The 51,780-nt window shown below is 50.6% G+C and overlaps 2 protein-coding genes across 2 annotated transcripts; both read left to right on the top strand.

The window, feature by feature from the left end:
- Nucleotides 1–871: 871 nt before the first annotated feature.
- ZNF862 (zinc finger protein 862) lies at nt 872–40,051 on the top strand. Its single transcript, XM_039253916.1, has 9 exons — nt 872–890; nt 3,234–3,478; nt 13,007–13,118; nt 15,246–15,350; nt 17,082–17,779; nt 19,257–19,434; nt 32,318–32,422; nt 33,255–35,369; nt 36,903–40,051. The coding sequence occupies exons 1-9, from the start codon at nt 872–874 to the stop codon at nt 37,070–37,072; spliced, it is 3,747 nt and encodes a 1,248-aa protein (XP_039109847.1). The 3' UTR covers nt 37,073–40,051.
- A 147-nt stretch (nt 40,052–40,198) lies between these two features.
- ATP6V0E2 (ATPase H+ transporting V0 subunit e2) lies at nt 40,199–46,656 on the top strand. The gene is made up of 4 exons (XM_039253938.1): nt 40,199–40,388; nt 41,712–41,759; nt 44,488–44,602; nt 44,983–46,656. The coding sequence occupies exons 1-3, from the start codon at nt 40,285–40,287 to the stop codon at nt 44,579–44,581; spliced, it is 246 nt and encodes an 81-aa protein (XP_039109869.1). The 5' UTR covers nt 40,199–40,284; the 3' UTR covers nt 44,582–44,602; nt 44,983–46,656.
- The last annotated feature ends 5,124 nt before the right edge of the window (nt 46,657–51,780 follow it).

A 51,780-nucleotide genomic window follows, 5' to 3' on the forward strand; every position in this document is an offset into this window, starting at 1 on the left:
AATATAAACTATATGTGCTTTATTTTTTATTTAAAACTTTGAATTGTGACTTAGGGGCACCTGGGAGGCTCAGTCGGTTAAGCGTCCGACTTTGGCTCAGGTCATGATCTTGTGGTTCACAAGTTCGAGCCCTGCGTCGGGCTCTGTGCTGACAGCTCAGAGCCCGGAGCCTGCTTCGGATTCTGTGTCTCCTTCTCTCTCTGCCCCTCCCTGACTCGCGCTCTATGTCTCTCTGTCTCTCTGTCTCTCTCTCTCTCAAAAAATGAATAAACATTAAAAAAATTAAAGAAAAGCAAAACTTCGGATTATGACTTAAAACACACATATGTAAAAGTACACAAAACATTTTTATAGTTTATTTTACCAACACCTTTATAATAATTACTTCCTTACTTTCTGTCATTTTACCTCTATGTATACATAATGGGAGGGCCCCACGGGAGCTTTCTGGAGTGTTGGAAATTTTCTGTATCTGATCTGAGTGGTGGCTACCTGGTACGCAGGTAAAAACACATCGAGTTATACACTTAAGATTTCTGCACTTTACTGTTTATTATTATTTGTCATATCGTTATTACATATATGACACCTATATATAACACAAACTAAACAATATATTGTTACAATTATTTCGTATAATGTTATGTCTGTGACCAGGGCACAGGGGTCCCAAACTGACCAGGTTTGGCCTCTGGCCACTGACAAAGTCCAAAGACAGGGAGACAAGCGGTGGTGAAACAAGAAAGGAATGTTTTTCAGTGTGGCCAACTCCGGGAAGACCACGGACTAGCATCTCAAAGACTGTCTCCAAAGCGCCGAGAATACTTCTGGGTTTATGTAAGGAAAATGTGGGGCAAAAGTTGGTGGGTACATGCAGGTGGGCAGCAAAGGTCAGGTGGATCACTGTCTTGAGGTCAGTCATGCGGGATCTTGCTGGCTCAGGGCAGTTGTTACTGCGTAAGGGGCTAGTTTTGGCCCCCATCACAGGATGCTTTGCCTGAGTTAAGACATAAGCTGGTAAGAACATAAGCAATTAGAAAGTACAGACTAAAAAAAAAAAAACCAAAAAGAAAGACAGATTGAACTCAAAATGGAGGTGGTTGATGCCCTCTTTCATGTCTTATTTTTAGTATTTATTTATTTTTGAGAGAGACAGTGTGTGTGTGAGAGAGAGGGGGAGGGGCAGAGAGAGAGGGAGACACAGAATTTGAAGCAGGATCCAGGCTCTGAGTTGTCAGCACAGAGCCCGACGTGGGCCTCGAACTCAAGGACTGTGAGATCATGACTTGAGGCGAAGTCAGATGTTTAACCTGAGCCACCCAGGCACCATGAATGTCTTTTAAAGAAGGTGAGAGAATAGGGGCGCCTGAGTGGCTTAGTCTGTTAAGTGTCTGCCTCTTGATTTCGGCTCAGGTCAGGTTCTCATGGTCATGAGACCAAGCCCCAAATTGGGCTCCAAGCTGGGCATGGAGCCTGTTTAAGATTCTCTCTCTCCTTCTCCCTCTGCAGCTCACACTCGCCCTCGAACATTCTCTCTCTTAAAAGAGAGAGAGAGAGAGAGAGAGAAGACAGGAAAGCAAGTATATCTTTATAGAGTTTAGTCTTCTTTCTTTTCTCCTTAAATTCACCCTCTACTCTGCAGATGGCCTGATCCTACTAAAGTGCAAATTTGCCCACACCATTCACCCGCTTAAATCTCATTTCAGACTCCTTTTTTTTTTTTTTAAATTTATTTCTGAGAGAGAGAGACAGCGTGAGCAGGGGAGGGTCAGAGAGAGAGGAAGACATAGACTCTGAAGCAGGCTCCAGGCTCTGAGCTAGCTGTCAGCACAATGCAGGGCTCAAACCCATGAACCGTGAGATCTTGACCTGAGCCAAAGTTGGATGCCCAACCGACTGAGCCACCCAGGCGCCCCTTCAGACTCCTTAATATAGCATACAATGCCTTCCATATCCAGCCCCCAAGCATGTCTCCAATGTCACTTCCCACAACTTCCTGTCTTACACTGTCCCTGCGCGAACCATTTGCTCACCTGCCTGACTTTATTTATGCTACTTCTTACAGCCAACTGCCCTCTTTGTTTTTTAATTTTTTTTAAATATTTTATTTATATTTGAAACACAGATAGAGACAGCATGAGCAGGGGAGGGTCAGAGAGAGAGGGAGACACAGAATCTGAAGACAGGCTCCAGGCTCTGAGCTAGCTGTCAGCACAGAGCCTGATGCGGGGCTCGAACCCATGAACCGTGAGATCATGACCTGAGCTGAAGTTGGATGCTTAGCCTACTGAGCCACCCAGGCGCCCCAGCCAACTGCCCTCTTAACAACACCTTTCCTCTCCTCCCGTTTTAGTTAGCGCAGGCTACCATAACAAAATACCATAGGCCAGGGGGGTTACATGCCAGACACTGGTTTTCTCACTGTTCTGGAGAATGGAAGGTCAAGACCAAGATGCCATCATGGCCAAGTCGTGGTGGGAACTCTCTTCCTGGCTCACAGACAGCTAGCTGTCTTCTCACGGTTTCCGCATCTGGCAGGGAGACAGCAAGCTCTCTGGTGTCTCTTCTTGCAAGGACACTAATGTAATCACCACAGCCCCATCCCTCGTGATCCCATCTAAACCTAATTACCTCTCAAAGGCTCCACATCGAAATACCCGTCACAGAGGGGTCACATGCAAACTTGGGGGTTACACAATTCCTTCCAGAGCACCTTACAGCTCACTGCCACTCTTTAATTGAGGCCCGGTGCCACTTCCTCAGGAAATCCTTGACTGACCACCCCACATTCTCCCACCACTGCACTCTACACGGTGACAAAGTGTGCTTTCAGGGGGTCCTGCGCTCACCTCTTTGCTTGCACTTGTGTCTTCATTTTGTTAGGTATCTGTTTCTGCTGTTTCCCCCGATAGACTGTAAGCTCCTTGAAGGCGCCTGTTTGTTTCACTCAGAGGTGTATTCCCAAACCTTGCACAGTGCCTGGCACATGGGAGGCAACCAATGGTGCTTTTTGAATAAATGTAAATATATGGGAGATTACCTGACAACCATCGTCCTCAAGCGAGACGGGAAAGGCAGAGAGCGAGCTGCTCGGCGTCCAATCAGGGTCCAGCATTTCGGGAGCCAATAGAGGCTCGAGAGCCGCTTAACTGCGCCGGACTACGTTTCCCGTGATGCCCCGCCGTCTGGGGCCAGGCGGCGGCCGTAAAGCGGTTCGCCCCGTACGGCGCTAGTCCCCGCCGCTCGCCTCTCCCGGCACTGGGAGCGCTACCGCCCTCCCGACGTGGGAGAGCCGGTTCCTGGCCGCGCGCCCTCCCCGCCGGGGCGTCCTGCCCTTCGAGGGGCCCCGGTCCCCAAGGTGGTCGCGGCGGCGGCATCCTCAGGCCAGGCCGCGGGGGGAGGGGGCGGCCTGGAGGCAGTGACGGGGTCAGCACGGGCCACCGCAAGCAGGGTCATGGAGCCCAGGGAGTCGGGGAAGGTAGGCCTGGAAGGGCCCTGGGGCCGCCCACTCCCCTCCCGTAGATCCCGGACCTGGGCTCCGGCGAGGCGGGCGGTACGGGCGGAGTCCCCGCAGATGAGCCAGCCTTGCAGGGAACGACTCGCCCGCTCGCCCGTCGCCTCGTTCTCCGCACTTGGGCGGCCTTGATCGGGCGGGTGTGGCAGGGAGGAGCGAGCACACCCTCTTGGAGGCCCGCGCAGCCTCCCGGCTCCCTCTCCCGCTGGCCAAGCCGCCCTCTGCCCAGTGGCCGCCCGGTTGATGCTAGGGTGGGTGACCCACTCGGGGTAGTGATCCAGAAGTGCTTCCGGTTTTCCCACACCTCCGCTGGGAGTTTTGAAGAGGCCCAGCGTGTTTTAAGGCTGGCTCAGACCGTAGGGGAAGCAGGGGTAGGGATTACCGAGAAGCAGGTGAGAGTTTGGCCCTGGCTAGCTCCCACCTTCCCAAGAAAGGGCTGAGAAGAAAAAGAGAAGGCATCTGGCATATTTCTTGCCCACTTAAAAGTGACTACTTCTCAGGGTATGGGAGCATTGCCCAGAAACCTATTCCATAAACTTGCTTCCGGCTTGGGGCAGGAGGCTGTGAGTTGGAAGAAAAGATGGGAGAACGTGCTTGCCGGGAGAGTTCAGTGGGTTTGACAGGATTGCTAGAGTTCCGAGGCCCAGAGGCAGTGTCCAAAGACCAAGTCCAAAGGCATCAGACTTGGAGACGGTGGCAGTCTCTTGGGACTAAGATCTTTCTGGATGTTCTTTGCAGCCTGCTGCCCATTTTTGAGAATTGTTTCTTCTTTGGCACAGAGGAATTCCCTCCACATATGTTTTCAAGTGTGGATCGAGTCTCTCCTTTTTAAATAAGAAATTCACTTAATAAACATATGTGGTGTGTGGTCTACTGTGAGCTAAACAGTGGAATATAGGATAAACATGAAGAGACCACTTTCCACAAAGAGCTCTCTATGGGAGTTGACTTCAGTAACTGGGACAAGCCTTGAAAGGGCTGTCCCATCGACAAAAGAGAAAAGATAATGAGGTTATTTCCACACTGTAGCTTTTTTCTGGAAAAACTAGGAAGGACTGAGTTACAAAAGAAGTTACCCCTTGCTTAAGCTTCTCTTCCACACTCCCTCTCCTCCTCAAGCCACAGTGATGCATGTAACAGATGAAACAACCAAAGGAGACAGTGTGAGACAAATAAAGCTCAACAGAACTGAACTAAAGAAAGATTGAAGGTGAACCGTGTGCCAGCCTCGTGTTAAGCACTATAGGGGATATCAAAGTAATAAAGGAAATGGCCCTTACCCTCAGGTAATATCCCCTGATTAGTGTCAACTGAACGTGAGTTTGGGGAGCAAAATGTAATGTGGAAGAAGGATTATTGGAAACTGGAATTAGTAATTTGAGATTGATCTCAAAGTATTCTGTTTAGTTGTACGCTTTCTTAGCTTTTAACAGGAGAAGAGAGAAATGCAAACAATTTGGGAGGTGAGGGAGAAATGTGATGTCCTGTCCAGGTCCAACCACTAAACGAAAACCCTGGAGACTGGAACTTGGACTCTTGAGTTTTATTTTCATTCCAGGGTGTCTCAAAAAGATGCTCACCCTTTCAAATGCATCAGTTTTTTAACCTGAGAAATTAGGAGGTTATTCAAAGTGAAATAAAGTTACTGCAAAACAAACTGGCAGTGTTGGATGTCTTGCAAATGAATGGCAGTAACTAGGCTGGGTGCAATGTCTGTGCTAAGGTTCCATTCTGAATATCTTTTTTTTTGGGGGGGGGCGGGATTCAAGGCTGGAAGACTGGATGTGCATTTGAGGTAGTAGCTTGGTCGATTAATAGTATCTTCCTTTGGTGCTATTTTGTGATATTCATTAATAACAGCAATCTTGGCCTATTGAATTGGGTGTGGGGTATCTTACTTATCATTGGCAGAATAAAGGAAAGAAGTCAAAGACTGTTTCCCATCACGCTGTCCCATTATCCTGATTTCTTTTCTTCCCAGCCTTTATCACAATATAAAATTCTCACAATTATTTATTTGCATGTGTGCTGACTTTACTCTCTGCTGTATCCCCAGTTAGAACGGTGGAGCAGCATCTGGCGATTAATAAGTTCTCAGTATTTTTGGAATGAATGACTCATAAAGTAGCATTGCTACCGAGCCCTTTTGCTAGAGGGTATGAATGCTCTGAAGAATGCTGCAATCTGACATCTCATGGACCCTCTGGGAGATTGTATTTTTAGCACTGCCAAATATTTATTGTGTGTGTAGTTACTGCCTCAGCATTTCTGGTTCCTGCCCCTCCATCTTGTCCATGGAAGTGGTCATTCCTATCTCATTTTTCTCTAGACCCAGCTCTATTATTACACTTATTGGTGTCTGTCAACTCCTGATAGATTTTAATCTCCTGGACAATAGTGATAGTGTTTTCCATAACTTAGGATCATGATGCACCTAGCCCATAAGACACAAATAATAAATGCATTTTGAATGAAATAATTAAGAGCCTATGACATACTTTATAATGTGATGGGGGGGAAGGGTAGGTAATGGTGAAGGAGGTCATAAAATAAGCCAGTCAGCCTAGGTGTCTTGAGTATCTCCAGTTCCATGAGACATACAAAGGCTTCCTTGCTCAGGGGGAGGAGAACTGCTTGGCCCAGGTGGTTAGGAAATCCCTCATGAAAGAAACGGAATGTGAATAGGAACCCGATGAGTGGGTAGACTAAGTAGGTACAAGGAAATAGGCAGAGTCAGGGAATCTAAAGGTTGGATGTATAGAGAGAGGAAAGATGCAAGGCATGTTAAGTGATTGCAATTGCACTAATCTGTCTGCAGTGGAGATTCCAGGTGGGGCAATACACAGAGCTAAAGTTGGGAAGGTGGGTTAGTCTCAGATCGAGGGAACTTGGTGCTGGGCTAAGTCAGAGCTCTGCCACAGATCCAGTGGGAGCCACTAAAATAGAACATCCAGAGATACTCTTTGCTTTATAAATAGAGAAAGAATTGGTCTTATTCAAGATTTGTGTTTTCTTTACATTGAGACCAGTTGGAATCAGAAGGCTCTTGCCATAGTATTGGATAAAAGAGAGATAGCAGAGGTAGGGCAATTGTTCTTTATTATCTGAGCATTCATTCAGTCCTGGCCATTCTCTTCATCCTTGTGGATGCTGAAGTGATGGGCCCATTGGGCTTTCATTAGAAGCCCGCCTGTTCCCTCAGGAAGAAAGAGGAAGGGGTGGGTGGGAATAGGGAGCCCTGCTTGTCCTTGGTCACAAGTTCAACCTGTCCTATTCGGAACAGCCTGCTCGCTAGTCCTGGGGTACAGTAATCATCCTGGGTTCCGCCTCCAGTATAATCTCAAGCATCCCCTTCCCCCTGTTCGTTCCCCTTAGACCATATCTTATATGTGTTCCGTTTTCCTGTCTGACTGCCTTATTTTAGTGGAGCCCATCCTCCAGCAGGATTTTGGAAATATAATCATACTTTGCATTGGAAGATACTCTGAGTGCAAATCGTTATTTAAAACATAGACATTTGGCAGGGCAGTTCTATTAAAAATCTTTTTTATTGAAGTATCATTGCCGTACAATGTTATATTAGTTTCAGGCATACAACATAGTGATTGGACAATTCTATACATGACTCAGTGCTCACTGCAAGCGTTGTCACCATCTGCCACTGCACAACATTATTAAATATTATCGACTACGTTCTCCGTTCCATACTGTTCATCCCCGTGTCTCATTTATTTTATAACTAGAAGTTTGTTATCTCTTAATCCCCTTCACCTATTTCTCCCACCGCCATCCCCCCATCCCTCTGGCAACCACCAGTTTGTTCTCTGTGCTCATGAGTCTGTTTCATTTTTGTTGTTGTTGTTAATTTGTTTTTTAGAGTCCACTAAAATTCCACTTTACATAAGTAAAGTCATATTCTCTTTGTCTTTTTGTCTGACTTATTTCACTTAAGATAATACCCTCTAGATCCATCCATGTTGTCACAAATGGCAAGATCTCATTATTTTTTTATGGCTGAGCATATATATGTATATATATATATATGTATATATATATGTATGTGTGTGTATACATACACACATACACACACACACATATACACCACATCTTTATCCATTCATCTATCAATGGATATGGATTCCCTCCATATGTTGGCTATTGTAAATAATGCTGCAATAAACATAGAAGTGCATGTATCTTTTTGAATTAGTATTTGAATTAGTATATTTGTTTTCTTGGGGTTAATACCCAATAGTGGTATTACTAGATCATGAAATATTTGTTTTTAATTTTTTGAGGAACCGCCATAAAATGGCTGCACCAATTTACATGTCCACAAACAGGGCATGAGTGCTCTCTTTTCTCCATATCCTCACCAGTACTTGTTATTTCTTATCTTGTTTTTTGTTTTTACTTTTAGGTAATCTCTACACCCAGTGTGGGGCTTGAACTCACAATCCCGAGATCAAGAGTCACGTGCTCTACTAACTGAGCCAGCCATGCACCCCTGTTATTTCTTGTCTTTTTGATACGAGCCATTCTGACTGAGTGTGAGGTGAAATCTCATTGTGCTTTGATTTGCATTACCCTGATGATTACTGATGTTGAACATCATTTCATGTGTCTGTTGGCCATCTGGATGTCTTCTTTGGAAAAATGTCTATCCAAACCCTCTACTCATTAAAAAAAATTCTTTGATGTTTATTTATATTTGAGAGGGAGAGGGAGAGAGAGCAGGGAAGGGCCAAAGAGAAACAGCCTTAAGCAGGCTCCAGGCTCTGAGGTGTCAGCACAGAGCCTGAGGCAGAGCTTGAACTTGTAAGCCATGAGGTCATGACCTGAGCCAAAGTCACTCAACCAACTGAGCCACGCAGGTGCCCCATCTACTCATTTTTTAATTAGTTTCTTTTTTTTTTTTTTAGGATGTTGAATTCTGTAAGTTCTTTATGTATTTTGGATATTAACCTCTTATCAGGTACATCATTTACAAATATCTTTTCCCATTCACTGGTTGCCTTTTTGTTTTGTTGATGGCTTCCTTCACTGTACAAAAGCTTTTTATTTTGGTGCAGTCCCAATAGTTTACTTTTATTTCCCTTACCTGAGGAGACATCTTGTAAATATGTTGCTAAGGTTGATGTCCCAGAGATTACTGCCTATGTTTCTTTTAGGAGTTTTATGGTTTAAGTTCTCACATTTAGGTCTTTAATCCATTTCAAGGTTTTTTTGTGTGTGTATGGTGTACGAGAGTGGTCCAGTTTCATTCTTTTGCACGTAGTTGTACAGTATTTCCAGCACCATTTATTGAAAAGTCTGTCTTGGGGCGCCTGGGTGGCTTAGTTGGTTAAGCGTCCGACTTTCGCTTAGGTCATGATCTCGCAGTTCATGGGTTCGAGCCCCGCATCGGGCTCTGTGCTGACTGCCAGCTCAGAGCCTGGAGCCTGTTTCAGTCTGTGACTCCCTCTCTCTCTGACCCTCCCCTGCTCACGCTGTCTCTCTCTCTCTCTCCTAGAAATAAATAAAACATTAAAAAATTTAAAAAAAAAAAGAAAAGTCTGTCTTTTCCCCATTGTATATACTTGCCTCCTTAATCATAAATTAATTGACCATATACAAGGGGGATTATTTCTGGGTTTTCTGTCCTGTTGATCTATGTGTCTGGTTTTGTGCCAGTACCATACTGTTTAGATTAATATAGATTTGGAGTATATCTTGAAATCTGGGATTGTGATACTTCCAGCCTTGGTCTTTCTCAAGATTGCTTTGGCTATTTGGGTCTTTTGTGGTTCCATACAAATTTTAGGATTATTTGTTCTAGTTCTGTGAAAAGTAGTGTTAGTGTTTTGATGTGGATTGCATTGAATCTGTAGATTGCTTTGGATAATACGAACATTTTAACAGTATTGATTCTTTCAGTCCATGAGCATGGTATATCTTTCCGTGTTTGTGTGCGTGTGTGTGTGTTGTCTTCATTTCTTTGATCAATGTCTTATAGTTTACAGAGTATAGGTCTTTCACCTCTTTGGATAAATTTATGCCTAGATGTTTTATTCTTTTTGGTTCACTTGTAAATGGAATTGTTTTTCATAATTTCTCTTTCTACTACTTTGTTATTAGTATAGAGAAATGCAACAGATTTCTGTATATTAATTTTATATTCTGCATCTTTACAGAATTTATTTATTAGATCTAATAGCTTTTTGGTGTGGAGTCTTTAGAATTTTCTATGTGTAATATCATGTCATCTGCAAATAGAGTGATAGCTTTACTTCTTCCTTACCAATTTGGATGCCTTCTATTTTTTTTTTCCTTGTCTGATTGCTGTGGCTAGGACTTCTAGTACTATGTTGAATAAAAGTGAAGGTGGACATCCATATCTTGTTTCTGATCTTAGAGGAAACATTTTCAGTTTTTCATCATAAAGTATGATGTTAACTGAATTTTTCACATATGACCTTTATTATGTTGATATATGTTCTCTCTAACCCTACTTCACTGAGAGTTTTTATCATGAAAGGATGTTTATTTTGTCAAATGTTTTTTATGCATCTATTGAGATGATATGGCTTTTGTCCTTCCTTTTGTTAATGTGATGCATCACACAGATTGATTTGCAAGTATTTAATCATCCTTGCATCTCTGGAATAAATCCCACTTGATTGTGCTGAATAGATCCTTTTAATGTATTGTGGAATTTGGTTTGCTAATATTTGTTGAGGATTTTTGCATCTTTGTTTGTAAGGGATATTGGCCTGTAGTTTTCTTATTTTGTAGGGTCTTTGGTTTTGGCTAATGCTGGGCTCATAGAATGAATTGGGAATTTTTCCTCCCTTTTCTGTTTTTTAGAAGTTTGAGAAGAATAGGTATTAATTCTTCTTTAGATGTTTGGTAGAATTCACATGTGAAGCCATCTGGTCCTGGATTTTGTTTGTTGGGAGTTTTTTGATTACTGAATAAATTTCATTACTAGCAAACAGTCTGTGCAAATTTTCTATTTCTTCCTGATTCAGTTTTAGAAGATTGTATGTTTCTAGGAATTTATCTATTTCTTCTAGGTTGTTCGTTTGATGACATATACTTTTTCATAAAATTCTCTTGTAATCTGTTGTGTTTCTGCGGTATCCATTATTTATCCTCTTTTATTTCTGATTTTATTTATCTAAGCCCTCTCTCTTTTTTACCTGAGGAGTCTGGCTGAAGGTTGATCAATTTTGTTTATCTTTTCAAAGAATCGCTCTTGGTTTCATTGATCTTTTTCTTTTCTTGTCTTCATCTGTATTTTATTTATTTCCACTCTGGTCTTTATTATTTCCTTCCTTTGGGATCTGTTTGTTTTTCTTTTTTCTAGTTCCTTTAGGTATAAGGTCATATTGTTTGAGATTTTTCTTGTTTCTTGAGGTAGGCCTGTATTGCTTTAAACTCTTAGAACTGCTTTGGCTGTGTCCCAAAGATTTTGGGCCATTGCGTTTCCAAACTATTTTTGTTTTTAAAATTGTTCATTCATACATGTACATAGACAAGAGACTGGAAGTTTACATACAAAGTGTCAATAGTAATTCTTTTTTAGTAAGGGGATTGTGGGTGATCTTAAAACATTTTTCTGCTCATTGTCTAAATTTTCTGCAGTGAACATGGAGTAACTCATATGAAAAGCACTCGAATTAGTTCTTTAAGTGTACAACTCAACAGTGAGTGATAAGAACTATCTGTATTGTTTTTCTCAAGAAGCTTCGACTGTTGAAGTTAAAATGGGTTTTTCATGTGCTTGAAATCTGACCATAAAGTTACAAGGCAATTTTAGACAAATACACTAGAATTTGTCATAAATGGAAATAATCGTGTCCCCTTCACAGTTGTCACTCTGGAAGGGCTTCTACTTCCCCCAACGATACCATTTCCCAAAGTGATGTTTTGCTTTGGCGGTGGGGAATTTATATTTTGTTAATAGTTTTCTTTATCAGACTAAGCGATAACTGTTGGTGGTATGAAATTAAAAGGATAAACGGAGCAATGTTTTCTGCCCGTTTCCTTTTCTGGTGATTTCTTTTATAACGGTTTGTTGCAAGGCCGCGGCATCTTCCCTCCCTGGGGCTATGATGATGGTTTTGTTTTTGCAGTTTTCTTCCCCATGCCTCACGTTCATTTCTTCGGTTCCTACCTGCCCCCTCTCTCCCTGCCACCATCCGTGAGAGCCTTTCCTGTTACCAGGAAAGTATATCAGACTTACGTCTGATACTCCAGCTGTTTGCTAACGCTTAATAGTCAGAAACTCGGGGCGCCTGGGTGGCTTAGTCGGTTGAGCGTCTGACTTTCGCTTAGGTCATGATCTCGCGGTTCGTGGGTTTGAGCCCCGCGTTGGGCTCTGTGCTGACTGCCAGCTCAGAGCCTGGAGCCTGTTTCAGTCTGTGACTCCCTCTCTCTCTGACCCTCCCCTGCTCACGCTGTCTCTCTCTCTCCTAGAAATAAGTAAAAAAAAAAAAAAGTCAGAAACCCAAATTCTAACTGGAAGCCCCAAGTCCATGGAAGGGGGGGCTCATCAGCGCCGCGCCTCGCAGGTGAATCTGGGCAGGCTTTCTTGGCGAACAGCCATCCCCCAAATTCTTGTCTTAGCCTTACCTCCTTCACTCTCAGGCTGGAGGTTCTCGGCACTACAGCTTCTGAGCTGTTTTTGGATTTCGTGGTGTAAATCGGGTTGTTTCTCAGTTTGCCCACTGCTGGGTGAAAATTTGATTTCCTTGCATCTGCTCAGGTACTACTTTTTCATCGGCTTTTCAGTTTCCAAAATCCTATTGCTTTTGAGCCCCCTTCCCTCCTTGTTCTGTTTCCTACCCTAGTGTGTGTTTGGTTTGGGGGCATTTTGGCCGGGAGGGTGTTTTAAATCCACAGAGAGGATGCAGAATTCAGTGTACTTCTTCAATCCGCTGTCTTACACCAGAGCTCCCCCAAAAGATTTTCTGAACCCCAGACCCCTTTTTGGCAGAACAGAGCTCCTTCACAAGCCCATGGGATATGTAGTTCTCCGCTGTAAAGCTCTGCCTGTCTCGATCACTGACTTCATCGGCAGACATAGTTCTGAAGGACTTGAGACTGTTTCCAGGAATCAGATAAGCCTTCCTCACCATGTTCAAGATTTTGCACAAGAATGTGGCCTAAGTGGTTGCCGAGGCTGGCTGAGAACGCTGGGCACTGCGGCAGGCGAAGGGCCTGCCGGGAAAGGGTGATGGGGTTCCCGAGTCAGCCTTCTCGATGACTCTTGTGTCAGTGTGTGGCCCTTCCTGGAAGAGAGAGTCTCATTCCCACTGTGACTTGGACCGGGGAGGTTGGGGGGTGGGGGGTGGTGTCTTATATGTAGATTGACAATGCCCCTCCCCTAGGCTGGCAGGTTCCCGGAGCTCAGGAGCCCTCAGGTGGTGTGAACACAGGCGTGGAAGCCTCATCGGAGGAGGAAGCTCATGCTTAGCAGGTATCCTTCCCCCCCTCCCCCCCCCCCAGGCTCCTGTGACTTTTGACGACATCACGGTATACTTGCTTCAGGAGGAATGGATGCTGCTGAGTCAGCAACAGAAGGACATCTGTGGTTCTAACAAGCTGGTGGCACCAGTAGGTATGGGCCCCCATTCGCTTCCCCACCTCCTCCGTCTAGATCAGCACTGCAAATCGCATCCAACTAGGACACACTGGAGAATTTTCTGGAATCCTGCCATTTTTTTTTTCCAGGCCCGCTTACACTGTTCATCTGCTCAGTCCCATCTGTAACCTAACTGCACAAGGTTCGCACAGCACCTTGAAGCCTTAGCGTTTCCCATGGTGCCAGCGGAAAGCCCCACCCGTGGTCTGTGGATTTTGTTTCAGGTGCCCCTGGGGCACTGGCGGTGGTGAGCGATGGCCTGTGGAAATCTGGTCTCAGGCCCTGCCTCCACCACATGACACTGGTGTGATTTCCACCAGACTTTCACGTTTGAAGTCTTGGTTTTCTCTGTAGGCCTGTCGTAGAGCCTTGATGAGATAAAACCACTGAAGCCTTTGTGCCCACGTAGGTGTGTTTCATGTTTTCTATTTTCTGAATGTCCTGTCTCTGCGTCTGGGTAGACTTTCTGTACTATGGACAGAGGGGATCGTAATTCAACACGCGTGTACAACGTATGTACTATTTTCTCAATTCGTATGTTCTGTTTTCTCAATTCACTTGGATGACCACGTGCCATGCCTTTCTCTTCCTGTAGGCTTGGCCCCCGGCTAAGGCTGTGGGAGCCCTATCAGCTCTCTGAGGGGCTACAGCCTGGTTCTCCCAGGCCTGCCAAAACCAGTTTGAAAACTGCTGGTTCTTTTATTTTATTTTATTTTTTACTAATAGTTTATTGTCAAGTTTGTTTCCATATAACACCCAGTGCTCATCCCCACAAGTGCCCTCCTCCATGCCCATCTTCCCCCTTCCCCCCTACACCCATCAGTCCTCAGTTTGTTCTCAGCATTCAAGAGTCTCTCATGGTTTGCCTCACTCCCTCTCCCCCACTATTTTTTCCCTTCTTCTCCCCCATGGTCCTCTGTTACGTTCCTCCTAATCCTCCTATACATGCAAACATATGGTATCTGTCCTTCTCTGCCTGACTTATTTCGCTCAGCATAACACCCTCAAGGTCCATCCATGTTGCTACACATGGCCATATGTCATTCTTTCCCATTGCCATGTAGTATTCCATCATATAGATAAACCACATCTTCTTGATCCATTCGTCCGTTGATGGACACTTGGGCTCTTTCCATGATTTTGCTATGNTTTGGCTATTGTTGAGAGTGCTGCTGTGGACATTGGGGTACATGTGCCTGGAGGCATCAGCACTCCTGGATCCCTTGGGTAAATTCCTAGCAGTGCTATTGCTGGGTCATAGGGGAGTTCTATTGTTAATTTTTTGAGGAACCTCCACACTGTTTTCCAGAGGGGCTGCACCAATTTACATTCCCACCAACAGTGTAGGAGGGTGCCCGTTTCTCCACATCCTCGCTGAAAACTGCTGGTTCTTTTAAACCAAAAGTTGCACATAGTATCAGCTCATGGGCCTTTTTTTCGGCTTTCATCACTTTTGCTTGGTTTCTTTACAATGTTTTTGATTTTTAATTTTTTTAAGTTTATTTAAGTATTCTCTAGACCCAACGTGGGGCTCAAATTTCATGACCCTGGGATCAAAAGCCATGTGCTCTTCCACCTGAGCCAAACAGGTGCCCCAGTTTCTTTACAGTATTTAATTTGTCAATATTTAACCATTGGGGGTTTTCACATGGGCTTATGATTTCTGGTTTCTCTTGAAGAGCAGGACAGTCTGGCAGCGCTGACCCTGAATTCCTGGAGGGGAGCGGCAGCTGTCCCCACATGGGAGGCCACAGCCTCCCCACCCCGCCTGGTTTCCTCAATTATGTTGTCAGCCTGGCCCCTCTCAGCATTTGGGCTCATGAGCCTCTGTTCTGAGCCAGTAGTTTTCAAACCTTTTTAGCCTCAAAGAGGGACACTGTGCCCCTCACTGCATTCACTTGGTCCCAATTCTTTTAGGGATCTCATGGATATCTGAGTTTCATTCTGAGTTTCCAAACCACCACGCTAGAGGATCAAGATTCCTACCTGCGCCCTTGACCGATGATCTCACAGTGCAAAGGGGGCTGTCACAGACAGACCCTTCCTTAATGTTGTGACCAGGATCTAAGGCTTCATAAGTGCTTCTCTCTGTTCCTGACTCAGGACCAACTATTGCCAACCCAGAGCTGTTCTGTAAGTTTGAGCGAGGGCCAGAGCCATGGCTAGGCAGTGCCCAGGGCCAGAGGAATGTCCTGAGCCACCACCCAGGTGAGTGTGGACCCACACGGGAGGAGGGTTGCTTAGCTAGGTGCCAGGACTCTTGTCTTGTCCCTGGCTTCTCCCTGCGGCCTGCCAGCTCACATGTGACTGCTGTCCTTCCCCAGCCATCAGCATATCTGAAATATACATATCTCCCCCAACATCGTTCTCCAACATTCTCTTTATTTTTTTAAATGTTTTTTAATGTTTAAAAAATTTTATTTTTAACATTTATTCATTCTTGAGAGGCAGAGAGAGATGGAACATGAATGGGGAGGGATAGAGAGAGAGGGAGACACATAATCCAAAGCAGGCTCCAGGCTCTGAGCTGTCAGCACAGAGTCTGACTTGGGGCTTGAACCCATGACCCATGAGATCATGACCTGAGCCGAAGTTGGATGCTTAACTGACTGAGCCACCCAGGCGCCCTTCTCTTTATTTTATTTCTGCCTGAGAGTATATGTTGATTTGTAATGATACATTCTAAGTCCCATGAAGGCATGCCTTTGTCTTATTGACTCCTGTGTCCGCAGTGCAGAAAACAGTGCCTGGCACATAGCGATTGCACACTCAGTAACCAGTGAATGAATGAACAGATGTCTGCTAAATTCTAGGATTTATCTTGGCTTTCCTCCTTTGATAAGCCTGTCCTGTTGAGGGACTGGCTTGGCTAGAGCCAGGCCAGGTGACATTGGGTCATCGTATGAGGTGGCTGAGTTACCCAGCCCCCCCGGCGGAGAAAAGGGAGGTGGAACAAGCTCTTACAGAAGTCAAATTCAAGAGCCTGCTCTCCCTCGCCGGTCTGTCTCCGATGGATCACAGGGAGCCCGAGTTTGTTTTATTTCGCTTCCCAGTGCTTGACTCTTACTTTTGAGCCTGCGTACTCTTTATTAGCCACCTTGTGCCCCTGGGTGAGCTCCAGGTGTGTAGACTGGACTGTCGGCCTGGAGCTAATACCGTGGAGTCGCTGGCCACTGGGCCCATGCATTTACTTTGATGCACAAGAAATGGCTCAAGGGGACTCAGAGCTGCGTAAGCCAAGTTTCGGCTAAGGAGTGAATAAAGAAACTTCTAGTTTAGCTTGAGGAAGAAGATCTTTGTGAGTTGTGAGAGTTTTCACCTCTTGGAAGGGCTGTGGTGTGGGCGAGGGCTTTGTTTCTCTGGAGGGCTGAGGTAGCACCCCTGAGTGGAAGGTACTTAAACATGGATTGCGGTTTAAGGCAAACTCTGGGGACTAAAACTAGTCAGGAGGTAGGTCGTTCCCTGGGCCCAAAGATGCACCAGCAGAGGACAGATGCCTGTCTGCCTGGGGTACCATGGAAGGGGGTGAGCATGGAGATGCAGGATTTGGCTTTAGTCATCTTCGTTAACTGACATTTTATTCAGCGTTCTTATCCATAAATAAGTTTGAACTCCTGAAGATTGTGCCCATATCTTGGGTTGCAGAGATGAAACTGCAGAGGTCTTTTTGTCCAGGCATATCTGTCTTTTAAATTAAAAAAGGCGGGGCAGGGGGGGTGGTAGTTGCTTAAAGTTCATTTGATTTCTTAGGGGCAGCGGGCAGCGGAGGTGGGCCCTGGGGTGCTGGGGGTCTGAAAGAAGAGAATTCCACGCAGGCCTGTGTCACTCTTGGGTGTGACTTCCAGCTCTCACGTTTGATACACAGAGAGCCTTCCTGGGAGGCAGTGGCTCTAACCACAGGACTTCAGACCAAATTCCCCTGGTTTCTTTTCTCTAAAGGGAAAAGCCAGATGGGCTGCATGGAAGAAGCAGGCGGGCAGAGTCCGGCCATAGAAGCTGGACCATACCTGCCACCTCAGAAGAAAGCCTGTCTTTCCCACTTCAGCACGGAGCGTGGCAACACCGAGGGAGACTGTGCAGGAAAAAGCAAAAAACCCTTGAAACCCCGGTCGATCCAGAAGTCTTGGTTTGCGCAGTTCCCGTGGTTAGTCATGAACGAGGAACAGACGGCTCTCTTTTGCTCTGCTTGCCGAGAGTACCCGTCTGTCAGAGACAAACGGTCAAGGTTAATAGAAGGCTATACGGGACCTTTCAAGGTGGAGACGCTCAAATACCACGCCAAGAGCAAAGCTCACCGGTTCTGCGTCAGTGCCTTGGCAGCCCGGGACCCCATCTGGGCAGCCCGTTTCCAGAGCATCCGAGAAGAATCCGGAGATGTTCTGGCCAACCCGGAGCACCTCTTCGCGGCCGATTATCCCATGTTGTACCCCCCCGGGCCTCTGGGAGCCTATGAGAACATGGCCCAGCTCCTGCCCAGCTCCAGGGCTGAACTGGGGGACCCCGGAGGGGATGAGACCATTCCTGCATTATATCTAGACTGCATTTCTGAATTGAGGCAAAAAGAAATTGCTGATGGTGTGTACGGCGCCTCAAGTGTTAACATTGTGTGTAATGGCGCTGCCGAACCCCGCGGCCAGGTAATGTGTTTGTGATGATTGCTGTGTCTCCAGGGGAAGGATTCTGTACTTAGGACAACATATATTGCATGATGATGATGGAAAACTTATCGTAGCTACACCTGCTGCTAACATTATCCTGTTATGATAACCTAACCTGCTGATAGTGTACTAGGTGTTAATTTTATGTGCTTTCCGTGTGTCATCTCGTGTATTTAAGATAGCACCCCTCTTATTCTCATTTCCTTTTGCAGATAACAAAACATAATTAGGGGGACAGAACATTCTAACTCCTGATATAAAGAGAACATCTATATTCAGAACATCTTTATAATCTAGATAATCTTTATCCGGAACCTGAAACAGTCACAGAACTCAGGAAGTAATACATGACCACAAAAACAAACACAGAACTCTTAAATACTTAACTTCTAAACGTTTTTCATCTTTACCTTTGGACTCAGCACTTTGAAACAGTGTGAACTTTCTCCACACACGTTCTTTTATGTAAGGTTTTTGATGCCGCCCTGAGGCTGGTGGAGCAGGTCAGATTAAAATCCTCTCGTTGAGAGGAAACAGAGCATCAGGCGGGGCTCACGTGGCCAGAGTCCACCTGCGCCCGAGTGGGGCTGCCAGCCGGGCCTCCCTCCCGCCCCCCGCGCACCAGCGGACCCTAAAACTCTGGCTCTCACCTTGTGGGCACTTGGTCAGTGTCTCACTCTTTGCAAAGTTGGCTGTAAGGAAACTGTGTTCCCTGGAATTTTTGAGTAACCAGGTCCTTTGCCATTTCTCAACTATTTCACGTGAGCGGGATTTTACTAGAATTCATTTTGAGCACCCCTCTAGTATCCCAGCGAGAATAGCTCAGATGTTCTTCATCCCTAACCTGAGAAGGGCCCAGCCAAAGTTAGTAAGCTTGGATTTTTCCAGAGTCTAGAAAAGCGACAGAGCTCATTTCTCTTCATGTTCGTGTTCCGTCTAGTGTTCAATATTAGAAGCTAATAAATAGGCCTAACCGTTTATAACCTGAATTCCTTTAGCAGGAAGGCACATGTAGACCTAGTCACCGAACATAAGCATCTTTCCGTCTTCTGTACGACTTCTTCTTCCTTCCTATCACAGTGGGAACTCTCAGCAGGTGCTCCTGGAGGCTGACGGTTGCTGTAGTCACAGATGAGTAGAAGGCAGCTCCCCTTAGGACCTTACAGACAGGGGTGTAGTCGTGAGGCTCTACCAGGAGCCCTGCTCTTCATTCAGTATTTTTATTCCTTTCAGGAGGCCCCAGGATCAGACTGAGGCTCATTTTTTTTTTAACCTACTAACTCTGGGCCTCGCAGATTTGCTTCTTTGACTTCGGATGGGTACATTGATGCCTGAGTGCATCCAGGCCTCCCAAGAGAGACGGGCCGTGAGAAGGTCCTTAAGAAGGACCTTGAAAGCATCCGGCTGGGTGGCCGGCGTACGGGGCGTGTTGAGTGACTGCTGCTCTTTGTTGCAGGATCCTTCTGAAGAAGGGCTGTTTGAGGAGGTTCCCGTGGTGTTTGAGGAGCCCCCGGTGGTGTTTGAGGATGTGGCGGTGTATTTCACCCGGGAGGAGTGGGGCATGCTAGTCAAGCGGCAGAAGGAGCTGTACAGAGACGTGATGCGGCTGAATTATGAGCTGTTGGCTTCCCTGGGTAAAGATTCACATAGACCCCTTGTCTGCAAGCCCCCACCCCCAACACGGGAGCCCCACAGGGACAGCTGAGGCTTGCGGCCATCTACCCATTTCTACCCTCTCCCTGTGCATAGGCGGAGGGAGAGTTTATTTTTTGTACCTCCAAACTCTCTCCCCGCTTTGGGACCCTGTACTTATCCCCTCTTCATCCGCCCGCCCATCCGTCATCCATCCTCAACCAGACGCTTGCTGAATCCCCACCCCCACCCCCCGCCACGTGCCAGATGGACACCAACGAAGCGAGGTCTCTGCTTCTGAAGGGTGGCAGGTTTGGCGGGGGGGGCCGGGGGGGGGCGGCGGGGGGCGGTAGACAGACATTTGAATAAGAAGCTAGAGAGTAACACAGGCTCCATGAAGGAGGTTCTGGAAAAGTGCCCTGAGGCTGTTAAAGAAGAGGCATTTCATTCTGCTGGGCGGACCAGGAAAGTCTTTACAGACTTAACGAAGTCAAAAACCAGGCAGACGGAGAAGGAAGGGCATCCACACATGACGGAGGGAGGGATGGCCGTGAGCGAAGGCGAGGAGGCGCCTCCCCTCTGTCTATGCCGGGCCTGCGGCATTGTGCCCAGGGGCCGGCAGGGGCTGGTGGCCACAATGTCACCAGATTGGGCACCGAGACATGAGGAAACTTCTCGGGAGAGTGCTGTCTCCTGCCTCTGCTTCTTCTTCTTCTTCTTTTTTTTAATGTTTTATTTATTTCTAGGAGAGAGAGAGAGAGAGAGACAGCGTGAGCAGGGGAGGGTCAGAGAGAGAGGGAGTCACAGACTGAAACAGGCTCCAGGCTCTGAGCTGACAGTCAGCACAGAGCCCGACGCGGGGCTCGAACCCACGAACCGTGAGATCATGACCTAAGCAAAAGTCGGACGGTTAACCGACTAAGCCACACAGGCGCCCCTCCTGCCTCTGCTTCTTATTCTCTTTGCTCCCTGTCCCTCCACCCAAGGTTCTCATGTGTCATCAAGATGGGAAGACAACTTTTCATCTTCTAAAGCCCTTATTTACTGACTAGCATAGACGGTAACAGCCACCTTCCAGAACGGGCGTCTGGACAGGACTCAGGAGTCCCGGCAGCAATCTGTATCATGACTTCTGCGGACTAAGGACTAAGAACATTTGTGTCTTTTTTTTTTTTTTTTTAATGTTTTATTTATTTTTAGGAGAGAGAGAGAGACAGCGTGAGCAGGGGAGGGTCAGAGAGAGAGGGAATCACAGACTCTGAAACAGGCTCCAGGCTCTGAGCTGGCAGTCAGCACAGAGCCCGACGCGGGGCTCGAACCCACGAACCGCGAGATCATGACCTAAGCGAAAGTCGGACGCTTAACCAACTAAGCCACCCAGGTGCCCCAGAACATTTGTGTCTTAATTCATGCCCTGGATCTTGGTTTATCCTGCCCTTGATGTGCAGCTGAGATCTGGGTTATTTTCTGAACACTCCTGACCTGTATGCTTGTTTCTCTCATTGTTCATAATTTTTAAGTGGCTCCCCGAACATTCAGAAGTGATGTAAAAACTATTTTCTTTTGTGGTAATAGAAGTGTTGGAATCCTGCCTTAGGCCCAGGGCACCTGTACAGAGTATACTTCAAAGAGCATCACTACCCCTAGAACTGTTTGTTTTTACTTTTTAAATATGTATTATTTGGGCGCAAGTGTAAGCGGAGGAGGGGCAGAGAGTTGGGGACAGAGGACCCGAAGTGGGCTCTGTGCTGACAGCCTGTCAGCACAGAGCCCAATGTGGGGCTCAAACTCATGAACCGCAAGATCATGACCTTGGCTGAAGTCGGACGCTCAACTGACTGAGCCACCCAGGCGCCCCTATAACTGTTTAAAAGCAGTGAGAATGAAGGGGAAATTCATTTTTAAGAAGTACACACCGACGCATGAGAAGGTGGGCTTTCCTTGAAAGGAATGTGCATTAGTGGTGTGCTCTGCCCTCGGGACCCCTGTGAAAAGTTGTCACAAAAGCAGCGCTAACTGGTATTGTTGACAGGGTGTCTTCCCCCGTCAGGGTTGACAGTGCATGACGTAAGCACTTCTGAACTTACGTAAGGTAGGAATGGGGAAATCTTTTTTTACATATATATTTTAGTTCTTTTTTTAAAGTTTATTTTGAGAGGCAGAGAGAGAGAGAGAGAGAGAGAGAGAGAATCACAAGCAGGCTCTGCACTGTCAGCACAGAGCCTAATGCAGGGTTCGAACTTGCAAACCGGGAGATCATGACCTGAGTCAAAACCAAGAGTCAGACACTTAACCAACTGGGCCCCCTCAGATGCCCCCGGAATGGGGAAATCTTAGCTACCTGGGAGAAATAAGGGACAGTTCAGTCTTGGTGATGCTTAGTTTGGATGAACAGTAAGTATAATCAGAGGAAGGGCAATTAATTGTGCTTGAGGGTTGCAGGCAGGAGTCAGGGAAGAGTTTATAGAGAATGAGGACATCCTCTTCAGTCGTCTGAGAAAATGGGTACAGAAGTCTAGAAACAGGGACACCTGGGCAGCCCAATCAGTTAAGAACCCAACTGTTGATTTCAGCTCAGGTCATGATCTCATGGTTTGTGGGAATGATCCCCACATCAGGCTCTGTGCTGACAGTGTGGAGCCTGCTTGGGATTCTCTCTCTCTCTCTCTTGCTCTCTCTCCCCCTCTTCCTCCCCCTACAACTCACACTCTGTCTCTCTCAAAATAAATAAATATTAAAAATAATAAAAATAGGTATGCCTGGGTGGCTCAGTCAGTTAAGCTTCCGACTTTGGCTCAGGTCATGATCTTGCAGTTCGTGGGTTTGAGCCCTGCATTGGGCTCTGTGCTGACAGCTCGGAGCCTGGAGCCTGCTTTGGAGTCTGTGTCTCCCTCTCTCTCCCCATCCCTTTCCCACTTGTGCACTCTCTCTGTCTCTCTCTCAAAAATAAGCATTAAATTTTTTTAAATTAAAAATTAAATTAAAATTAAAAATAAATAAAAGCATTTTAAGGAGCCTTGAGAATGTAAGTGGGGCCAACCATAAATGATTTGTATATTCAAAAATGGCCTGTGTTGGGGCGCCTGCATGGCTCAGTTGGTTGGGCAGCCAGCTTCGACTCAGGTCACTATCTCATGGTTCGTGGGTTCGAACCCTGCGTCGGGCTCTGAGCTGACAGCTAGCTCAGAGCCTGGAGCCTGTTTCAGATTCTGTGTCTCCTTCTCTCTCTGACCCTCCCCTTCTCACACTGTCTCTCTGTCTCAGAAATAAATTTTTTAAAAATCCCATCCATTTTTTTAAAAGCGTTTTTTTTTCAAATGTGTATTTATTTATTTATTTTTGAGGGGGAGAGAGAGCATGAGTGGGGAAGGGCAGAGAAAGAGGAGGAGAGAGAATCCCAAGCACAGAGCCTGACATGGGGCTTGAACTCACAAACCGTGAGATGATGACCTGAGCTGGAATCAAGAGTTAGCTGCTTAACTGATTGAGCCACCCAGATACCCCTTTCCCATCCATTTTTAATGTTACTTATATTTTATCTTCAAATACTCTGATGATCTGCTTATCCTGGGTATTACAGGAAACTTCTGTGTTTTTCTTTTATTCTTATATCTGGAAGCAATAACAGTGGTATGTGTATTCACTGAGCATCTACTGAGCATGGATCCTGAGTTGAGTCTCTCATATATGCTCTCTCTAATCCTTAAAGCCAACCTCTAAGGCAAGTAGTAGTAGTATTTTCAGATGAGGAAGCAGGCCTGGGAATCCCAGGCATCTGCCTGGAAAGCAGAGAAACTGAAATTCTTTCTATTCTGTGCATTACTTGTGGCACATACTCCATCCATTCCCTGCTTTGTAAGTGTTTATTGCCACTTGGACTCCATCTCTTCAAGATTGTGCTAATCAAATTATTAATATTCTAATAGTAACAACACCAAGTATAAGATGAGATTATTTAAGAATTCAAACAGTATAAGAATTTTTTCGAAGTCTATACTCCCATCCCCAATCCCTGTTGCTGGAGGCTACTAGTTTGCCTGGCTCTTTCAGACCTTCTCTGTAGGTCACTGTAAGTTCCCTCCGTCCAGGAGAACTGGCTGGAGAAATTTATAACTATTGTATCTGTTTTTAAAAAGTCTCGGGGCACCTGGGTGGCTCAGTTGGTTGAGCATCTTGACTCTTGATGTCGGCTCAGGTCACGATCCCAGGGTCATGGGATCGAGCCTTGCACTGGGCTCCGTGCTGAGCATGAAGCTTGCTTGAGATTCTCTCTCCCTCTCTGCCCTCCTCCCCTGCTCAGCGCTCTCTCTCTCTCAAAAAAAAAAAAAAAAAGTCTCAATTTGATGTAGCTGACCTTAATATTAATTTCTGTCAGTTGTCTGGCAGTTAAATTGTATAGACTGAAGCTTTTCAACAGAGAGAATGTTTCCAGGGTAGGCCCACCTACCCATCACACCCTCCTCGGCCTCATCGGCTGTCCCAGCAATAGGGCTGAACCTGTAGAGGACAGTCACTTTGTTTATGGAGAAAAGAAGAGGTTCACGGTTTGTTTTTAATGCTTTCCTGTTTCACCCTTTTCTTATGCAGACTTGCTTATTTCGAGCTACTTATTACTCTACAGACTTTCCAGCTACGCTTTTATTTCCGTACTTTAAATCCTGGTTTCAGAGTTTGGTCATGTTTGATGATGTCTCTTGTTTTCCCCCCAAAAAGAATACTCACTTAGATCCCACTGTCAAGAGACTCATATTTGTCAGTCACAGAAGCGGACATGCCAGTGTACGGACTATGTGGTAGCCCTTGTTATTATTAGTAAGAGTGTCATCCCGTGCCAAGGGGCAGGTCACGCACTTCAGGTGGGCAGTGCCCTTTCTACAGGTGAGGTCGTCACCTGCAGCCAGAGCTCACAGAGCTGGGCTCAAGAAGTCGTGCCACTAGGTAGAAACCAAAACCAAGTGCGAGGGCCTCGGTGAGAGAGGAGCAGGGGCTCAGATGGCTCGTGCGATGTGTAGGAGACCAGCTGCTGTACGCCGGGCCCTGGGAGTAGCCCCCAAGTGGGGGCCGTGCAGGAGCGAGCGAGCCAGCGAGGCGAGGCAAGGCGCCAAGGCAGCATCTCCCAACTGACTCATGGGTAGGGCCTGCTAACCTGGGGATGGAGTTAGCCTGGAAGGATCAGAGGTCCGTCTTTGCGAGCCAAACCATTTCTATGGACTTTTATGGAATGTCTGTGTGTGCATGCGCCGCACGTGTGTGCCTGCGTACGCATCCTAGAGTTAGGTCCCCTTGGCCATTTTTCCATTACTAAGACTTAGAAAAATTTGTTTGAAACTCCCCTCTGTATCCCTCATTCTGAACGGCACAAAAAGGAAAGGGTGTGGCTGCATCTTAGCCACAGCTTCCAAGAGGTCCAACGGGGGCTCAGTTCTCCTGGGCCCAGTGTGGTGAGTGGCGGGGCAGGCAGAGGTGGCTGGTCCCCAAGGAGAATAGAACTGAGGCGAACAGATTCAGGAATGTTCAGTCTCCTGTGTGTCTCTATTTATTGTTTACAAACATTTCTTCCTAATTACGTTTGTTTGTCATCTAAGTGGTTCTAACAAGACTTCTAGAACACAAAATGACAGTGCCCTATGCCAGCTCTCTCTGTTGCTGGATCCTCCTCCCCAGAGTCTTCTAGCTGTTTCTTCTAGTAACGTGCCTCATTTTTTCTGAGAAATATACACAGACATTATTTTTTCAAAGAGCGAACCTCATAGTTTGCACTCATGATACAGCTTTATTCTTTTCCATCACTACTTGTTTGGATCAGCTCTGTGTGTGTGGCTCTTTTTTCCTCACCCTTTCGGTTGTCAAAAGAAAACTCAGAGAGCTTTACACGATACTAGTGTTGTATTGAACAAGGAATGACCTGTTCATGAATAGGGAGGCTTCACACCCAAAGTGGTTAAGAGCTTGGCTCTCAGTAGTTAGAGTTCAGGAAGTACGTTGTTTTGGTTTTCTAAATTGTGATTGGTTACTAGAAACTTACATTCTTTTTAGGGTATAGCACTGAGCAAGTTTTCTTGTCCGCAGCCGACTGGCTTGGAAGCCTTAAGGTCACGGTGTCATGAAGAAAGCTTGTTTTCTTTAAGGTCAGTGTCCCCATTTAGGCAAAACTGGAGCAGTTAAAGATTTGATTACGTGATTATTAGCCTTTGGTGTAGGGGGTCTATTCAAACTGTGGCCTCCATGGGGCACCTGGGTGACTCAGTCGGTTAAGCGTCCGACTTAGGCTCAGGTCATGATCTCACGGTTTATGAGTTTGAGCCCCATGTCGGGCTCTGTGCTAACAGCTAGCTCAGACCCTGGAGCCTACTTCGGATTCTGTGTCTCTTTCTCTCTCTGACTCTCCCCGCTCATGCTGTCTCTCTCTCTCTCAGAAATAAATAAAACATTAAAAAAACAAAAAACTGTGGCCTCCATTTTGGTTTCCCTTTAACCGGGTGAAATCAGCTGCCCCACAATAAATAAATAATACAAAGTTAGTGGCTACGTTTTTAACCCAATTATTTTTTTTTAATTTTAAAAAATTTTTTAAAATCCGAGGCAGACTTCAGGTTCTGAGCTAGCTGTCAGCACAGAGCCTGACGCGGGGCTCGAACCCACAAACCGTGAGATCATGACCTGAGCCGAAGTCGGATGCTTAACCGACTCAGCCACCCAGGCACTCCTAACCCAATTATTATCTTGAAGTTCTGGAGGTCAAGAGTCCAGATGGGCTCAGCTGGGTTCACTGCTTAGGATCTCACATGGCCAAAGTCAAGGTGTCCCTCAAGACTGGCTTCCTGTCGGGAGGCTCTGGGAAGAATGGCTGCCAAGTGCATTCAGGCCCTTGGCAGTATCTAGTTCCTTTTCAGCGATAGGAAGCAGGTCCCTGTTTTCTTGCTGGCTTCCCACCAGCGGTCATTCTTGCTCCTGCAGGCTGCCCTCAGGTCCCTTCCATGCCACCTTCTCCATCCATGGGCCAGCAACAGTGTGTCACATCCTATTGGTGTTTTGTTTTGTTTTTGAAAGTTTATTTATTTACTTTGAGAGAGAGAGCGTGAGAGTGAGTGCAGGCGTGTGAGCCGGGAAGGAATGGGGGCTGGGGGGGGGTTGCGGAGAGAGACAGAATCCCAAGAGCAGGCTCTGCTCTGTCAGCACAGAGCCCAACACGGGGCTCCATCCCACGAACCAGGAGCTCATGACCCGAGCCAAAAATCAAGAGTTGGACGCTTAACCGACTGAGCCACCCAGGTGTCCCCGTTTGATGCTTTGAGGCTCTGGCTGCCTCTGCTTTTAAAGGGCTGATGTGTATGTGAAGTCACCCACATAACCTCTCTTTTGCCACGTCATGCCACGTAACCACGGGTATGAGGTAGGGTCACAGGTTCCACCCACGTGGCAAAGGGCAGGGATCAGAAAGGGCCGGGGTCCCTGGAGCGCGTGTTAGAATTCCGCCTACTGAACGAGAGAATGTTCTTTTTCTTGAGTGGTACGTGCAGAAGTATTTAGGGATAAACGGGGTATGAAAAGAGTGTACTCTCACTGGTCACATACCACCTATGTAATATTTATGTATTCGTCATACATGTATGCAGAGAGAGGAGAGAAAGGGGGGAGGGGAAGATGCATGAACACATGAACGTGAGAAAGCAAACAGGACAAAACGTAAATGATTGGAGTTCCTTCTATTATTATTGAAACTGCACGTAAATGGTACAAAAATTTACCCCCTCTGCAAAGTTAGGAAGTAAAAGTGTAGTCTTTATCTGGACTTCATCTAGAGCTGAAGCTTCTTGCCCCTCCCCCCCAACCAGCCTCCGGTCTGGAATCTAGAGCCTTGTGGGAGGAAGAAGGGAGTTCTCCTAACCCCCACCTGTCCGGGGACTTCTGGTGAGTCTGTGGGGGGTGGGGTGGGGGAAGCAGTGGTGGGCGAGTGGGGAGAGGACAGCAGAGCTTTCACCTGGCATCTGCTCGTGGCTGGATAGTTGAAAGCTGGTTCTCTGGGTGGGTTTGTGGGCTCTAGGCCCCACCGCCGTCCCTCACTGACGTCCGCTCTATACAGGCTGAATGTCTGCTTTGGCTGTCAGCCCCATAGTGGCTCATTCCTGGACTCTCAACAGGCAGTCATGGGCAGGGTCCCTGGAAGTGGCCCGAGGCCTCTTCTTTTTCCCTCAGGGGCCATGTCTGAACCATGGAAAACACTTATGTATCCTTTGCTCCAACAAAGCCTAGGAATGTAGGCTGTTCCCAACATGGCCACCATGAAGGAGCCCGTCAGTCAGATTCTGCCTTTAGTCTTTTCCAGGCCTGGATTCATGAGGAGCCCCATCACCCAGGAGATAAAGGTCAGGATGTCATTCCCATTAGGCTTAAGGTCAATGGAAAGTAGCCCATGCCACCCCTCTCCATGGTAGGGGAGGGGGTCTTCACAATACACTTGACATCTCTTTCCAGAAACATCTCTAATATCCAGCTTCCTGACCTATTCACTCCCAGTGCACCGACTCCTTCTTTGCATCGAGGGCTTGGGTCCCAGCCCAGTGTTTCAGCCACCCTCTTTCCAAGTAAGGCCTCCGTGGTCCAGCTTTGGGATGGGGGACAGTTAGCGCCTATCTTTTTTGTTTTTTGTTTTAAATTTTTTTATGCTTATTTATTTTTGAGAGAGAGATAGAGGCAGAGCGTGAGTGGAGGAGAGGCAGAGGGAGAGGGAGACACAGAATCCAAAATAGGCTCCAGGTTCTGAGCTGTCCACACAGAGCCCAGCGAGGGGCTTGAACTCATGAATGGAGAGATAATGACCTGAGCCCAAGTCGGACACTTAACCAACTGAGCCACCGAGGTGTCTCCTATCTTTTGGACCTTGAGCCAAAGCAGGCAGGCCGACCCACACTTTAATATGTCTATTGCTATCCCTGGTTTGGCAATTTTAGAGTGATATTCTCTCTCAATTCATATGGACGATGGACGATGGCCCTCTTACCACCCTGGGCCACCCCTCTGTCCCTCCTCTCAGAACAAGTATATCACACTTTTTTGGTTAATTCAATGTAAATTATTTGCATAATTATGATTATGTATTATTTCTGATCAAAGTGGCATAGTATGATGATTTCCTTTGTTGTAGGATTTTTTTACCCCCCAAATTGAAATTTTTTCTTGTTGTTTTATTTTGCTAGTTTTCTGTACTAGTGCCAGTTCTTCAGCTCTCCAATGGAGTTCTAGAACTCCTCTGAAGAGTCTTTTCCACATGCTCAGACATCCTGTGACCGATCATTTCTTTCTTTTTTCTGGGGGCTTCGGTTATCAGCTCTCCATTCTCCTGCTCTGACAAACTGGTTATTCTTTAGGCCTGCATGGCTGTAGCCTCAGATTCTCCTTTGTCCCCCTCCTGTCCCCTAGCTGTATCTCTTCCAGGTTTATAGCTTCATTCTGTTGGAGCACATCTTCCAGTAATTTCCCAAGAAAGGGTGCGTGGGAGGACATGACTTACGCTGCCCTTCCAATTGGTAGCTTGGTGGGGGGGCGCCTTGGTGGCTCAGCTGGTTGAGTGTCTCACTTTGGCTCAGGTCATGGTCTCACAGTTTGTGAGTTCGAGCCCTGCATCAGGCTCTGTGCTGTCAGTGCAAAGCCCCATTCAGATTCTCTGTCCCCTTTGCTCTCTGCCCCTCCCCTGCTCTCTCTTTCTCCTTCTCTCAAAAATAAATAAACACTGCAAACAAACAAACAAACAATTGGTACCTTGGTTGAGCATAGAATTTTAGGTTGGAAATAGTTTCCTCAGGATTTTGAAAGCATCGCCTTTAGGTTTTACGGATGCTGAAAAGAAGTTAAAATATCTTTTTTTCTAATATTTTCAAATGTTTATTTATCTTTGAGAGAGATAGAACGTGAGTGGGAGAGGGGAAGAAAGAGGGGGAGACACAGAATCTGAAGCAGGTTCCAGGCTCTGAGCTCATGGGGCTCAAACTCATGGACCGCGAGATCGTGACCTGAGCCGAAGTCAGACACTTAACTGACTGAGCCACCCAGGTGCCCCTAAATACCTCTTTCTAACTAAATCTTTGAACACAGCTTAATTTATTCTACCCTGAAAGTTTTCACGATCGAGGCTGGCATTCTGAAGTGTTAAATAGCATCAGTGACTTTTCACTTCTTGTTCTGGGTAGCTGGTGCCTCCCTTCCATGTGAAAACTTGCATTTTCCACTTAGAGGGGATATTCTTGTATGATTTCTTCCTATGGATTTTCTCTTTTCCTTCTTCCAAAAAGCCCTATCAGGTAGACACTGGACTTCCTAAATTGAGCCTCTGGTTTTATTTTCTTCTCCTCTTTCCCCTCCTCCTCCTCCTTCTATTTTCTGCTTCTGTCTTTTTTGTTCTACTTTCCTGGAGATTTCCTCAATTTTATTTTCTATCAGATCTATTTAATTTTATGATTTGTTCTATCATATTTTGTTAATTTTAAAAAATTTTTTTTGCGGGGAAAGAGACAGAGCGTGAGCGGGGGAAGGGCAGAGAGAGAGGGGGAGACACAGAAGCTGAAGCAGGCTTCAGGCTCTGTGCTGACAGCTCAGAGCTTGAACCCATGAACTGTGAAACCCAAAGTCCAAAGCTTCATCAAGTGAGCCATCCAGGCGCCCCTCTTCTACCATATTTTTAATCTAAGAGCCCCTATTGCTCTTTTCGTGGGTGACTATCATGACTTTTCTCTCTGGGAACATGAATTCCAGCTTGTTTTTTGTTTTTAAAAAAATTTTTTTAATGTTTTTTATTTATTTCTAGGAGAGAGAGAGAGAGAGACAGCGTGAGCAGGGGAGGGTCAGAGAGAGAGGGAGACACAGAATCCGAAACAGGCTCCAGGCTCTGAGCTGGCAGTCAGCACAGAGCCCAACGCGGGGCTCGAACCCACAAACCACGAGATCATGACCTCAGTGAAAGTCGGACGCTTAACCGACTGAGCCACCCAGGCGCCCTGGCCAGCTTGTTTTTTGGAGCTGTGTTTCATTCCCTGCAGTTTCTCTAGTTCCTCCAATCTCTTTTCCTACCCATTTCACGTCAGAGGCTTGTCTTAAATAAGGACCTTGTGGTTCATCCAGGTTTAAGAGCAAAGCCTTGACAAGCCTTGGCTGGCAGCTCTGTGCGTGGCAGGGACTTGTCAAGGGTGTGATTCACTGCAGCGCGTCCGCTGTGAACCTGCAGGTCTCACTGAGGAATCTGCAAAAGCCAGTGTCCCAGAGGCCTTTGGGACAGGAGGGGGCAATTCTCTTTCTCCAAAGAAAAGTCTTCCAGGGGCACCTGGGTGGCTCAGTCCATTAAGCATCCGACTCTTGATTTCGGCTCAGGTCGTGATCTCACGGTTCGTGAGTTTGAGCCCCGCACCCAGCTCTGTGCTAACAGCTTGGAACTGCTTGGGATCCTCTCTCTCCCTCTCTCTGCCCCTCCCCCAAGTGTGCTCTCTCTCTCTCTCTCTCTAAATAATAAGTGAACAGTTTGAAAAGAAGAAAACTCTTCCAAGTCTCCTGGTTGGGGCGAGAAGCCGAGCCTATGTTCTTGGAGCCAAGTAGCACACCTTTCAGAACACGGCTCTTTCTTCATTATCGTGACCCTTCTTCTTCGTCCGCTACCCCCACCCTCCCGAGACCTGGAACCTTCCCCCTTCAGTTTTTCTGTGAACTAAATCTCCAGTCCTCTCCTCAGGTGAGGGTAGGTGGGGGTGGCGGTGATCTCTGGTTTCCTGGGGCAGGGGGGACGACCCGGGTTGGAGTGGTCTCTGCAGACCGGGGGCCTGTTCTTTCTACCCGTTTCTACTCACCACCTTCCACCGCTCATGGCGCCTCGGTCCCGTGTCTCTGGGGGATTCTGCCACCACGTCTCTAGCCTTGCCACCTACTTTGCCAGCATCTGGCATTCAGCTCTTTTTATCTCCTTTCCTTCTTCCAAAAATGTGTTAACCTTTCCTTGTATTATTATTCCTTTGGCCTCATTTTAGACGTTTTAAGGACGTAGTCAGTCTACTGCACTTTAATAATATATTAAATTGTGTTTTGTTAGTAGTAAATGTATGGATACACACACGTATAACAAATATAAATATGTATGTATTCAAGTGACCACAGAGGTGAAGAGTGACAATAATCACTACTGTCCCAGAAGCACCTACATTTAGCAGTTGTTTCTATGTCTTTCCAAAGAGAATTTACACACACATTCACACACATACCAAAGCGTGTAAGTAGATATTAATGGCTTTTATTTTAAGTCAAGAAAGTAATTTCTTTGTATATTCCTGAGAATATTCATTTTTTTAAATAAAGGGCAGTGCTTAACCCAGAGGCCCGAATCGCTTCTAGTCGGATTTAAGGTTCCACGGCAGGTGGTGGACATTTTTAAGGGGCCCTTCAAGTGCCCCTTGAAAATAACCCAATAGCAAGACACCTGCCCCGAGGCCAGCCCTGGGGGCTCTGGGGGCACTTGAGCCGGCATAGGGCCCGTGACAGTCCAACACTTCTCGCGTGGCTTTCTCGTCCCCGCCCTCTCTCCTTCTGTTGTACCCTGTTTCCTCCGACATCCGCCTTTCCTCTAGATGTGGTCAGCTGACTCGGCTCCTGTGGCTGCCGCAGAGCTAAGGGCATCGTGGGTCCTGGCTAAGGGACGCACCTGGACCTGACTGCCTCCTGGGCTTCAGGCATGAGGTGGCACGCCACGTGGGTATGTTTTCATCGTGGCCCTGGCTGAACAGACTTTAGTAAGAGATAGACCCAGAGCCACCCCTGAATATTTCCATTTCTGCGAACAGCTTCAGGCAGGCTACTTGACTTGAAGGTCCGCGGCGGTGACCTCAGTGTGACTCTTCGTCCCTGCAACAGGGCCTGCTGCTGCCAAACCAGACTTGATCTCGAAGCTGGAACGTCGGGCTGCGCCCTGGATCAAGGACCCAAATGGGCCCAAGTGGGGGAAAGGTCGTCCTCCAGGTGAGTCTTGACCTACTGAGCTCTGAAGGCCACGTCCTGGTGCCCAAGTGGCCACGGCGAGTCATACAGCGTTCAGCCACCCATCCTGTCCTGCTCCGGCTGTGCAGCAGGCCTTGTTTTAGGCTTTGGTGGACAAAGGTGAAGAAGGGGCTTAACTGTGCTGTCCAAGCGTCAGATAGCCTGGGAACCGGGGTCAGTGCGGGGAAAAATGAGGCCCTTTGATGTGGTAGAGCTGGTGGGGGAGGGGTGTGGGAGACCCTGCTCATAAGGAACTGTGTGACTGCAGGCCTGGGAGCCACCCTGCGTCCCTCCTCGGGTTTTCAGTGACGGCACCACCACCACGGGCCTGTGAGAGTTCACTGTTGTGCTTCTCAGTCAGAGCTTATCGGCCCGTAGCTACTGTGTTCTCTTCTGTACCTCCCTTCTTTCTAAAGCTCATAAGAAGACTTATGGATATTTAACCTCATTTCTTTGTGATGCCCGAAAGAGGATTAAAGTCACTTGTTTATCCAATAGCAACTATGACCAAGGGGGCTAATTAAGCGTACTAGCAGCTGAGGTCACATGGTCCCAGGGTGGCTGTGTGGATGGAGAGAGGGAGGCTGGCTAAAGGGCGCACAAGGCTCAGCAAACATCTCTTAGAGAGCAGGCTGACATGCACAGATAACAGTGGGGAATGGTTTAAAGAGAAGTCACTGATGATTTCTAGAAGGGTAGATCACATTCATCTCTGTTTTGCATAAGGGCTACACATTACATTAGATGTCTTAGTTGATAGGAGACTGCAGAGTTCTGGGCAGCAAAACTAAGCACATTTGTATTTGCCCCAAAGGGAAGAAGAAGATGGTGGCCGGAAGAGAGGCAGAAACACAAGCCTTGGCTGTAGAATCCACACTGCTTCCGGCCCCTTCAATGGAGACCTGTGATTCCTACTGTAATTCCAGCCTTTGTGAAGTCGAAGCAGATGGACCCAGGAAAATCAAGAGGACTTACAGACCCCGTTCAATACAGAGGTCGTGGTTTGGGCAGTTCCCGTGGTTAGTAATCGACCCCAAAGAGACCAAGCTCTTCTGTTCCGCTTGCAAAGAAAGACCCGGTCTCCACGACAAATCGTCCCGGTTAGTCCGCGGTTACACGGGGCCTTTTAAAGTGGAGACTCTGAAATACCACGAAGTCAGCAAAGCACACAAGCTCTGTGTCAACACTGTGGAAATCAAGGAAGACACCCCTCAGGCTGCCCTAGTCCCTGAGATCTCCAGTGACCTGATGGCGAACATGGAGCACTTTTTCAATGCCGCCTACTCCATCGCGTACCACTCGAGGCCGCTGAATGACTTCGAGAAGATCCTGCAACTCCTCCAAAGCACCGGGGCCATGATCTTGGGCAAGTACCGCAACCGCACCGCGTGCACGCAGTTCATCAAATACATCTCCGAGACGCTCAAGAAGGAGATCCTGGAAGATGTCCGCAGCTCCCCTTGCGTGAGTGTGTTGTTGGACAGCTCCACAGACGCCGCCGACCAGTCCTGCGTGGGGATTTATATCCGCTACTTTAAGGGGATGGAGGTGAAAGAATCGTACATCACTCTGGCCCCTCTCTACAGTGAGACAGTGGACGGATACTTTGAGACCATCATCTCTGCTCTGGACGAACTGGACATCCCCTTCCGGAAGCCCGGTTGGGTGGTGGGCCTGGGAACCGATGGCTCGACCATGCTGAGCTGCAGAGGGGGCCTCGTGGAAAAGTTCCAGGAGGTCATCCCCCAGCTGCTGCCCGTCCACTGCGTCGCCCACCGGCTGCACCTGGCCGTGGTCGACGCTTGTGGGGGCATCGATCTGGTGAAGAAGTGTGACCGGCACATCCGGACCGTCTTCAAGTTTTATCAGTCCTCCAATAAGAGGCTGAATGAGCTGCAGGAAGGCGCGGCTCCCCTAGAGCAGGAAATCATCCGCCTGAAGGACCTGAATGCCGTCAGGTGGGTGGCCAGCAAGAGGCGCACGTTGAACGCGCTCATCGTGAGCTGGCCGGCGCTGGCGAGGCACCTCCAGGGCGTGGCGGAGGCCGGGGGCCAGGTCGGGCACAGGGCCAAAGGCATGCTGAAGCTGATGAAGAGCTTCCATTTCGTCAAGTTCTGCCACTTCCTTTTGGACTTCCTGAGCATCTACCGGCCTCTGTCCGAGGTGTGCCAGAAGGAGATCGTGCTGATTACGGAGGTGAACTCCACACTGGGACGGGCCTATGTAGCCCTGGAGACCCTCCGTCACCAGGCAGGGCCCAAAGAGGGAGAGTTCAACGCTGGCTTCCAGGACGGGCGGCTCCATGGCGTCTCCCTGGACAGAGCAGAGATGGCAGAGCAGCGCTTCCAGGCGGACAGGGAGAGAATGATCCTGACCGGGATCGAGTACCTCCAGCAAAGGTTTGACACAGACCGGCCCCCGCAGCTCAAGAACATGGAGGTATTTGACACCATGGCCTGGCCAAGTGGGATTGAACTTGCCACTTTTGGGAATGATGATATCCTTGCCCTTGCCAGATACTTTGAGCTCTCGCTCCCCGCAGGGTTCAGCGAGGAAGCACTCCTGGAGGAGTGGCTGGGCCTGAAAGCCATCGCCAAGAACCTCCCGTTCTCCATGCTGTGTAAGAACGCCCTGGCCCAGCACTTCCAGTTCCCCTTGCTGAGTAGGCTCCTGGCGGTGGTGGCCTGCGTGCCCGTCTCCACCTCCTGCTGTGAGCGGGGATTCAGCGCCATGAATCGGATCAGGACCGACGAGAGGACCAAGCTCTCCAATGAGGTGATCAACATGCTCATGATGACGGCAGTGAACGGTGTGGCAGTCACAGAGTATGACCCCCAGCCCGCCATCCAGCACTGGTACCTGACCTCCTCGGGCCGGCGTTTCAGCCACGTCTACACTTGTGCCCAAGCGCCGCCCCGCTCCCATGCGGGTAAGTCCACGTGACGGAGTTCCTGGACGGGAGAAAACGAAGGGAGAGAATCTTATCTTCCCGATCCCGTGCTGACCTTGGACATGGCGGTGTTGGACACCATGTCAGCCGTCACAACGGGCTTGGTCTCAGTGGGTGCACGAGATGCGACACCTACCCTCGCAGAGCTTAAGATCCAGCTAGGGAGGCAGGGCGCACACACTGGGAACAGCAGGGCCTAGGGCCGAGAGCACGAATTTTCGGAGCCAGTCTGCCAGCCGGTTCAGATTCTGGTGCAGCTCACGTAGTGTGTGACGTCAGACAGGTTAATCGCACTGTGTTTTGGTTTTTCTTCTGTAAAGTGCATGTCAAGTGCACAGCGTCTGCCCAGTGATGCCAGCGGCACCCGCTGAAGGTTAAGACCAGGCCGGGAAGTAACCAGAGGACTGGACAAGTTGGGGCGGTGACCTCACGTTCTCTGCGGCGCCGTGTCGGCTCTTGCGGGAGGGAAGAAGTCAGGTCAGGGGCCCGCGAAGAAGGAGCTAGGTGGAGGAGAGGGCTGGGGCATCCTGGGGCGGGGGGGGGGGGCGCCGTCTGTGAGGGGGCACAGCCCACCTAACCTGGGGGCCAGGGTGGGGATGGGCTGGAGGGGCACTTATGTTACATGGGAGCTGAGTTACTGAGTCTGAAGTGAGAGACTCTCCTCTTTTCAAGTAGTCCCTGAAAACCCAAGAAGTCCTCCAGGCCATTCGTGTGTCACTTCTCAGTGACAGCAGTGACGGTTCTTCCTGGACATCTGGTTGCTGGTCTCATTCCATGGCTTGTGCTCCTGCGTGTTACCCCCGGGTCTGTGGTCTGCAGCAGGGGACCGGGCCTCAGGCCTGACGGGGGCTCCACAGGAAGCAGGGTGGCCCCGGCCTCATGGCTGGGCAGGGACAGGGGCCTGGGGTGGAAGTGGAGAGAAGAGACGAGGAGAGCCGCGGTGGGGAGCCAGACGGTGAATCCTTCACCCACGCGTCTGCTGAGCTGCTCCCCGCGTCCAGCCGTGTGGGGGTGAAGGACAGAGACGCTCTTAGGGGTGCCCTTTTGCAGGTGGGACTAGTCTGTCTGAAGCAAACACGGCACTACCCGATTCGATAGGCTAAGGCCCTCCTCCCCAGGCAGGGTCTCACCCTCAGCGTGTGGACACTGAGGGCCAGACCAGTCCTGGTTGTGAGGCCCGGGCTGTGCGTTGTCGGGTCTCCAGCGGCACCCCTGACCCGCACCCCTACATACCCACTGGGTCCCCATGGCCCTCTCCCAGTTGTAGCGACCAAAAGTGTGTCCAGGCATTGCCCCATGTCCCCTGGAGGGCCCACCGCCCCAGGGTGAGAGACCAGAGCAAGTCTAGATCGGGCCAGCCAAGAGCAGCTGCAGTCGCATCTCCAGGCTGCTCTGTGTGGCTTTCTCTCCCAGCGTTCCTTGGGGCACAGTGGATGTGGGAAGGGGTTGTCATCGAATCTGCTTTCCCCTCTGAGTAATTGTGGGCTCTCTCTCCTCGCGCACATGGAACAGGGCTCAGGAAGGAGAAGATGGGGGCACTCTATGCGGAGGAGGCCGTGACCCAGAAGCTGCCCCTTCAACCCTACGAGGAGCCCACCGAGATCCTGAAGGACGGCATCGTGGACCCTCCCGGCAGACTCCCGTACCTGCATAGCAGCCAGGGGGCCCCTGAGCTGTCCTGACAGAGAGCTCATGTAGGACCAGGAATCCGGGGGATTGCCCCTTGGGATCATGGTGACAGGCTCAGTCTATGCTGCCCTAGAGCCTTCAAGGGGGGGTGGCGGTGGTGCTCTCCAGGCACCAGGAAGTGGGCAGGGACAAGGGAGTTAAGCCCCCCTCCCGGAGAGGCAGGGTGATCAGGAGCACAGACCTGCTTCCCAAGGCCCCTCTCTGAGCAGCGGTGACCTCCCAGCACTTAAATATGCAGAAAGGCTCCTGGCTCAGATTCATTTTTAAGGTGCTTGAGGAAATAATCCCATCATGAAAATGCCACCGCGTGATCTGGTAGCAAGAGGACCTCTCTGAAGCGGGAGAGAGACTGTTGGGGGCGGGGGTTTCCAGAAGCACCCCACCCCCACCGGCCCCCTGGATGGTCGGGGAGCCTTCCGGAGAGGCTGCCCACAGCCTCGGTGGCCTGGAGGAGGCACTGTGAGGGCAGAGGATGACCAGGCTCTCAGGACCACTGCCCCAGCCCTGGGGTCTGTCACCCTCGCTCCATGGCAGAAGCAGGGAAGCTTCAAGTACAGACGGGAGACTCGCAGCAGAGAATTTCTCTACCTCCTCCAGGGCCTCCCTTAGGAGAGGCAAGCGAAACCGTCTCCACGGAGCACTCCAGAGAGGTCTGCGTCTCCTAGCCCTGGGACAATGGAAGCAAGTCTTTCCCGGCACAGCCTGCTGCTTCCCGGTGGTGGCCGCACTTAAGTCTGACCCGAGCCCGGTGTCCTGAGGAGCAGACACGTCCACGCTTTCACCTGGGAGGCTTGGGCTCCAGCCCCAGCTCTGCTGCAGGCAGACGTTCAACCATAATGAATCCCTTCCTCTTTCCTGTGCCTCAGTTTCCCTCTCCCTGATGTGGCAGCAGAGAATTCAAGTGCCTGCCGGCTCCTGGTCTGCCACTGGGCTGATGCGTGGCGGCGCCTCCAGCTCCCTGAAAGTCAGACCTCAGGCTGCACCGAGCGGACGGAGCTGCCTTCAGCCCTCGTCTTCATCCCTTGCTACCGATGTTCTCGTGGCGGGAACAGAGCTCCCTAAATGCGCCATCAGCACCGTGGCCTAGTCCGCTCTGCCTGGGACCTCGCCTGGGGGTCATTACGCTCCACTCCTTACCTGCTTGAGCCGACCCCGGGGCGGGGGCTCAGTGACCGGCAGTTTGGAGCAAGGCCCTCCAGGAAGTCACTCAAGCTTGAGGACACGTTCCTGGAGGCTCAGAAGGGTATCTTGCCCAACTAGGTCCCCACTCCCCCTCACCCCTCTCCCCTCACTCCCTGAAGCAAAGCACTCCCCCCCCCTCCCCCCCGCCCCGGGCACTTTGTTTTGGCAGGTTCCTAGGCTGCTTATCTGGTGGGGATGATGTGGGGCCTGGGTCCCGCCTTCCTAACCACGGGTAGGAAACCAGGGGAGGTTTGAGGGTAGGGCTCCTTTCACCCCTGCCTTTTGCTTGTTTAAGACAGGCAGGAAGTGTGCTGCATCTTGGCCTTGCGCCCCCCCCCCCCGCCCCCGCCCTGTGCTGCATGCTAAGTCACCTGGCCCTCAGCCAGCACTCTGTCCTCTGGCCCGTGCTGAGAGGTGCCGCTATCGACTGTCGCCCTCTAAGACAGACCCCCCCCCAACAGTTCCCAGTGTTTCTGACTCTCCCTTCCCATCACCCACCTTTAGCACTTAGCCTAAGTGCCATCGCCTTCCTGTTTTCTTCAGCTACGAGCCAGGAATTCGTTCCCACTTTCTGCCTCCTACTAGTCTGTGGAGATGCCCCTCTTCCAGCCCCGTGGTCAGGGGTCTGAGGTATACCACCGGCCTTCGGAGCTCCAGCTGTATCAGGGTTAGTGTCCACACCGCCGAGAGGGAGCCCAGGCCTCCCTCCCCTGTTCACACAAGGCTCTGTGGGGAGTTCAGGGCTCTGCCCTATGGGTGCTGTGGCTATAAATTGGTGGGATGGAAGAGAGAAAGACCCTATAAAATAGGGCTCGTTTGCCCCCGCCCCCCAATCCATAGTTTCCAAATCAAGGTAACTTTCTGGCAAGCATCCTCCCTGTGGGTCTTCCATCCTGTGAGAATCCTCAGAGCACGAGGCTAGTCCTGCGAGCAATGGACTCACACACACTAGGTGCCGAGGTGGAGGCCAGGTAGGGAAGCATCCAGCCTCCACATCCATGTGCTGAGGAAGCCTCCAATACCAGCTGGTGAGAAAGTCGGGTCCCTTGGAGGGGGCGATTGAAAATGCTTTTTGTTTTTTTTGGCAGAGATATGCACTGCCCACATTTCTCGAGGGGCACAGGCATGCTAGCTAATGGCACAGAGGCCTACGGTGCTTTGGTGCAGGGCCCCAGGGCTGACACGCGTGAACACCTTGACCGGAGACGATCACCCAGCCTGAATTCTTGGTTTTGTTTCAAGACACTGGCCGTGTTTCAAATCCAGGGCCTGGAGATACCCTTGTTGGAGAGGCTTCCTATTTTTGCCTCACAAGAAAACAAGCTGAAGAGGAGGAAGCCTTTGGCCAGAGCCCTAGCCATGCCTCCACCCTCCTGTGCCAACATGTGCCCATCCGGGCATCCTCCCACTCCGTAACTGATGCCCATGGGGTCTGGCGTCCTGAGTAACCCGCATTATAGCTGATGGTTTGATTCCAGTTGCCATGGAGACCACGTGGGAGGGAATTCAGCCCCCTGTCCTCGCCGGACACCTTAGACAGTGTAACCTCCAGACCTTTCGGTTCTTCCTCAAGCCTATGCTGAGTTCCTAGGGTGCTAAGTGTTTGGCAAGGCAGTGTGAGGATTGGCCAATTCCCGCAAGCAGGTGTCTGGCAACCAAGGATACTCAGGGTGATTGGCAAGGGGGTGTCCTCCCCTCTTCGGGCTTCAAAGATGTGCACGTGAGGTTTTAAAAAACCACGTCGGCTTCTCAACTTTTTGCTACCTGAATAAAGCAGTTTATATCGACAACGTTTGTGTCCTGTAAGTCTCGCCGCTCCAAGCTCATCAAAAGCTGATCAAAGCTGGATCCGCCCCCGCCCGCGTGACGCGCTCGCGCCTGCGCCGGGGCGGCTGCCGCGAGCTCCCCCTGGCGGCCCGGCCCCGCTGCGCATGCTCGGCGCCCACGGGACGACGGGGACCCCGCGCACCTGAGCGTCGGCGGCTCGGCCTGGCACCCCGGCCTGGGCGTCCAGCGTCCGGCCATGACGGCGCACTCCTTCGCCCTCCCGGTCATCATCTTCACCACGTTCTGGGGCCTCATCGGCATCGCCGGGCCCTGGTTCGTGCCGAAAGGACCCAACCGCGGGTAAGGATGGCGTGCGGGCCCGCCTGCCTGCGGACCCCTCCCCGGGCGGCGGCAGGCGGCGCCGCGAGCATCCGGGCGAGGCGCGCGTGGCGCCGCGCTCCTCCGTTGTCCGCACCGGCAGCCTTCGGCTCGGAACTGGCAGGCGGTCGGGGCCAAAGAGCAGAGGCGGCGGTGCTTTAGAAAGGTGGAGAGTCGACTGACGCGGGAGGCAGTTAAGGGTTCCCCCCTCCAGCCGGTGAAGCTAGAGGCGGTGGCTGGCCGCGGATGCGGTTTGCGCGCCGCTGTCGCCAGCAGTGACCTTGAGCGAACGAGCGTTACCCCTTCAGGCCTCACTTTCTTCATATGTAAGATGTGGATGATGGTGATAACGTGCCTTTTAAGGCTACTGTGAGGATTACCCGAAATAACGCATGGCACGGATTATGTACTGAGTAATTAATTTCTAGCTGGTGTTGTTGTTTTCTGAAGGGCCCCTGGTAGATTTCTGCACCTTTTGCCCAGTTTATCCGTTTCTGCATCGTCTTATCCTCAGCTACAAAGTCCTCTCCCCTAGGTGGCAGGTTGTCTCATTCACCCCCGTAGACCCCAGTGCCCAGCACGGTGCTTAGTGATGTTGAAAGAATGGATCCAGTGTCATTCCTCTGGCACTGACTTCGGGTGCTTTGGACCAGGGGTCCTGGGGCCTGGTTTGGATTTGGGTGGAGGCCGCTTGGACGTATGGGCACTATCTGATCCTCCAGATCTGCGGGGTTGTGGTCCCACAGTATCACTCTGTGAACCATTTTAGTATCTCACCTGTTCCGCAAGCTTCGGTGCGATCTAACTGAAGTCTCTCCTGCTGCATTTTAAGCTTCTGAGTCCAGAGTCCTCTTTGTGTGGACAGAGAGCTTAGTCCCTGTTCCCTTGATAGCCACTCACTGTGCCTTAGAAATGGCTCACGGTCTCCTTGCTCCTTGCCGGCTTCTGTTTTCCATCCCCTTGCCCAGGGAAGTTTGCATTCCAGAGAACACTCCATGGCATGTTGCTGCAAAGGCAGCTCTGGGGGGTATCTTTTCCCAGCAGGGCTGCCGTGAGATGGCGGAGAGTAGGTGGCAGAGAAGGTCCCTGACGCAACTTGGATTCCCCCTGAGGTGACGCTTTAGAGTTTTTATCTTCCCTTTTGCAATTCGCCCCCTGAATGGAAGTCAGCCTCCCGCGTGCAGGTGGCATCAGGAAGGCCGACAGGAAAGGGGCCGACACCGGAGCTCTTCGTCTGGCCGCGGCCTGGCCTTGGGGGGGCTGCTGGCTGCCCCCATCCTGACCTGCCCACCGCTTCCATTGCAGAGTCATCATCACCATGCTAGTGGCCACGGCTGTCTGCTGTTACCTCTTGTAAGTATCGCGCCCCCAGCTCGAGATCGCCCCTCCTCCCCCCAGCCCTGCCCTCCCCTCTGTCCTGGTGGTGACAGGGTCCACTTTTGAAAGGCCGAGCTCGTAAAGCACAGGAGAGCGGGCAGTGTGGGATGGCACAGAGAGCGAGGGGCTGGGAGTCACGGACCCTGGGGCCCGGTTCCAAATGTGGCAGCCGAACCGGCCGAACCCCTCGGCCGCCGTGCTTTCTCATCTGTGAACGCAGTGCTCTTCATGCCCGACTGGGCGCCGGAATCACTGGGAGAGATGGAGAGACACCGCGTTTGGGGCTCCACCCTCGACCCACTGACTCCGTTTTCAACATCTGCACTTAGGAGTTCATGTCTCTAACACGTGCTCCTGGGCGGTGGCGAGGTAGCCGGTTTTGAACCGTCAGAGGAGCAGGAGTCTTCAGACTTAGGAAGCGGGCCCTGGGGGTGTAGGAGAATAATTCCAAGGGATTCAAGGACGTGGACAGGCTGAGGGAGTCAATGTCCAGGTCCTGAATGCCCAGATGTTCTCTTCCTAGAAACTGCCGCTCACGGTAGCGCCTCCGCCTTTACAAAAAAATGCTCCCCTCCTTCCACAGCCCTTGTATGTCACCTTGCTCCATGTTTAAGTCACCCTGCCTGCCGAACCAGGGGACAAGTCCAAGTTCTGGTTTTGAGGGAAGCCCGTGTGGCCTCCCGTCATCCTGGGTCTCATACGCTGTTTCTGTGGGTTACGCTTGGCATGGTTGGGGTGTTCTGAGTTCAGAACAAGCAAAACAAGGCAGGTAACGGTGATGAGACACTGATTCTTTAGAAGGTAACAGAGGGGCCCGGCTCAGTCGGTTAAACGTCCGGCTCTTGATACCGGTTCAGGTCATAATCTCGTGGTCATGAGATTGGGCCCTGCGTGGGGCTCCGTGCTGAGTGTGGAGCCTGCTTGGGATTCCCTCCCCTTCCTCTCTCTCTCTCTGCCCTTACCCAGCTGGCACTCTCTCTTTCTCAAAAATAAATAAATAAAAAGGTAAAAAAATAATAATAATAGATAATAGATTGTTTTATTTTTTTTTTAATTTTTTTTTTAATGTTTTATTTATTTCTAGGAGAGAGAGAGAGACAGCGTGAGCAGGGGAGGGTCAGAGAGAGAGGGAAAAACAGACTCAGAAATAGGCTCCAGGCTCTGAGCTGGCAGTCAGCACAGAGCCCAATGCGGGGCTCGAACCCACGAACCGTGAGATCATGACCTAAGCGAAAGTCGGACGTTTAACCGACTAAGCCACCCAGGCGCCCCAATAATAGATTGTTTTAAAGACAACTGGAATAACACATGAAACTAATAATCTGGAGAATATTTCTCCAACTGCTAAGTTTTTCAAAATACTTATAAGGGTCCACATTTAAATTTTTTTACATGATTTGTTTCAGATTTGGGGTATGTTTTGTAGTTAAAAACGGTTTTTATCTTATTAGATCATGAACTCTTTATTCCTGAGTCCGTTCTCTCATTTCACTTTATACGATATTCAATACTTTCTACCTCCTATTAACAAAAAAATAAAACTTCCTCAAAAAGTAATGATTCTTACTACATTAGCTTCAATGTTAGCTTAAATAGGATGTACAGTTTTCCAGAACTCTCCCTAGACAGAGCGTCTCTGATGCCCTTTGTGCTGGGTCTCCGTCTTTCAGGGCTCAGCAGAATGTCGCGGAGAGGGCCTCAGAGGGGCTGGAGTCTGACGCCACAGAGACCAGGACTTAGCGGGTGGTGGCTGGGAACAGCAGAGATGTGGGTAATGACAGATGTGGGTAATGACAGACGCCAGATGGATGAAGGGGAAAGGGAGACTGGCCGCAGACCAGGTGCGCACGGGCGGAAAGGTGGGGCAGCTTAGGAAGATGCTACGCCTAGAAATGAGGTTTATAAAACATGCACTCGAGGTTAATGCTGGTGATAAGCAGGCTACAATTATGACAGCTTCCGGGCATCAGCCACGTGACTGGCTGCTGTGGCGGGGCGGGCGCGGGGGGTCTCAGGTGAATCAGCTGGAGCCTTTCCGCAAAACCAGATCGAGCACCACAGGGACCTATTTCCGGCTTGTGAGGTCGTACACCTTTAGAGTCCCTGGGAGCTGCTGTGGGCACACAAGTTATGACAACAGGAGCACACAAGTCATGACAACAGGGCCCAACCCTTCCCCCCAAAATGTGCAGCCTGCTGATGGTCCCTGGAGATCTCGCTGGCCTGAAGGACAGAGCCCGTCCTGTCCCCAGCAGGCCTCAGCGTGGGGGCGTCTGCTCATCAGCCCTCCCTAGGAGGCAGTTCTTCATCCGGCTCCTAGAAGTAGGTGAACCTGACGTGCCTGCCGGCAGACCGGCCCTATCCTGCCGCCAGGTGCCGGCCGGGGGAGGCCCAGCCCAGAGGCGTCCTGGGGCTCAGCTGGGAGGCTCTTTCAGTGCACCTCTGGAGGCCGCCTTACTCCTTACTGGGTCCCAGAGTCCAGCCCCAGCTCGGGTCTTAGAAATCTACGAACCATCAGGTCAAACCAAACCTGAGCCGGAACCCACGAACCCCAGGCCAGGCTCCTGGGCGGGAGCCTTCAGCCCAGGACACAGACCCCTGCGTGTGTGCTGGGCTGGCCACGTGACCGGACGCATGGTGCGAGGTGCGGGGCGTGGAGGCGCTCCTGGGTCCTGGCTCACCCTCCCTGTGCTGTCCCTGGCAGCTGGCTCATCACCATCCTGGCTCAGCTGAACCCCCTCTTTGGGCCGCAGCTGAAGAATGAGACCATCTGGTACGTGCGCTTCCTGTGGGAGTGACCGCTGCCGCTTCAGGCCCAGGTATTGGGGGCCCAGACCCCGTGGGTGGGCAAGTGGCTGGGACATCACACGCAGGGCAGTCACAAGAGTTCAAGTGTAGGTTCAGGCACTCGTTTATCTGGAAGGCCAGGGTCCTCAGGAGCAGCATGGCAGGCCCAGCCACAGAGGTAGGTTTGCAGGCCACAGTGGGGGTGGCCAGGGGCGCAGGGTCTGTTGTGAGGGAGGGAGGCTTGGGGCACAGGGGCCATGACACAGACTGGACAGGGGGGCGGTTGAAGTAGGCCGAGTGTCCGGGGCAGAAGCAAGGACGAGGAGGTTCTCCAGGGAGGGCGTGGGAGGGGGTGGTGGCGAGGGCATCTCCCCAGCAAGGAGGTGACCCCTTCGTGTGATGCGCTTTTCAGGTGCCCCAGCTCTCTGGATGACGTTGGCTGTACTGTCCCTGACGACGCCTTTGTCCCCACCCTCACAGCTGTGTCTGAGTCCCCCCATCCTCCCTACCCCAGGATCTGCCTGGTTTCGGGAGCCCCTGCCTTCTGCATCCAGTCTGGGCCTTGGGAAGCCCCAGGCTCAGTGTCAGGCTCAACAGAAGATACCGGCCCTCGAACACCCCCTGCCCCTCCCAAGTCGATCCCTGCTAGGAGCTGACGGGGGTGGGACCTGCCTTTCACAAATGTGAAATCCTGGCAGCCCCAGGAAGGTCATGTGTCCTGTGGAGAAGGGGGGTCCAGTCCAGGATGCTCCAAGCCTGGGGGGCGGGACCAGAGAGGAAGCCCTGGGTGGGGAGCCAGCTGGCTCTCCTCAGCTCTGCCACCGTCCTGCCCTGCGACCCCGGGAAGCATCATCCCTGCCTCCATGGGCCTCCTCGCCTGTGAGATGGAGAGGCCCGAGCAGGGTGCCCCGCGGCTCTTCCCGGGGATTCTGTAATCTGCCGACACACATAGATATGAAATTCCTAAGAAAGTTGAAGTAATGGAAAAACAGTCACACACACACAACAACATAGGAATTTAGGTCCGGATTGAAAGCTGTATGTTTATTTAGCATTCTCTGTGGTTGTAAAGTCACACGGGCTTGCTCAGAAAGCTGCATCTCCTTAGAATATCCCGTTCCACCTTCCTTCCCTATCTTGGGCCCTCCTCTGTGGACAAGCTCCCAGCGGCCCGGAGGGCTCAACCTGGGCGTGGGCCTGGGACTGGATTCCGCCCTCTGCAGTGGGGTGGGCTTCAGAGCCCCCCTCAGAGTAGCAGCCAGGTCACCTGGAGTTAGGGAGGAGGAAGAGAGGTACGTGCGGGTGAGGTTTGGGCAGCACATCAGCTCCTGCCCTGGGATGGTGACAAGCACCTGGCCTGAGGAGACCTGGAAGGCCGCATGTCCAAGAATCAGATCAGAGGGGACCCAGGACCCCTGCCCAGAACACCCCCCCCCCGCCCAGGAGAGCTGAGGCTGAGACCTCAGGCATTTGCCCACGTCCCAGAGCTAACTGGGGTCCCCCGCTCTGCCACATTGCCTCCCCGGGGAAGGATGCCAATCTCCAATATTTGTTGAGTATTTATTTACCATGCTATTTAGCGGGCATTGTCTTTGGAACGGTGGTAGAATGTGCTACGTCTCACCTAGGTTTCTTGGTTCTGGGCTTGGCCTGTTGCTCAGAGCTCCCGAGTGGGGCTTCCCTTCGACATCCCAGCTCACCAACCCCCTGGCACACTCCCTTCCTGTCCTGACCCTCTGTGGCCCTCCTGGGGAGGGGTCAGTGGCGTGTGGATTGTACCGCAAACCTGATCCATAACTAATGGGCAGCGGCTGTCACCCCCTGTCCGCCCAGTTCCCGTGTGCTCGGTGGATCTGGGGCACCGGAGAGGAGACTTGGAGCTGCAGTTCTGGATCGTGGACTCTGAAAACTGCATTTTCCCGAGGCCGGAAGGAGAGTACAGCTGTCCCAGGTCCTGCCCGCAAGCAGTTCTGGTGGGAGAAGGAAGACGAGATTGTTCGGGGGGAAGTCTGACCGGCCTCCTCTGTGCCCGGGTGCGGAGTGCACAGCTGCTGAGGGTGAGCAATAAAGCAGGTCCCCCAAGTCTCCAGAGCGTGGCCTGCCTCGTTCCTGAATGCCTGAGGGCACCCAGCCTGCCCATCCACCCCCACCCCCCCGTCCCTCCTGCAGGGACCGCAGCAGAGTGAGCAGAGGACACTGGTCCTCCAGGGCCAGGGAGGGCGGTTCACACGCGGAGACGGAAGAGGTTTGGGGAGGGGGAGGCACTGGGAGGAATGGGGACCAGACCACTGAGAGCCTGTCACCGGCTGAGGAGCTTGGACTGACCTGGAGGACAAAGCCAAGCCACGAAAGGGTTTTCAGGGAGGGGATGAGGGAACCCAGTTTGATTTCTACGGATGACTTTTGTAGGGTGTGTCACAGACAGGAGCCTGTCCACGGGGCCCCAACTGAGCGCGGTGGTGAGGACGGAGGCGAGGGGTGGAAGACAGGTCTGGTTAGGGCTGCAGGTAACCAGCCTGTGGCCGTGGGACTGGGGGGGCGGGGTGTGCAGGAATGGATGCAGACGGCTCTGGGCTCTAGGCCAGGGCCCCTGCGGTGAGCAGTAGATAAGGGATTGGTGGCTGGACAGGCTCAGGGAGGGGCCTCAGAGGGGAGATGGTGGTGGCCTGTGGTCTCCGATTCCTGGCGAGTCGGGTGTGTCCGGGGCATCCACGTGGAGATGTCCAGTGAGTGGTCGGGTCAGCGAGTTTGAAGGTCAGGAGCAAGATGTGGCCCAAAGAGCCGAGAGTCTTCAGCATAAAATAATGGGTGGTCCCCGAGGCCGTGGGGTGGGGTGCCGTGTGAGGCCCTCAGGAAGGCCGGCGCTCACGGGGTGGCCAGATAAAGAAGGGCCCCCGTCAGGCCTGCAGGAGGGTCTCAAGGGGGCAGGAGGAGAGCAGGGTGAATAGAACCATCACAGGATTCTTGGAAAAGGTTCAAGAGGAGGGAAGGACCCTGGCCTCTGAGGGCCCCTCCCAAGAAGTCAAGGGGGAGGGGAGGGGAGGGGACAGCAGGAACTTGAGACAGCCCAAGAGAGAGGATGAGAGTGATACAAGAAGGGGACCTTCTTGGGTCACTTCTGGGTCCCTGCGGGTCAGGCCCTGGGCCTGGGGACGTACCCCATGAGGCTGTGCGGCATGCCCATCCCTGCCGCTATAACTTAAGCCAGGCCCAGCGCTCTGGGCTCCCTGCTCCCCGAGCTGCTCCCCACTCAGGGCCTCAGGTCGGGGATGCCGAAGATGATTGGCCCAGGGCCCCGGGGAGTGGGGGGCAGCATCCCGTTGCTTTCCCCACTCGGTGTCCCTTTCCTGGCTGCTCAGGTTCCCCAGGCGTCAGACTACGGCACCTCCTCAGACTCTCTCAGGATGTGTGTCTGTCCCTCTGTTCAGGCGCAGTCCTGAGAGCCTCCCCCAGCTCGGGGCCCGCAGCTCCTTCCCCAGCTCGGTGACCCCCACCTCCCCCTTCCCCTCTGCCCGCAAGGCCATCCAGGGAGAAGTGAGAGCCGCTGAGAGCATGGCCACAACTCCCAGGATCCAATCCCTGCCCCCTGGGTGCGGATTGCGTTCCTATCAAGGCTTTCGCCCCCGCGTCCAGGGCAGAAACTGCAACGTGAGCAGGTCTCGTCAAAGATAAGCCCGGCTGGACATGAGCTAAAGCAGTGAGAAGCAGGTTTCATCCCGTAGCTACTGATAGCAAGGGGAACCTGAGCCCCGACTTATCTATGCTGAGGCGACAGGCAGTTTCAAGGGAGAATGAGGGCTCAAGTAGAGTCAGGGAAGTGAGAAATCACAAAGGGTTGGTTAGTGGTAAGTGCCACTAGGCCACCTGTGTCCCCCACAGTGACTGGGGCCTGATCCTTCCTGATTTCATTTCAGAAGAAAGGGGGTCAGGTCCTTGAGAGAGACGGTACTGGATTGCAGGAGATACATACATATATCTCTCAAAGGGACAGAGGAAGGATTCACGATTGCAAGCATTTTTAGTAAATGCTGTAAGAAAGGACAGAGGGCATGCATAAATAAATAAATAAATAAATAAATAAATAAATAAATAAATAAGAGAGGGCAGAGGGGCAGAGGTCTGTGGTCAGGTTTGGGCTGGAATAGACAGTAAATTCTTCTGACAGCCCAGAGCCAGAGCTCTTTCAGAGAAGCACTCAACGGGGCTGCCTCGTCGCAGGAAGCCAGCCTTAAGCTGTCTGGAGCCACACTCGGTTGGCGGAGTCTCGAAGTGCAGAGCTTGAACTGAAACGTGCTGAGACTTGTTTCGTAGTTCGCTTCAAACATCTGCCGTCTGCCACATGGCGGGCACATCGGTGAATGTCACCTCGGACAGCCGCTCAGAGAACTTACGTGAAGCAAAAGATTCCTAAAGAAGGGCAGCAGCAGAGAGTAGGAAACCCCTGCGTCATACCTAGGGGCAGAGGAGGGAGGGAAACAGCCTTGGAGACCACCCTGGGACTGGACCAGCCCCTGGAGAAGAAAAACCAAAGGCAGCCAAGTACGCTACACGAGGGTGGCCAGCAGGGGGCAGTGCTCCCACAAAGGCGCTAAACCTCCAGAGACCAGTTAATGCCACCCCTCGGGACGCCTTGCATGGATGCTAGAGGTTGTGGCCTTAGAGCACGCTGTTAGTGGGGAGCAGGGACAATCCTCCAGAGGATAACAGAGCCTGGGTGGAATGTCCTTCAAGAGCACGTAACAACCACCACGGCCAATGTTTACTGAGCAGTTGCTAGGAGCCAGACACTGCCTGGGAAAACCAAAGGGCAAGGAGCTAAGGAAACCTGCCAGCTTGATGCTGCTCTGATGCCAGCCTTCCCAAAATCTTGTGTGTCATCTTCCCACCTCCACATCCCCGAGAGATCTGGCACATTCCAGTCTATGCAAGGGACGCCCATCAGCCCAGATTCTGAAGGGGGAAGACATACAGACAGACTTGTATTGTTATGCAGGCCACAGGGTTACCCCAGACCCTAAAATAGGCCCTTTCATGTATTTTAGCTACTCTGAACAGAAACAGGAGAGTTGATGACCATGGGAATGTGAGCAGAGGTGAAATCGAGTGGGGGCGGCTAGAATCTCCAGCTGTGTGCACCGGAAGTGACCTTTATGTATAAACCTTGGGGCTTCCAGGAACAAAGTCCATTGGCAGACACTGCGGTTTTGCTTCACTTGAAAAACGAGAAAAGTGAGGTCAAATGACCCAAGTCTAGGCTAACTCAAGTCTAGGCTAACTCAGACCACTTTCTGTGTTAACAAACCTGCAGAAGAATCCCTCAGAACAAAACCAGCCCACAGAATTCTGGGGCCAGGCTGAGTGTATGACAACCGCCTCTCTAGGGATGAAGTGAGGGTCCCAGACTTTGAATAGGCACTCTGCTGGCTCTTCAGCAGGCCTGCACGGGTCTAGGACCCAGAGTTTGGGCATCGTGCAGCGAGATTTCTCAGGATGGAATACAGTCCACCTAGTACTAGAATTAGCTGATAATTTGAAAATGCAGATTCCCGGGCCCCATTCCAAAGCCTGCTGGGTTAGTATATCACAGATAAGGCTCAACATTTTGTATTTAAAATTTTTTTTTAATGTTTTACTTATTTCTAGGAGAGAGAGAGAGAGACAGCGTGAGCAGGGGAGGGTCAGAGAGAGAGGGAGTCACAGACTGAAGCAGGCTCCAGGCTCTGAGCTGGCAGTCAGCACAGAGCCCGACGCGGGGCTCGAACCCACGAACCACGAGATCATGACCTAAGTGAAAGTCGGATGCTTAACCAACTAAGTAAGCCACCCAGGCGCCCCACAACATTTTGTATTTTATTTTTTTAATATATTTTTTTTATTTATTTCTAGGAGAGAGAGAGACAGCGTGAGCAGGGGAGGGTCAGAGAGAGAGGGAGTCACAGACTGAAGCAGGCTCCAGGCTCTGAGCTGGCAGTCAGCACAGAGCCCGACGCGGGGCTCGAACCCACGAACCGCGAGATCATGACCTAAGCGAAAGTCGGACGCTCAACCGACTAAGCCACCCAGGTGCCCCAACATTTTGTATTTTAAACAAGCTTCCCAAGGGTTCTTCTACCAGCTGAAACCCCCTAGACAGGTTGGGGTGGAGAAAATTCTCTGTTGGTGGCAAGTGGCACCGTCGTGTGCATTTCAGGCAATTTAGCAGCACCCCTGACCTCTGCCCTCCAGCTGGCCGGCAGAACCCTTCTCCCAGCTCCTGCTTGACAACTATATGTGTCTCTAGCCATTTTTAAATGGGGGCGAAGTCCTCCCCAATCCTGTGTTGGGAACCATGAGGCCAAGATCTCAGTCACTCATGTGATTGATACATTTTAATCCGTTTATTTTAATCCGTTTATCAACCCAGAGCTCCTTTGAAAGGTGGAGCTGGAGTGAAGCTGGTGTCCTGAGGGTCAGGTGCCCTGTGAGCCTTTCCCCGCAGGACCCGGAGGTCAGCCCTGGGGAGAAGGAAGCACCCAAACTTTAGGGGATCATTGAGTATTTGAGCAGACCATAACCCCAGTGCTATGCGGCTCAGCAGTCAGCTCACTGGAGGCCAAGTGCATGAGGGAGCGCAGTGTCACACCCAGCCCAGTAGAACTCGAGCTCACCCTGCCAGCATCTTCCCTGAAAATCGTACGTGGGATGGTTGGGACGGACATTATCAGAAACTCACAGGGGCACCTGGGGGGCTCAGTCAATTAAGCATCCGACTTCAGCTCAGGTCGTGATCTCGCGGTTCATGAGTTTGAGCCCCAAATCAGGCTCTGCTGACAGCTCAGAGCCTGGAGCCCACTTTGGATTCTGTGTCTCCTTCTATGCCCCTCCTCCACTTGTGTGTTCTCTCTCTCTCTCTCTCTCAAAAATAAATATTAAAAAAAGGGGGGGGCACCTGGGTGGCTCAGTCGGTTAAGCATCCAACTTCTGCTCAGGTCATGATCTCATCACTCATGGGTTCAAGCCCCGCCTTGGGCTCTGTGCTGACAGCTAGCTCAGAGCCTGGAGCCTGTTTCAGATTCTGTGTCTCCCTCTCTCTGACCCTCCCTCGCTCATGCTGTCTCTCTCTCTCTCTCTCTCTCTCTCTCTCTCAAAAATAAATAAAACATTTAAAAAATGCTTTAAAAAAAAACCTCACAGAACACCACCCCCGCCCCCCCCCCCCCCCCCCCCCCCC

This window comes from Hyaena hyaena, unplaced genomic scaffold, assembly GCF_003009895.1.
Source record: "Hyaena hyaena isolate Hyena2069 unplaced genomic scaffold, ASM300989v1 scaffold_471, whole genome shotgun sequence".
In the NCBI taxonomy this organism is placed as follows: Eukaryota; Metazoa; Chordata; class Mammalia; order Carnivora; family Hyaenidae; genus Hyaena; species Hyaena hyaena.

Excerpts from the sequence above, each read along its gene's own strand:
- ZNF862 (XM_039253916.1), top strand. Across the intron at positions 17,780-19,256 it reads CTGCCGAACCCCGCGGCCAG|GATCCTTCTGAAGAAGGGCT; the intron begins GTAATGTGTTTG and ends TCTTTGTTGCAG. Across the intron at positions 35,370-36,902 it reads GCCGCCCCGCTCCCATGCGG|GGCTCAGGAAGGAGAAGATG; the intron begins GTAAGTCCACGT and ends CACATGGAACAG.
- ATP6V0E2 (XM_039253938.1), top strand. The coding sequence starts at position 40,285 with ATGACGGCGCACTCCTTCGCCCTCCCGGTCATCATCTTCACCACGTTC. Across the intron at positions 40,389-41,711 it reads CCGAAAGGACCCAACCGCGG|AGTCATCATCACCATGCTAG; the intron begins GTAAGGATGGCG and ends CTTCCATTGCAG. Across the intron at positions 41,760-44,487 it reads GCTGTCTGCTGTTACCTCTT|CTGGCTCATCACCATCCTGG; the intron begins GTAAGTATCGCG and ends TGTCCCTGGCAG.